Raw genomic sequence first — 60,948 nt, 5'->3', positions numbered from 1 at the left:
AAAATAATTTATTTCTGAATAAAAAGCCATAGGGCCCAAATAAAGCCCTGTTTTATCATACTCACCCCTAGGCCACCCCCAGAATTTCCACGGTTTTTATTTGAAAAGAGGCCAAAAGGAATTGAGATTGGTTAGTTTATAAATCAAAACAAAAACAAACATGACACAAAGTTTCTGTTTTTGTTCATTTGTCCTCAGTTTTTAAAAACAAAAGTATTAACTAGAATCTAATAACAAATCAAACCCAAACACAGCAGTCCAGTGGAGAATCAAAACTTTCCTGGTTTTATTCTCTGGGAAAACCCCTGGTCTGTTTCCACTTTTATTGGTCCAGGCCAGAATCCTATGCGGTAGACGGCACCTATGGGAAAGCAGGGTGAGTGTGCAAGGTGTGAGCTGGAGCCACCTGTTGTTCGGGTGCCCTCAGGGGACAGTGTTTCACGAGGTGGTAGTCTCACCAGTGTTGTTCTAACCCCAGAGACGGAGTGAGGTGAGCAAGGCACTCACTTTGGGCACAGAATTTAAAGGGTGCCCCAAAACTCAATAAACCAACCTACTATCTTAGTGCAGTATTTTTTGAAAATCAAGACCAACGTAAAAAATCCACAGTATCAAATCCACTAAGTATCAAAATTTTAAAGATAGGATTCAACCTGCTCAATTCAGCTTATTTCCCTCACCCTAATCTCAGTCCCGTTGGATTCTGTCTTCAAGATTTTGGTATTTTATTCATCATGGATATTTTTGCATTATTTTTGAAACACTGTGTTAAAACAGTATTCGTCCTAATTACTGAGATTTTCAATACCCCTTACATTTTGTACCCAAGGGAAGCGCTCATCTCCTACTAGTCCCACCCTGCCCAGAAATATATACATCCCCTCCTTTGGAACCTATCTCCTTTGACCTCATTGCTTCTTTAAAACCATCCTATTTTCAAATAAAAGCCTAAATATTAATAGCTATAGGAAATTATTAAATCAACAGACATCAGATTTAAAAAATAAGTGACCTTCAAGTTTGCTGAGGAGAGAGTAACCTTGCTAAATTGTGAGCAGTTCCAATGAAGAGGATGGTCTTGATGGGCTTTGTTACCAAGGGGTACGGTGGGATGACAACTTTCCTGATTGGGCAGAAGCAATATATGGCAATTACAGGTCTCCAACACACACATCCAACCCTCGTCCGGTTTAGAGCAAATGTGGGATTACAGTCCATGAGATGGGTTAGGAGTACATATCTCAAAAGAGAAATCCACGTACAGAAAAATAGCCCCAATTAACACTCTGGACACTTAAGTACACTTATTCCCCTTCTTCGTATGCACCCGGGAGTGGATACAATTGCATAGTTGATTTTTTCCCCCAGAAAAAAAAAGGAAAATTGGCCCAGGATAGGTTCTCCAGTTTAAAGCTCTTAGAAATGGTGCTGGCCAGAGTGAAGGCTGGCCAGATTTGTGCTTTGTGCAAAACGCAAAGGGGCTTCCCCTTCTGTGTCCATAGGCCCACTCCACCCCCTGGGGAAAAGGGTTGAGTCAGGGGAAGGGGGAAAACCCAAAGAACATATCAGCTCATTGGGAGGAATCTGTGATCTGTGGTTACAGTTCACTAAAATATATTTCTCTAACTACCTTTTTTATAAATTGCCCCTAACCCCTACCCCCGCGTTTTAACATCAATCCTATTATCAAAAATATGTCTTCTTACAAAGTATTTTTTTAATTATTTTAATAAACTAACCACAGATTAAGGTCAGCTATGGCTTAACAAAAGAAGCCGGGATGTTAAGTTCATTCTCCAAAAGTAGAGAGGAAGGAGAAAGAATCACTTAAATAGGAAAAAACAAAAACAAAAACAACCACTTTTTTAAAACGTTTTTGCTCACTGGGGTCTTTTTCTTTTCCTTAAAAACAAAAAAGTCAAAATAAGTTGCTTTCTACAGAAATGCAGCAGCAGAGGATGGTAGTGTTCTATTTAGGTTTTTGGTTTTGTTTAAAACAGTCCGGCCAGAGGTCTGTCCTGCTCCCACCCTTCCCGGGGTGCACTCAAACCTCACTGTGTGGTTATTGCTAAGTAGTTACAAAAGGATCACCTGTGCTCCCGCTGCCTGGAGAAGATTCAGCCCACACAGCTGCTCTTCTTGTCACTCCTCCCTTCCCCAGAGGGAACTTTTTTTATTTAAATAAAATTAAAGTCGTTTAAAAAAAAAATCACAATCTTAACTTAGCTGAGGCTCAGCCCTCAAAAAGGATGAGGAAAAGATAGAGGGCGATCAGCAAGACTGTTTAGAAGGAAATAAAACTCGAGAGGAAAAGGATTCCCCTTTGAAGTTCTTCCCTTTCCCATCTCAACAAACCAATTTCAACTAACCCCCTCCTAATAAGCACCTGTGAGCACACATTACTGCCTAGTCTTTCCAGATCCTTCAGGAGGAAGAATTTATCCAACCCTAATTCCTACCTTAATTCAAACCAATAGCAAATTTATCTAATTTCCCAGTTTCCCTCCACACTCCCAACTCCACCGTCATGTGCTTTTTTCCAACCTACAAGGACTTTGGTCTGTTTTTTCTTTTATTGACTGAGAACCTCCTTTGCCTGCTCCCCCCCCCACTTCTGCCCACCTCCCCACTCCCACACACTAAACCTTCCCCTTTCCCTTAGGTCCTGGGGTGTACCCAAGCAGTTATGAGACAGAATCAGCATCTCCCCGCCCCACCCCATACTTCCTCAGTCCCATCAAGATTGGCAAAGGACCAGTGGAGCCCTCCAGGCACCGTCTGGCCCTGCCCTGCTCTTGCCAGCCTGGCAGCTCTCGAGCGAGCGCGCACCCACTTCAAAGTTTCCAGCCAGGCTCCCACCAACGTTTCTGCATTTGCCCCATTTGCATGGGGGCTGGGTCTTGATGAGCCAATTAGTGGAGCTTAACTCTCTTTGTTTAGCCCCCTTGCCCTCCAAGGTTCCCCCACTCAGAACCTGTGCACCAGCAGCTCCCCACCGGGTTCCCGCTCCCTCCTCCTCAGTTCTTCCCTGTAACAGCAGGAGCAGAAGTTGTTTGTCTCCGGGTGTCCATAGAAGCTGCAGTTCGGTTGTTTGCATTTGGTCTGGGCCGGAGGAAGCCCCCGGGGACCTCCAGCCCATCCATCTGGCTCAGGGGGCTCTCTGTAGCCGTTGCTATAGGAATCAGCCACGCGGAAGGGGAGCGGTAACAACGCACCCCTGTGACCGCCATCCTTGGAGTGACTGCCTGGCTCCAGAGAAGGGATGCAGTCCTGATGGGGGTAGGGTCGCCCTGGAGGGCACTGTCTGGGGAAGGTGGCATATGGTGGTAGGCCTCCCCCACAAGGACCCCCTGCCAGCTGCCGCCGGGGCTCCTGGCAGTGGACCCCAGCCCCTGTAGACCGAGGGACAGTAAAGCCCCCAGGGTAGCCAGCAGAGAATGCCATCGCCTTGGACTCTGCTGGAGGGGCAGTCAGCAACTCCTCCCCACCATCTGGCTCTGGCTTTTTGGCTGGAGGAGGCCCGCCGCCTAGCCCTCCATTCAGGAGCTTCCTCTCTGCTTCCTTCTGTTTCTGCTCTGCCAGGAATCGCTCTTCGGCATCAGAAAGGTAGCGCTGGATCATTTCCTCCTGATACTGATGACGGTGACCCATCTTCAGGGTTCCAACAAAAATAAACTTCCCCTCCCCTTGCATTGCAATCCTCATGATGCTCAGGCTTTGCATCACCTCCTGGCTATACTTGCTCCCTCCGTTACCGACAGACTCCGCCGTGGGCTTCTCAGACACAGGCCCGTCCCCAGCTGCCTCCTCCTTGCCCCCCTTCCAGCTCTTCAGGGAGTTCTTCTTCTTCTTCTCCAGTGTCTCAGTGCCGCTGCTTACCCCCGCCCCTGCTCCCATCCCTCCGGGCTTAGAACCCTTGCTGTGCATCAGGCCGCCCATGTTCTTCTTGAGCTTGCTGCCCAAGGTTTTGCCAAAGCTGCCCAGTTTGTTAGCCACGGAGTCTGCTCTCTTCTTGTCTTTCTCTCGACCTCGTTTTGCCTTCTCTTTCCGCTTGCTGCCCTCATTGCTCGTGGAACTGCTGCCGACGGACTCTTTGTCTGATTCCCCAGACTCAGGAGTGGACCGGGGCTCATCTCCAGCTGAGGCTGTGGGGGACTCAGGTTGGGCCAGGGGAGCCTGAGGGGAAATTAGAGCAGTGTTATGGTTGTCCCATTGGTCTGGTTGAGGGAAGTCCCTGGGGACCCCTAGCTCATACCTCTGGCTCATGGGACTCGCTGCAGCGTTGCTACAGGCATTAGCCAGGTGGAAAAGGGCTGCTAACCCCCCTATAAACCCCATCCCTGGAGAGCCTGCCTACTTTCAGAGAAGGGCTGCTGTCATGGCAGGTGAGGGGTTACCTAGGAGGGCACTGTCCTTTCTCAGCTCCGGTCAGCTCTCCCATGGACCAGGGAGCGATGTGTCTACTAGCTAACTTTTACCTCGCCCCCGCAATTTGACTCCCTCCTGTAATAAGGAGATGTCAAAGTGAAGCCTGAGGCTCTTCTGCAGCAATGAGCAACTAACACAATACATGGCCTCTGGGTAAGGAGGAAGAATATCCATAGACACTAGAGTGTGTCCTTTGTTATAAATTTCTCTATACCAGATTCTGCCCAGAGGTAATCTCAACAAAGTCTTGACTAACCATAGCCAGGTCTGACCATTCTGCATCCCCCCAACTTTTAGACATTCAGCACTGGAGTCCGTCAGTTTGCCTTTGCTCCTGTGTTCCTGCTCTATGCATAATGATGACAGCCTCCCGAACCTCCTGGATCGAGATCTCTTAAGCTATTCTGTCTCCTCTGGTACCCACCACCACAGAGGTCTATATATACAAGGCTTGGGACAAAGTAATGACCATCTCGAGTTCACCAAAGTATCTAGGAAACTTTTCTTGAAGAATGTGTTTTAGTATCACAAAGTAGAGCTTGGCTGGTGAGGAGCTATGGAAAACAGAGGGCACTAACAGATAGAAAGGCAGGAAAAAGTGTCTTTTGGAACTTACCCAGTTATTCCTAACCTTGAATTACAAGCTATCATTCGGAAGGGATTCAGAAGGAGACCACCACTAGGTCTCCTTGGCTTCCCTTCATTGCAAATGAGGGCGCAGAAGTCCTCACCTGTGCATCAGAGGACACTGGGATCCACTTCACATTCATGTAGCCATGCAGCAGGTGCAATTTGACCTCTAGGGACAGGATTACACTGTGAGGAGGAGAAAAAGAATTAAAAACATACTGTGACCTTTAAAAGGCAAAGCAGTATGAGCCAGCTGGGAGATAGGATGGGAGAGGGCTACATGGCTTGGGACTCTGATGAGGTTGGGTTTGAATTCTAGGTCCACCAATTAGTGTTTCTATGGCCCCGGAGGCAAGCCACTTCACCCTCCCTAAAACTCAGTTGGGGTTGATAATGGGTGTAGATAACATCTACCCTGTAGGGTTGTTATGAAGATTAAAACAGTATTTGGAAAGGACCCAGGATAATGTCTGGAATACAGGAAATACTAAACAGTAGCCATTATTACTGCTGCTAGTATAAATATTAAGAGGGAGTTTTTGATAGGTAGGTGAGAACATACTTTAAAAGCCATAAACTCTGAATTTTTAAATCAAACCCTCTCAACTGGATCCCCAGGGTCAGGGAACCCAAAGAAGGAAACACTGTGTCAGAGGGAAGGGCAGAACTTTTATATTCATACACTGTTCCCTGGAAGCTGTGGAGGGCTCAGGTAGAAGACTAAACCCACTGGGGGGCTTGGGGGAGGGTGACGGGCAGGGAGAACAAATCTTTCTGGCTATTTAAATTCCAGAAAGGCAACAATCCAGAGCAAACCACTTTGGCCAATTATTTAAAAACCCCTCTCATGGGGCACCTGGCTAGCTCAGTCAGTACAGCCTGCGACTCTTGTAAGTTTGAGCCCTGTGTTAGGTGTAGAGATCACTTAAAGGGTAAAATCTTTAGGGGCGTCTGGGTGGCTGAGTCAGCTGAGTGTCCAACTCTTGATTTCAGCTCAGGTCATGATCTCATGGTTCATGGGTTTGGGCCCCGAGTCAGGCTCTGCACTGGCAGTGAGGAGGCTGCTTGGGTTTCTCTCTCTACCTCTCTCTGCCCCTCTCCCATTCACTCACTCACTCACTCTCATAAATAAATAAATAATCAATCTTCAAAATTTTTTTTTAAAATAGGGGTGCCTGGGTGGCTAAGTCGGTTAAGCGTCTGACTCTTGATTTCAGCTCAGGTCATGATCTCATGGTTCATGAGATCAAGCCCCGCATCCAGCTCTTCGCGGCATAGGCCCCGCTTGTAATTCTCTCTCCCTCTCTCTCTTGCCCCTCCCACACTCATGCGCAGGCACGCTCTCTCTCTCTCTCTCTCTCTCAAAATAAATAACCTAAATTTTTTTTTAAATAAATAAATAAACACCCTCTCACTTGGGCTAGGAAAAAAGTGTGATTTGATTTTTTTTTTTTTTTTAATGTTTATTTTTGAGAGAGAGACAGAGTGCAATCGGTGGAGGAGCAGAGAGAGGGAGACACAGAATCCGGAGCAGGCTCCAGGCTCTGAGCTGTCAGCACAGAGCCCGATGCGGTGCTGGAACTCAAAAACCGCGAGATCATGACCTGAACCGAAGTCAGACGCTTAACCGAAGTCAGATGCTTAACCGACTGAGCCCCATGATTTGATAATCTTGATTTTCTGATCACTGTTTGGGAGACTGTGGGGTTTAACAGCAGAACACCCTTCATAGTATAAGGAAAGACCAAGTTGAGATCCCAGATTCCCATCTCTTTCGTGGGAAGACAAGGCAAGCTGCATGTTGCAAGACTCCTGGTGCCCAATACGTCCCCCACTTTTCCATCTTCCCCAAAACACTGGAGTCAAGATGTAACTGTCTTCCCTGTGGGCTGAGGAGAAACTCCCAGGGAAATGGATGCTTTTTGTGGAAGAGACTGCAGCCACCTAGCAGGTGGGCCTGCCTCACCTGGCCAATCGGACGTTGTCACTGTCATCTCTGCCCCACTCCCAGCCCTTTCCAGGGTCCACAGCAAAGTGCAAGGGCAGCAGCTTATGCTCCGAATCCGTGAGTGGGATCACAGCTGGGGAGGAAGAAACATGTCGTCAAGGAGTCTTCTTGAGGAGAGAGGAAGGCAACTGAACACAAACGAACTTCATTAAAAAGGAGGCTGAATTGTATCACAGGTCTCTAATGAGCTCGCTTCTCAGGTTTCACAAGTGAAATCCCCAGGCATTAAAAATGAACAGACTGGTTTCCCCTTACGAGCCAGCACACAATTTAGGCCACTAATCTCCATGACTCCCCAGCAGTCAGTCAAGGAACACTCACGATGGTCTTGCCAGTTAATGTGGGTTCGAGGAATAAGGCAAATACAGCAAAGCATCACTTGGAAGGTTCTGTGTCCTTAATACATTCGCTCTTTACTCCAGAATGGGGAGCAGTAAATACAGGCAGGTTACTGTGTTCTCCCCAAAGCTGTTCTTAAAAACAGTATTTATTTTTAATTTAAAAACCCCGGTTTATCTTTAGCTTAGTAAAACTGTATCAATGTGCGTGGTCTGGGTTTGCATGTCACTTAATTCTTTCCTGCTACATTCTCTCCCATTTCAGTTTCTCCAAGTGAGAAGAAAGCACCAAAAGACACCACAGACACCAACACTGCATTCAGCACCTTGTTCCTTGGCGGTCTCCTTCTGCTCCATGGACACAAGTGCAGAAAAGTGGGCCTGATCATAGGCGAGCACCAGAGGGGAGCGGTGACACTGGCTGGCTGGGACCTCCAAAGGCAGATAGATTCCCCCAAAGGGAATAGGGGCAAATGCTGCCGCAAACCACAAAGATTGTTATTCAGGATGTGTTCCTGCCTACAGGGTAATCCCCACACCCACTCTACCAAGTGAGTTCCTCCCCTTTCATTAATTCTAACCCCCTGTTCATCATTCTTTCCTAAGAAGCCTCATCAATTAATCCCAACCACTTTGCTCTTAATCTCTTGAGAGTTTTGCACTGTTCTCATGTATACCTTGCTTCTCCCCAGGGGTCTACGTAGCCCCTTCCTTCCCTCCTCCCAGTGCTCAGCCAAGGCTCTGCAAACAGAAGGTGCTCAGGGCATGAGGACTGACTCACCTTCCCCACCAGAGTCCCTCAGCATGGTGTCGGCCACAACAACTATGGGCCTCCTAAGTACATGCGCAAGGACAAAGACGTGGAATTCTTCTAGGCTCTCATACACGGGCTCCTCTGAGCTCTCCACCCTAGAGTTACAGGAGAGGAGATTGTGGAAGGGAAGGGGAAGAAAACACAACAAGACGCCCTTGAAGATCAGTTGTGCAAAGACAAAAAAGAGGAATGTCCTTTCCTGGTTTTCTCATCTTAAGGCTGCCACGGACATACCTGATTATGTTATGCTACCATGGCTATTTCTAATCCCATTTCACAGATGGGGAAATCCAAGAAAAGAGATCTGAAGGCCCTAAAGTTAAAGTTGTATTAGGAATCTGGAGGTAATCCCTCTGCTAAAACCAATCTTGTTCAACAGCCTTCCCCAATTCGCTTTACGCTATAGCTCAGTACACAGCTGTGTAGTTCCGCTTTACCCACTACAACCACCCACATACCATATGCATCATGTCCTACACAAACAAAAGAAACAAAAATTCCTCTTCCAAGGTCCATTCCGTGAAGAACAGTATCTCACCTCACCATCTACCTAGTAGCCTAATCAGAAATCTGGGAAATATTTACCCTTTAATCTTCAGTTAATCACCTGGCTTGACCAATTCCATCTCTTCCGTGTCTCTTGTATCTACCTCCTCTGGCCTGTCTGCAGTCCACTGCTTAGTCACACCCATGGCCCTCTCTCCTGGATTCCCACAACTGTACCCAGTCTCACTGCCCTCCACTTCTCCACCCACTCTGCTGGCAGTATGTTCAAATACATGACTTTGGCTCCCGTCACTCGCATGCGCACAATACAGTGGCTTCCTGCCCCCTGAAGCAATGTTATTCAACACTGGGTGCTTGGGACAGATGCAGATTTCTGGGCCCGAGCTCAGTCCAACTCAACTGGACTTCCTTAGAGTGAAGGTCCCCAAATCTGCATTTAAAAAAATTTTTTAACGTTTATTTATTATTGAGAGACAGAGAGAGACACAGCATGAGCAGGGGAGGGGCAGAGGGAGGGGAAGACACAGAATCTGAAGCAGGTTCCAGGCTCTGAGCTGTCAGCACAGAGCCCGACGCAGGGCTCGAACCCACAAACCGTGAGATCATGACCTGAGCCAAAGTTGGATGCTTAACCGACTGAGTCACCCACCCAGGCGCCCCTCCCAAATCTACATTTTAACAAGTCTCCCAGATTATTCTTATGCACAATAAAGTTTGGCTAGGTTATCATTTTTAACTTTGTGTTTCAGAAAATTTCAAAATTTTAAACATTCACAACTAGAAAGAATATTACACCTAGACTTTCATGTGTCCATCACCCAGCTTCAACAATTATAAAACACATGGTCAAGGTTGTGTTCACCTAGACCTTGATCTATTTCCCTGTTAACTCCCACCCACACCCCCACCCCACCAGATTATTTTGAATCAAATCCTAGACATATCATTTCATCCATAAAATTTCCAGTTTCTATCTCTAAAAAATAAAAGACATTTAAAAACAACCACACAACCATAAATATCACATTTCAAAATTTTAACAATAATCAAACATGTAGACATTGTTTACATTCCCCCAACTGTCATAAATGTCCATAGGTTCCCACTAGTTGATTTGTCTAAGTGTCTTTAAACTTAGGTTCCCTTTCCCTTTCTATTTTCCTTGCAATGTATTTATTGAGGAAAGAGAGTTGTCTGTCCTGAAGTTTCTCAACATCTGGATAGGATATGGTTTTAATTCCTTAACATGGCACAACAGAAACCTCAGCATAGCACACGAAACTGTGGTTACCCAGCCTAGTCTATCACTCTATACTACATACTCTGTATTCTGGCAACGCCAAACTGCTTGTAGTTCCTAGAACATACCATGCTGTTACACCCTTCTTTGCCCTTGCGATGCCCCCTCTCTTTCCTTCTAACAATCCTCTTGGCCTCAAGTTCTTTGGACACTGAGGACTCAGTAAAGATTATTTTCTACTCCCCCACTTAGCCATACTTACCCACCACAGTTGGCTCCGTTGGTACCTAGATGCATGCGGGGTTCACTCGAGGCAAGCTTGATCAGCTCATTCCATTCCTTCTGCCACTCATCCTCTGTGTAAACCAGCCCTGACTGTGTGAAAGACAGGCAGGAGAGATGAAGCAATTAGAGGCTAGGTTCTCAAGGCAGTAGCTGTTCAACTCAGTCACACTGTCCCACTGCCTACTCTCTTGGCCTTGGCTTATAATGTGTACTACAAAGTCACAACTCTTCTCCCTTTCCTAGTCAAGATCCACAGAAGTTTCTGCTCTCTCTCACACTTCTTCTTCCACTCTTTTCTAGCCCATTGCGGTCTAGCTTCTATTTCTTTCCTCAGCCTACGCGCCTTACCCCATTTACATGACTTCACCTAACCGACTCTGGCAAAGGATAATGACCTTCTAATTCCCAAATTCAGTGGATTCTTTGGTTCTCATCTTTCTCAGCCTTCACACAGATTTCAACTCCTTGTTAAACTTCCTTTTCCTTTAGCTTCCACAATACTACTTTCTCCTGTCTCTCTCAACTCTGTCCACCCTAGCAATATTGATGTTGTGTCAACAATATCAGCAGCCTTGCTCCCTTCTGGGTGATTTCTTCTACTGCCATAATCTCATCTACTGCCATCTATATGCTCAGGACTCTAAAATGTCCCCTCCAGTCCAGACTTCGTCTTAATTTCTATATTCATATCCAGCTGCCTACTGAAGATGGCTACCTGCCCATGACTATCTCAAACTCTATGGAGTCAAAACTGAACTCCTACCTCTTCCAACACCCCACTCTTCCTCCTGTATCCCTGCCTTAGTGAAGAGCACAGAGTAACAGCCAAACACCCAAGCTAGAAACCAGGGAGGGTACCAAAGACTCCCCTCCTTGTACCCATTCCACACCTGGATTCCTTAGTCAACAATGATAAAGCATGAACTACTGTGATGGACCCTTAAATGGTATCACTACTCCAGTCTGCATTCTTCTCATCCACCTCCTACAATGCTAACAGAAAGATTTTTCCAAAATTAAAATCTGATGTTTGCGTCCTGTCACAAATTCTTTTCAGAACCATCGTTACCTACTAGATATAGCTCAAACTCCATAAGCATAGCATACAAAGTCCACTTCCTGGCCCCTACCCACCTCTCGAAGGCATCATTTAATTATCTGTAATTCCTTGAATGCACTGTGTTACTTTGTGCTTGAGCCTTCGTCTAGCTTGTTCCTTGTCTGGAGCAGCCTACTCCCTGCCACCTGGTGAACAGTTTCTCCACTGTCAGGACAGAATTCAAGTATTTTCTTCTCTATAGCCTTTCCTAAATCTTCCGGGTAGATCCACTCCTGCCTTTGTGGTCTCCCTCCTCAACTGCTATATAGACTTCATCACAGAAACCATAACCTGTTACCTTGGTGCAATTATGTATTTACATGTCGGTCTCCTACTACTACTCTTACGGGCCAGGAGCACATTTTAGGCAACATGCTAGTGCCTATGATGTGATCAGTAATCAAGAAATGCATGCTGAATGAAACTATAATTTTTAGCAAAGGAATGGGAGAAGTGATACAAATAATTTAAAAATATCATTTGGCTTTAGAATATACATGATAATTTGGGAGATGAGTCTGTGTTGTTAATTGTATTTGGCTTACGCTAATATTTACATGAGTTTATACTGCTTAAACACACATTGACAGAGTAGAAAGAGTCACACTGGAAACGTGAAGGGCATGAGGAACAAATTTTAGAATTAAAGAGCTGTTATAAGCACATTTAATCTTAATAACAAAAAAGTGACAAAGCTATTTTCTGTTTGTAAAATTCTGTAACAAAGTTTTCTATTAAAAATAAAAAGAACAATGCACAGGCAATACATACTGGGTGCTCTGGTCCCTCTCCGTCTTCCTCTTACCTATTTCAGCTTCCTGTTTTTATACACACAGCCACTAGATGGTGTACTCTTCTAGCCTGAGAATGTACTTATTGTTTTTTTTTTTATTTTTTTCTTTTTTTAAGTCTATTTATTTAAACAATCTCTACACTTGACGTGGGGCTAAACTCACAGCCCCGAGATCAAGAGCCACATGTTCTACTGACTGAGCCAGTCAGGCACCCCATCCTCACTGAATTGGTTGACACCAATTTCAACACAAAACAAGAAGCCCTGAGAAATCAAAACCAATTTAGTTTGTGTGGTATTTGGTCCTGATTACCCCCCAGTCCCTCACACCTCCCTCCATTCCCACATCCAAGGTGCTGTATAATACTTTAAATGGTCTCAACTAAAACACTTTTCTAGGCCACATTTTCAGTATCGAACTTTTACTTAATAGCTAAATGCTCTAGTCTGGCCTTCTCTGGACTCTGGAGTAGGCAAATGTAAGGTTCGGGTATGGAGTGAAGTCAGTGGTGAAGAAGGCCGGTTCTCGAGGCCGGTTCTGGCTCAGGCCAAAGGAGCTCTCCACGAGGTCCGTGTCAGCTAACCAGGGAGCGTGGGATTCGGTGGTAGTGAAGAGGGCCGTCCACTTGGCCTCACCCCTGTGCGTCTATTTCCCCTCAGGAATTCTCTGGGGAAGACTGGGTGATCAAAGACAGCACTCTGATCTTAATACTATCCTAATTTTAACGACGGTTCTTTGTTTTTAAGAAAGAAACATGACACATTCTACCTACATATTTTAATCTTCAGGACATAAAATTCTAATAACTAAAAAAAAAAAACAAAACAGAACCTCTTAGTTCTATACAATGGCCAGTTATTACACAGCAATAAAAGGTGACAAGAAAGAAGATGGAAAGAAAAAGGAAAGTTTCTGAAAAGACAATCCCATATTTAGGCCAGAGCACCCAGCCATAAAAATGGCCAAAAAAAAAAAAAAAAAAAAGACACACAAAGAGCATGAGATAAACACAGAAGACAGAGAAAACCAGAGGAAAAGGAAAGAGGGAGACCTGTTATCTTTATGGAAATGTACAGAATCATTATTATATTAAAGTGAGGGGTCGGCAAACTCTTTCATTGTTCTGTCATAACTGCCAGTCAATCTTTTAGGCTTTGTGAGCCATATGCAACTACTCTATTCTGCTGCTGTTCTAGTCTACATGAGGAAAGCACTTAACATAAACAAACACACATAAATGAATGGGCAGGGCTGTGTTCCAATAAATTTTTCTTCTTCTTTTTTTTGTTTTATAAAACCGTGGGTGGGATTTGTCCCACAGGCCATAGTTTGCCCAACCCCTGTTATGGGGATGGAAAGTACACAGAAAATACAAACAGTCCATTGTTACTTTCTTATACAAAAGCAGTCTCAACATCTGCTGAACCCCTGAAAAGTACAATTAAAACTCAATTTAACAGGCATGTTTTTAAGATTTTCAAACAGAGTACATGAAAAGCAAATAGTACATACAGCCAACAACATTTTTAAGCATTTACATTTTTATAAGGATTGAAAACACAGAAGTCCTTAAAAATTGGTCTAGCCTTATTAGAGGCCAAAAAACCCAAAACAATACAAAAATCCTGTGGACTTGTCATTATCTTATTTTGCAAAAGACTGCTACTGAAGGCTTCCTGAGCACCTACCCGATGAGAAGCACAACATTAGCTACCTCCTCTATAGGTCTCGGCTTCCCCACACTAGTTCTCGTGACTGTATCAGGCAGGCATCGGCCCTATGGCATTGTCTGCATTTTCTACAATTTCCAGGATTACAAGAGGAGCGCCAACTGATTAAACCCCAGCAGACACTGCCTACTGGGAAGCACAGAGCATTTTGTGTAGCTAACTCTGGGGAGTAAGGTGCTCCCACCCAAACTCCTTCACCTCCTTATTCTGCTGTGTTTGCTGCCACCTCCAGCGCCGTTTTAATGCTTCCTTCTCAGCTCCTTTCTCCATCAGTGCATACAAAGCTTTACGCAACATCAAGTCCCGATCATGGAAACCCCACATGCCTGTGGCAAGGAAACATATCAGTAGGACACTTTACCATGACTTCACACCACTTATTAATTATGATGCACATACCCTACCATGAAGGAAATCAGGCTGAAGGCCAGGTTCAAAGAACCCACTGTGACATAGGGGAGAGCGACTTAATCATGAAAGAAAAGATGTTCCCACTCTGGAGGTTCAGGAACTTCGAGAACTTAACAGTGGGGGAATATACCACGTCCTACAAACTCCTGATAGAGAGCCCCTTATTCCCGACATAAGTCCAACAAACTAAAATACAGGGTAGCAGCAGATAAGATGGGTCTGGCACATGGCCATCAGCATCAAAGCTGGAGGGATGGTTGGAAAATGAAGACTTTTTAAAGATCTAAGGCAAAAGACACTGAATTATAAATAAGTTGTACAATTAAAGTAAGCAAATATCCCAGAAACCGATGAAAACACATCTTTTTTATATACCAGAAGAGTAAGCATTAAGTAGAATGATATCCACACATAGCTCTATAGCGCTTGTATGCTTGCTGCTCACTACTTCTGGGGGGCAGCTCTTGGAGCGGGGCCCATGCTAAGTCCTGGCTTCTCCATATGTCCTCTGAACAAGGCTGAAAATCCAGGGCAGAGCTCTCCTCCATCCCGTCCCGCATGCCCATGTGCATGTGCACACACACGAGCGCGTACACGAGCACGTACACACGCACTGTATCATTACTTCTGCCTAAGATCAAGGTTAGCCTGATCAAGTCCTGCACATGAGATTTAATTCTATTGCTTTCGGAGGGTATGGAACACCATCTTCAAGACTCACCTAGGGAGGCTGCATGGAGAAGGCAGTTTCCATCCCCAGTAGTTGCCAAAGGAAGCAGCCTCTGGCAGGTAGGGTCCACACTCACCCACCAGTTCAAACGCCCTACAGAAAAAGGAGGAAACGGAGAGGAGCAGATTATCCTTCCCACCCCCTTGCCCTCAAACAACTCCCAACTTGCCTCCACCCAAACTTGGGTAGGAAGCCTACCCAGAATAAAATCATCTCTGTTTGTCTTTATACCTTCGTCACTTACACCTAGTCCATCAGAAGCTGGAGAGCATGATTGGTTAGATCAGCAGTTGTTACACGGGGACCACTGATCTCATCAATACCCAAGGGACATTTGGCAGTATCTGGAAATATTTTTGGTTGTCACAATTGGTAGGGGGGATGCTACTGGCATCTAGTGGGTAGATGCCAGGGAGATTGCTAAACGTAATATAATGTACCAGGCAGCTCAAACAACAAAGAATTATCTGGTCCTAAATGTCAACAGTGCTAAGATTGAGCAACTCTGCGTTAGATGAGGAGGCCAAAGTCACAGGTTGAAATCTGTATTGGCTACTTGGTCTGGCTCTGATTCCTTCACTCTGCTCCGGAGACCAGGGAATATTGTGCCAGTGAATCTCAGCACAAACCCAACATCAGTAAAAGAAAAACCAAAGCATATAGTCCAAGTGTCATGTAAGTATCATCTGCATACGTGACAGTCAGCGTTGTCAGCTTGTATGTGGTATGACTTTAAAAACATGAGCAACAAGCAAAGTACATGAAACACCTAAGAAAATGAGTCTGTCCTGTACAGTCATCCACAATTGCCAACCCATTATTCATATGAGGACAGTATTTTATGAATCATGTTTAAAAGTTTTCCTGAATTACCGAAAAGTCTACAGAAAGAAAAATTGGCCTATAATGTCACTAAGCCAGATAACGTGCTAACTTTTTAAAAAAGTATAAATAGATGCACACAGTTACCGAATGAAAAATGAAAGCTTCTTACCCATGCCCCTACTTCCTAGCCCCAGTCTTTCTTCCAAGGAGTTTTTTAATACCTGACTAGCTTTTCCCAGAATTCCCAGCAGCCCCAACCCATCATATTAACTAATTTTAACAATAATTTAAGACAAACACAATTGTAAAGGCAAATAAATCTTTTGGGAAAGGTTCATGTAAACAAATGGAACTTCTAAATTAATCACCATCATACATCATCTATAGTTTGGGTCTTTCTGGTCACAAGGAGTTCCAGAGCCAACTGTAATTCGTTTGTATTTTTCTCCCCATGTCTGGATTTTTAGGCATTGATGACTGGGCCTTTCATGTGTATATCTAGTTTCCCTTCCATCAAACAGGAAACTTCCAGAGGAAAGTGTCTAATATGTGTCCTGAGAAGAAGCACCTAGCTCGGTGCATGTTTATCTGACTGATTCCTGACTCTGACTGCAGTCAGATCCCACATTTAGACTGGAAGCTATTGGTCAAGGCCAGCCCCTCCACGTGGCTGCCTCCAGGTGGAAAGCAGAGGGAAGGGCCTGGGAAAAGAAGCACTCACTGACCTGCCTGTTCCAAGGCAACCAACATGGACTGTTCAATAAGGTCTCTCTCTATGAAGCTGCGGAAGTCTTCGTTGTACACAGTGAGATCTGGAAGCTGGAAGGCACAGATGGGCATTTCCAGGGGGTGCTCACTGCTTCCCCCACCCCCACCATTGGAGGAGACATGGGATCGGGCCAGGGAAACAATGCTGGAGCTGGCGTGGGAGATGCCCCTAGACAGGCGTTTTTCTGCAATGAGAAATGGAGTTACCTTAGAACATACACAGCCCAGAGAACTTTCCACTCACATGGTGATAGTTACCTCTTGACAAGGGTTACCTCTTCTAGCACACAGGGGCTAGCTCTGAATCCAACTGGCTGCCACATTTCCCAACCCTTTTTCTCAAGCCAAATACAAATGGAGAAATATAGAAAGTAGTATTTTTGCAAGCACTTATATTAGCACCAAATATATATTCCGCTTTCTACCCTTTTTAAGAGAATTTGCCTGAACTTCTCCCCATGATTCTATCTTCTTTCAATTCCATTTCCCAACATAATAGGGACTCATTCAGTTGGCAACTTGGTCACTGTTTGGTAGGAAAAAGAGGAAATAAGGGAAGTGGGGCTTTCGTTTGGCTAGACTGAATCAAATAATCACTCTGATAATTCTCACTGTTTGGAGAACATAGGAAAGCATTTCCATTATAGAAAATTAATGATAAATCACCCGGGAACTTTCTTATCTACCATCAATATCATTTACTTACATTATTTACTACAACTTTTCTCGATACTCATATTTATCAGAACTGTAGAGGTACAGTCATTCTCACTTAACATGCTACAGAGAAAGACAATAACATAGACAGTGCCCCCAATCATTTCATTTGTTTCAATTACATGGCACTTACAATTCCCCAGCAGATATTCTGTGATCACAATCTGCTCAGTGTCATGTTACAATTCCTTTGCATGGCTTGAGTTATATCAAGATTATTAAAATCGCTAAAAATTATGTTGGGAAGTAGTTCTTAATGAAATACTTGCCAGAGATGACACACAAAGTCAATCAACAGTTGTCTAAAGTTATTTCATAGTGATGTTCTTTTTTAAACCATTTTTTTCAAGTATTTAAAAAGTACCAAAAAATAAAAATAAAAATAAATAAAATAAAAAAATAAAAAGTACCATAAGCCCGTGGTAAAAAATCAAAATACCATCAATAGGTGCAAAGTATTACAAAGAAATCTCCCTCATATTCAAAATTTCTGATCCCTTCCCCCGAAGCAAACTTTTGGATCCTTTTAGAATTTTTTATGCACACAGAAGCACATACAGCTTTTAAAATTTTAAAAAACACTAACAAGAACACACCATATAACTCTACTACATCTTACCTCTCTCAGTAGATTTTAGAGATGGTTCAAAAACAGCACATCAGGTTCTACTTAATTCTTTCCAATGGCTGCCGAGTACTCCACAACATAGAAGATTTTAATTTATTTAATGGACATTAAAGGCTGTTTTCAAGCTTTAACTTGTCCTTTTTTTTTCAAGCTTTCATTTCCAAGCTTTATGCCACATATGTGTATGTGTCTATTTATGTATGCATGTATATATTTATTTAAAGGACATATATATACGCCCACATGCACATACACATATATGATAAATTTCTAGAAATCAAATTGAGTCAGAGTACACATGCATTTTTAAATTTTGATAGACACTGACAAATATTAACCAAAGAGGTAAATGGCCATAATCCTTTGAATTTTACCTTTATGTACCTTATCACAACAACTAGATTGTTCTCCTTCCTCTAGTTCTCTCCCAGTATCTGCAAAAGGCCTTACTACAGAGTAATATTCAAGATGCAGTGAGACAGTGTGGTACCTTCATACAGGGTAATCCCCATAATGCACCAAGACACACTGAGGCCACCTCAGTTTGGCAGGGGAGGAATAGGGTCATTTCCAAAGGATGACTCCATTCAGCAGTCCCCTCTCTTCCTTTCTACTCCATCTACAGAAACACCCCCTCAGTTACCCCAGTACCTTGAACGATGTCATCCTGCCGCTGTAGGGTGGGCCGGGGAGGGCGGGCAGACTCTCTATCAGAAAACCCTTTTTCAGGGGTCCTGGAGCCACCACTCCCTTCACTAAAGGGTGGCGGCAGGTTCCCAGCACGAACTTGACGTAGCTGTTCAAAATCACTGAGGGCAGCACTCACGTCCCAATTCTTTCCTGGCAGGAGATAAAGCAAAAAGGGAACTGGGTGCTCAGAGTACAGGGAGATCGAGGAAAGACCTAGAACGGTCACTCAAACCACCTTCTCAAAACTAGCAAGCATGTGCTCATGAGCGTGTCCATCATTCTCCCAATCCTTACCCTGCTTTAATTTTCTTCATTAACACTTCACTGTGCGGTATCACAATTTATTTATTTACTTGTTGTCTATTTGCTAAGTCAGCTCTGTGAGCACTGACACTTTGTCTCTGGACTGAAAGGGCCCACGCAGACCTAGTGACCTTGTTTGACAGCTAACACAGAGGAAGCCTAAAGAAAGAATGAGCTAGTTTGCACCAGGGACAAGTACGACGAAAGCCCAGGTCTCTTAGTTCTGAGATCCAGAGAGTTCTTAGCCTAGACATGCTCTAGGACGTCCTAGACCATCTGAAACTGTGTATGAGCATTCTTCTATAGAAGGAGCTGACAGCTGTCATCAGCTTACCAAAAGGAAATGTTAACTGCCCCTAAATTTAAGAATCACTACTCTACTAAAGAAAAGACCCTAAATGGTAGATTTGTCATAATAGATTTTTCTACTGCCTTCTCCAGTTGTATTACTCAATAAATCATATTAAGACATAATCGTTCACACTTTTTTCTCTTCTATTCCATCTGCTACCCACTTAATTCAATTCCTATCACCCAGTGTCCCATCAATCCACTCTAAAGTATCCCATGAGATTAATCTTTTTAAAGCACAGTTCTTTTTTTGTTGTTGAGAGAGAGGGCACAAGTGAGCAAAGGGTGGGTGTGTGGGGGGGGGGGGGGGAGAGAGTGAGAAAGAGAGAGAGAGAGAGAGAATGAACCAGGGCACACCTGAAGTGGGGGCTCGTGGGTTTTTTTTACCCAAAGTGGGCTCATGTTCACCTGAAGCGGGGCTCGAGCTCACCCGATGTGGGGCACGAGCTCATCCAATGTGGGATTTGAACTCATGAACCATGAGATCATGACCTGAGCCAAAGTCAGATGCTTAACGACTGAGCCACCCAGGCGTCCTAAAGCACAATTCTGATCATTTCAGTTCCACAATCAAAATCGTGAATTTCTTGCCACCGCCTACAGAATAAATTCTAGACTCCTGTGTCGGACATTCAAGGCTTTCTATGACCTGGCCTACTTTTTTTTTTTTTTTTTTTTTTTTTTACATTTATTTATTTTTGGGAGACAGAGTGAGACAGAGTGTGATCGGGGGAGGGGCAGAGAGAGAAGGAGACAAAGAATCCGAAGCAGGGTCCAGGCTCTGAGCTGTCAGCACAGAGCCCAACGTGGGGCTCGAACCCACAAACCATTGAGATCATGACCTGAGCCAAAGTCGGATGCTCAGCCAACTGAGCCACCCAGGCGCCTCTATGACCTGGCCTACTTTTCCAGGTTTTTCTCTGTGCTTCAATTTCCCTGACTATGAAAATGGAGATGATTCCATGCTGGGCTGTTATGAAGATAAATGAATTAAAAGCCCTGGTACACAGAAAGCTTTATATATGTATTTATTGCTGTTGCTGTGATGTCTTGATATTATAATTCTCCAGTTAAGCTGCATGAATCATTAATGCCTAATGAATTTACTTCTGAACCATTACATTCACTATTTCTTCCAACTCCCTTTGCTCACACTGCATCAGTCATACTGGCCTCTGTGCCGTTTTCCTACAAACAGCTAAGACTGCTCCCACCTTTAGACTTTCCACCAACTATCCCCACTGCCTAGAAGGCTCTTTCCTCAATTTTTTCTACATAGACAACTCCTCATCTCCTTCTGGTATTTGTTCAAATGTCACATTCTTAATTAGGCCTGCCTTGATTACCCAAGTAAAAATCACAACCTATCTCACCATTTCCCTTATCATTTTCCATAGCACTTCACACCTTATAACATACTTTCCAATGACTTGGTTATCATGTTTATTATTTATTGACTGTGTTTCCTGCTATAAGGCCAGTTTTATTTTATTCAAGCACCTAGAACCTGGCACATAGTAGGTATTCAATATATATTTGTTGAAGAATGAGGACTTTTTTCCTGACTCAACAAATGAACGAATGAAGGTTTACCACACAGTTGGAAATACAGAACACCGTACTGAACACTGACTCTGCATTTCCAACACTGTGGTAGACTCCTTAAAATCAGATCCTCCTAACAATCAGCTTGTCCAAAACTGAATGTCCATCCTCCTCCTCCTTTTATTCTTTTTATTTTTTAAGCATTTATTTATTTTTGAGACAGAGCATGAGCAGGGGAGGGGCAGAGAGAGAAGGAGATACAGAATCCTAAGTAAGCTTCAGGCTCTGAGCTGTCAGCCCAGAGCCTGAGGCAGGGCTCGAACTCATCAACCGCGAGATCGTGACCTGAGCCAAAGTGAGATGCTCAACTGACTGAGCCACCAACCGAAGGCGCCCCCCTTCATCATCCTCCTTCCTAAGACTTGCTTCATCTCCTTCTATATTTGATGCCAAATCCGTAATGGCATCACAAGCCCTCCAGGCCAGAAACTGGCCTCGTCTTCAGCTCCTCACTACTCAAACCTGACTCCTCTTCCCTCACTACCTAGTCAATGTTTGCGCTCATCACACATCTCTCAAAATCTGTTCTTTCTTGCCCATCTCTATTGTCACTGCCCCATGCACGTCTCATGATCATCCCCTGGTCTTTGGGAGGGGCTCAGCTAGTCTCTCTTCTGCTAATATCTCCCCTCTCAAATCTGTTCTTTACACTACAACCAAAGCTAGCTTTTAAAGAAAAAGCAAGAGAGAAAGACAAAGGCAGGGGGGAAAATGAGGATCAGGCCCTTTGATTTCCCTTCGAAATCCTATCTTAAATCCATCCACTTCTCTCTCTACTGCCACCACAGCACCACTATCATCTCCCACCTCAACTGTGGCAACAGACTTAACTGGGTCGACCACTTCTCTGGCCACCTTCTGATCCATTCTATAGCCTTCACCCAAAGCTCAAATCCAATCATGTCACTCCCCTGACTACAACGCTTCACCAGCTTCCCACTGAACACAGAATGAAATGGAAACTTCTTACCACAGTCTACAAAGGCCCCCGTATTCTGCTTCCTGCCTCTCTACTCATTTCCTACCACTCTTGCTCCACTCCTCCTACCTCGTGCCAAACTCTCTTTCACCTTGGGGTCCTTGCGTAAGCTTCTGTACTGATACTCTCTCGTCCATCCCTTTGTTTTGCTACCCTCACGCGCTCTTCCGGGTTCAGCTCAAATGTCACTTTCTCAGAAAGGCCTTTCTGTATCCTACAACTAAATTAGGTTTCTCTCTTATACTTCCATACTACCCTCTCAACTTTTCCTTCATAACACAGAAGTGTGTGTGTGCGCGTGTGTGCACGCGCGAGTAAGCAAGACTGTGGGGGGGGGGGGAGGGGGATTACATCGATATTAATTGTAACGTAATTGTGAAGAGCCAGCCTCTGAAACCAGATTGTCTGAGTTCAGATCCTCCTTAACTTCTCTGAACCTCAGTTTTTAAAACTGTAAAGTGGGATAATAAAACCTATAATGCAGAGTGACTTTAAGAATAAAATAATCTTATCTCAAGTACCTCACACATATTGAAGCGTACAGCATTCAACACATGTTACAAAAGGAAGAGGAAGCGTTTGAGCTGAATCCTGGAGGACGAGGAGAATTTGGGGAGAACAAAGGAGGAAGAGACACTGCAGACTTCAAAAACAATGTGACCAGGGAAAGGTGACAAGTGGGGCCAAGCTGAAACATAAGAAGGTGGCAGGAGATAAAACTGAAAATGCCAGTCAAGGGCAGAGTCATCCTGAATTAGATTACTGGAGTTTAAACCCAGACCTTCCATCTCCTAATTAACAGGTAGAAGCAAATGTCAAATTGTCACACCTTGCTAAGGCTAACAACCTAACCTGCCCCTTCCTCCACAGGCTTACCCATTTGTATCATTATATACTTCCATCGTCAAAAAACATCTGTTAATTATGACTCTAAGCAAAGGATTCTACTGACATGATTCCAAGCCTTGAGGATCTTAAAGTCTAGAATGTTCACATTTATGGGTATATACAGATATAAGTAAACGAAGGCAGCAAAATGAAAACATTAACTTAATTCACTCGACAAAGAACCATCTATACAAATTAGGGAAGAAAAGAAACAAAACCACGGATGATTCCAAATACAAAAACCCAAAAGTCATTTTTATAAAGAGGAAACCTTACAGATCTAGAATTACACTCTTAGTGGACTAATATAAAATTTCACTTGCATTACCATAGCACAAATTGACAGTGGAGAAAGCCACCCCCAAAATTCAAGGTAAAAGGGGGATTTGCATTTTAAAATTATGGTGAGTCATACACAAAGTCATCAGAAGCAACTTAAATGTAAGGCCTGCCATACACAAAGTACCTTTCGGATCACTTTAAACTGTTCCAAGTCATCCTAACAATAGCCTTTTATTCATTTATGTTTTATTTTTTTATGTTTATTTTTGAAAGAGAGAGAGAGAGAGAGTGTGTGAGCAGGGGAGGGCAGGCTCCAGGCTCCGAGCTGTCAGCACAGAGACTCAGGGCTCCAACTCACAAACCTCGAGATCATGACCTGAGCCAAAGTTGGACGCTTAACTGACTGAACCACCCAGGCGCCCCCACTATAGTCTTTTACTTTCTTCTCATGCTCCCCTCATGACTCCTTACCTTCCAGGAGATCTCGGGCCAGCCCAGGCTCTGCGCCTGTGGAACGGACAAAATCCGACAGGACAGCATCCATGTCCAGGGTCATGTGATCATTAAGTACTTTCAGGCAGCTGAGATAGGGTGGACATAGATCAAAACTCAGCCCTCCACCTGAGGAGGAAATAAACACATAAGGCTCAAATTACACTGAGACAGGATGATCACAGCCCAATTTCCGCAGCTTCCTAACCAAATGGGGAAACTATCCTGCCTCATTCATTTCAGTTGAATTTATTATGAAGAGCAACATTTACTTTCCTAATTCCCCATTAATTTCTTAACTACTAAATTAATCACAAAACTTAATGTCACTCTCAATGCTTTTCTTCTGTCTTTCTAGAGTATTCCATTTCCCTCCATCAGTTTGCTTACCCAAACTAATAGAAGGAAACAGCAGACTACCCACCCTGAAGAACTCCCCACCTTGTTTATTTCCTTCCTGGCATTTGCTATACCCTGAAATTATTTTAATTCATTGCTGTCTGGTCTCCTCCTCTAATATTTAAGTTTCTTGAAAGCTGAGTGCTTGTGTGTCTTGTTCACTAATGTATCCTCATCATGTATCACTTGGCACGGTGCCTGGCATACAGGCCCTCAGTAAATATTTGCTGAATGAATACTATACACTGAATAACTTTAGAGCTGACTAGTGTTCTGAGCCTGGCTGTGGACACGGAAGGAGCAAACTGACAGCTAAAACTACTCAAAATGAAACAATAAGCTATTACACAAAGCAGAGTAGAGATCCCAAAGGTACACAGAGTTCATTTTTGTCCATTGACTTCATGAACCCAGGAAACATGCCTTTCTCCACCCAGGACAAATGAACCAAATAAGTTCACCTGAAAAAGATCTCCTCTTTCAGACTTGACTTTGGCAGAAATTCTGTCCCTGACCTGATAGCCTGGCACCAATCCACATTCCTCTGAAGTTGGCAGTCCCAGCTGAGGAAGCAATAACAAAGTGAAGAACAATCTCTAACCAAATTTGGCCACGGTAGACAGGTTTAGTTCTCTGGAGAAGACGGCTTGTTCCTACAGTAACCATAACACACCTGTCCTACCACACCCACCAATCCCTTGCTTTTTTGGGGAAGGCCAAAAGTAGAATTCTCAAAGGTAAAACGTGACTCAGGTGACTCTCTTCAGAAACATCTTCTCGTAAACAACCTGAAGTCTAAGGGTGACTCAGATACTTTTTCTTCAAACGCCCCTTACCCCAGGACACAGCTTGTTCAGTGGTATGATCAGATCCTGATTTTCTGCATTCCTTAGAAATATTAAGGCAAATAAACAGCAATGATTTGTGGGTCATAAAGCCAGTAGGTCACTAACTTGGTGACACCGAATTTTTTGAGAGAGAGGGCAAAATACAAAGTATTCTCTCTTGTACGATTCCGGTAGTACAAGAGATCCATGAGTGCAGGGACGTGTTTTATTCATATTTGTAGCCCCAACACTTAGCACAGCACCTACAATATTGTAGGCAGTCAGTAAATGCCTGATGAGTAAATGATTAACTCAGTGAACCTCCACACCAGCCACCACCAAACCAATCAATTTTCAGCTTAAGTTAGCAGATAAGAAATTTCAGGGTCCTTCATGCTTTATATAATCCCTCTATTTCTAGATGGTCCTAATCCATCTTCCCAAGTTTCAGAAACTCTCCTTTCTGTTACTACTTCCACCACCCTCGGATCGTATGATTTTGACCTACACCTGTGTATGTTAGCTGGGTGGCTTTGGTCAAATTACTTACAGGGTTTCAGTTGCCTCTTGTATATCCTAGACTTGCATTTGATGACCTCTAAGATCCTTTCCAGGGTTAAAAAAAATGAACTTCAGTTCACTACAGCCTGACATGATCCTGACATTCTCTTTCGGTCTACATATTATCAATGTCTAATTTCCTTCCACTTCAGTATCACAATTGTGAGAAAAGGCTGCCAATGCATAAGGAACTTTTGGCCCAACATACCTCAAATTCAAACTGTTGAGTTATAATTAGTTTCTTACAATTTATACTTAAGAGTTAAATCCCTTCAGAATTCATAAATGAATGAGTGGCTTCCCCCTCCCCTGATACAGAGAAGAATTTCTTCTCCAAGACCATTTTAGTCCTTGTCTCAGAGGTCACAGGAGATGGGTGCAGCCCAAATAACTTAAAAGCATAACTAATGCTAAACCAAGAGCAGAGCAGCAAAATGAATTTCAATTTTCTCTTTAAAAAAAAAAAAAATATGCAAAGGAACTTAGGAAAGCCACTATAACTTTCTGAAAGAATGTGGGAGATGTACAATAAACACACAAACGGCCGTCAGCAATAAGAGACAAGAGTTGATTAAGCCACACACGTGTAGGCAATTTCCCACCCAGCCAGACACAGGCTCCTGTGACTAAGAAACCAGTGAAAACCATCAATGCCATGCCATGGCATTACAGATCTCATTTGCCAACATAGTAGGTCATTCTTTCCAAAAATTAGTTTTGGAAAGTAATGTAGAGATCCAACGGTTATCTAGAATTACTTGCTAAAAAATTCAAATACTAAACCAAACTTCTTGGCAGCACATTGTTGTACTTGATGCCTCCAGGTGCGGCCACAGACTCCACCCTAACCCCACCACCAGGTGAGGACAGTAGCTTTTGTTACATCACCAGCAACACCGGGCTTGCGCTTCTCAAATTCCAAATGGGAAATATCCACAACACAGACTAAGACACACAGTCCTGGGCTCTGTCTCAGCACACAGGAACGAAAAAAAGAAAACACTGGCTTCCAAACTTTCACGCAAAGCAGAAGAGGCACTCAAACATCTGTTGATTGAATCATGTATAGACAAATCTCAACTGGGGTCAAAACCCACCAATCCTCCAAGTGGACAAGACTAGTGATTACGTAATCCAGTGTCTGCCCCCATGCAGGAACCCTTCTATCACATCTCTGACAGAGAAGTCAGCCCGCCTCCACATCGATACAAGTTTTGATGGAGAACTCATTCCTTTGCCACATGTCCATCTTATTGTTGGACAACTCTAATTGTGAGAAAACGCTTTTCTAAACTAAATCACCAGCCCACCTCCCTCTGTAACTTTCACATAATGGCCTTTGTTCTCTTCTCTGGAACAATAAAATCTATTCCCAAGAATGATGGCATTTTCATAGAAAAGGATTAGAGAAAGCATTTCTTCACAGAAAAATGGGTTGTTTACAAATAAACAAATATAAGGCTTAAAAAGTCAGGTGGTTGCCCAAAGTCTGAACCCAGATATTTTGGACACACGCTCTCTCTACTGCACCACACTGCCTCCCAAGGCACTGTGGCATTACTGAACCCCAAACGACCCTGATTCTTACCCACTGAATTCTAAGAAAGGGCTGAGCCTCTCGCTCATATTTATTAAAGACCTAGACTCCTGCCTTATATTGCTCTCACTTTAAATCCTACCGTTTTCCTCAGCAATTCTGACACCCACCTGCACAATCCATCCAACGTTTCTGCCAGAGAGTTTCATAATCTCATCAAATGCAAAGACCTCCATCTCCACTCCAACGCCCCAGTCCTGGACCCTGCCATCTCCTAAAATTACTGCACCTCTGTACTTTCAACTTCCAACACCTTACTTTGGCTACAACCTCATCTTGCTTCCAGCCTTCCCTCTCCACTACTAAACCTGCTCTCTTAATTCAAGATATCCTCACCTCAGACTAAGACATCCAATTCCTTATTCACCTTATTCACTAATTCAACAAAAATCATGGAGTGCCTACTATGTGTTAGGTGCGCTATGGTCAGGATTAGAGACACAACAATGAACTAGATAGATACAATCTTTATCCTCACAAAGATTCTAGTCTGGAGGGGGAAAAAAAAAACCACAAAATTTCATAGAAGATTATAATAAAGAAATGCCCAGGAAATGGGTATTATCTCTTACAGGGAGTCAGAAAAAGCTTTCCCAAGGAAGTGCTATTACATCTAAGGACCAAGGAATGAGTAGAAATTGGAGACAAGCTGGGAAAGAAAGAATACCCCAAGCAGAGGAAACCTGGCTCAACGTTCTGTGGTAGGAAGAAACACAGAGGTGAGAATGGTACAAAATGAGAATTAGGAGAGGCCTAGTGGACCCTGTTAAAGATTGAGATTTTATCCTAAAAGTAACGAGAAGCCATTGAAGGGTTGGAAGTAGGGACTGGGCATGATCAGATTTGAAATATCAAAAGATCTCCCTGGTTGTAGTGAGAAGAAGAATGTGGAAGGAACACACGGATTTAAGGAAACTGGTTGGGAAATTATTGCAAAGACGTGATGGTGAGCTGGACGAGGATGACAGCAGTGGCGATGAAGAAAAATGGATAGATGCTACTTTGTCCCTTCTTGCCTAATTGAATATGAACCCAAAGACCGATCACTTATTTTCCTGTAAAAGCCTAGTTCTGCTGTCCGTCTAGTTCACTGGCCCGATATGGATGGCTCTCCCATTCAACTTCTCTGCTATCTGAGGTTCCTGAGCAAGACGAGATCACATAACCACGCAGGGCAACCCAACTACAAATTAATGGTATCCAGTCTCATTACTTTCAATGAAACACTGCTGTCTCCGCTTGACTTTGGTACAAGTCAACCCATCTTCTCGGCTACTGACCCACACCTCCACCATTCTCCTACCCAATCCTCATCACCTCCCTTACTCCTAACATGTGATCTTGCCTCTGACTTCACAGAAAAAAATTATGAAACAAGGCGAGAGGGATTCCTTCGTGTTTCCTCCCCTGTCCCCACCTGCCAGTTGCTCTTCTCCTCCATCCTGCAAAACTCCTTAAGAGCGACAACATCCACTGATGCCACTTCCTCACCTTAGGTGCAGTGCTCATCCTGCCAAAATGTGCTTCTACTGAAGGAGAGTGAGTGGCACTGACTTACAGTAAGGTCATCACAATCACCCTTACTGCTTATCTGAAGTGTTCTCTCTTTGTAGCACTTGACGCTGGTCACTCTTCCTGCCTCTCTGGCTCTGTGTCTTGGTCACCTTCGCGGACTCCTCTTCCTGTGCCTGCACCAAGGGTGAGTGCACCCAAGGCTCTACCTCTGGCCTTCATCTCATTTTATATCACCTCCACCAGAAACGTCATTCATGCCCCTCAGCACTCGATGCTGATGACCTTAAACGTATTCACAGCCCCAAACTCTCCACCTCACCTCCTACATGCCCTTCAAACACAGCACATAAAAACATGATCTCAGGGGCCTCCTGTGTGGCTCAGGTCATGATCTCACGGTTCCTGAGTTTGAGCCCTGCGTCAGGCTCAGTGCTGACAGCTCAGAGCCCGGAGCCTGCTTTGGATTCTGTGTCTCCCTCTCTGCTCCTCCCCTGCTCATACTCTGTCTCTCTCTCTCAAAAATAAAGATTAAAAAAAAATTTTTTTTAATAAAAAAAAAAATCTCATTCTCTCATATCTGTCCTTCCCCCTTCCAAAGTACTCCTCTTCCAGTACGCCTATTCTAGCAAATGGTACCATCGCCCCTCCCCCCATCATCCAATCAATCACAAAAGCCTGGGAGCCACCCTGGACTTCTCTCTTACTTTATCCTCACTCACAAATAGTCCATTATGAAGTGCTACTCATTTTCCCTTTAAAATTTCTCCGATCCATCCCACACTCTCCATAAGCTACAACTCTTATTCTCTCTCAGATTTTCATAACCTGCACTCCAGGAAACAGCTTCCTAATTTCTCCCTCCTCCTCTCTCCAGTCATTGCTTGCTTATGGAGGCTGGTCAATCTAAAATGTGAATATGTATTATATCTCACTGCTCTAAATTCTTCAATGACTAAAACTTAAGATTCCTTCACAATCTGGCTCTCCCTGACCCTCCTGCCTTATTCACCTGCCACCATTCCCCTTTCTGTGCTGGTAGTTCCCCAAGTACACCATGTGCTCACATTTCAGTTCCTTTGCCTATGTTGTCCCCTCTGCCTGGAATGACTTATGGCCTAGCAGGTGAATTCTTATCTCTTCTATAAGACTAACTCAGTACTACCTTATTTTCAAAACATTCTCTGGCTTCCCAACTTAAGTTGCCCACTCCCTCCTTGCTGCTGCACCTGGTACTCTACTACTATTATATTATTTATCACACCAGAGTACTTGTATTTATTTACACATTTGTTTCCACCACACACACACACACACACACACACACTAGAATGGATGATAATCAGATAATCAGTGTTGTAAACAGGTAAATCTAAAACAGTGGTCATTGTAAAGACATGTGCTTGTTATATGATCTTATTTGCAACAAATTTCTCTTCCTTAAACACTGTTTAACTCAGACTAATATTACATTCGGTCTGCATGGTCTGAGGGCCCAACTACTTAGTAACAGAGAAAAATGACCCAAAATTAAATACCGATTATAGATAACAGAGCTATGTTAAAATGTCTGAGAAACTACTGACCCTACATTTTCTCGTCTGCCACGTTCCCCCAAAGCATCCACGTTCTCACATTATACCCTCTCCCGGTTCCAGTGATGCACTACAGCTGTGTCTGAGTCCCCTCCAACTCCTCCCAAAACTCACTGGAAAACCACAACACTTAAGGCTGTCAAGAATTTTCAAAGGTCAGAGACTCCTCCATGTCTATGATGTCAGTCCCAAGGAATCCAGACAGGGAGAAAGAGGAGGGACAAAAAGCCTTAGAAATTTCACACAATTCTTGATTAGTGGGAGGGAAAAATGAAAGACTCTGTTGGCAGATTGTTTTTAATTAATATGGATCATTCCAAGTGAAAGAAACAAAATACAACCTTCTTAGAAAAAAGAGAACATGACCAAATTCCATACGAAAGAGACCTGTGTAGACCTATGTTACAACCCAGAGATGATAAGATGGCTCTAAAAGGAAAAAAAGAAGTGACAGGAAGTAACATGCATTAAAGCTTCAGACATTATTTCACTTTAACATCCAAGCAACACGAAGAGGTTTGTTTGTATCATTAACCCTACCTCATGGATGAAGTTGCCAAAGCTCACAAAGGTTAGGGAATCCACTCAAGATTACACAGGTAAGAAGCGGCAGGACCAGGATTTTCATGAACCCAGCCTATATGACCCCCAAGACCGGACCTGGCACTACAGCACACCCCATCCAGCGCGGAGGACTGAAAAAGCACGTGCCGTCCACCTGCCCTATTTCAACTCTTTTCAACACTACACTGAGAGAGAGAAATGGTTCTGGATTCAGGCAGATCTAGGTTCAAATCCCAGTCTACTACTAAGGGCTATGTTATCATGGGTAAGTAATACAACCATTTTGTGTCTCCATTTCTTTATGTATAAAACAGAGAAAATATCTGCATTTCAGACCTCTTGGTAGGATTAAATATCCGAAGATATGTTAGGGCAGTGCCTAACACACACAGCAAGTCCTCAAAAAAGGTCAGCTGCCTTCCTTCTGCCTAACTCCCCCCACATACTCTGCCTCACTCCACTGCTACCCAATACAGCCCGTGGTATCTTTCCTCCAAAAGCTCTCACCACTCCTCCTTAACAAACCCTCAGGTCTCCCAGCCATTTCCAAGGCACAGTCAACACACGCACACAGGACCCAGTCTATCATTCCCATTCCAGTGTCTTTCAACTCCTTGAGCCTCAAAGAAAACTCACAAAGGGCCTCCTTTGGTTGTACCTTCTACCAGACGGTCCCTCAAAAATAACAGCAAAAGAAAACTATCTGTACTCTCCCGGACATACAGACACAGCTGAATAGCTCATTTATTCCCAAATTTCCAGGAATAGCAAATTCACACATATTTACTGAAACCCTAATGTCTTTAATCTACCAGTCCTTCCTCCCCACCTTTCCCCCTTACTACTCTATTCATTCCAGATTCAAAGATTTTAGAATAGTCTCTTAATTTCATGCATGTTGTCTATTTTGGGGGGACAAAAACAAATGTTTACATCTCCTCCTACTCACCCTGCACAATTCTGGATTGTTTTCTACCACCACTATAGTGTATACCCAAGGAAAATCCACTTTGTCTCCCTAAATCAAACTTAAGAGAAAAAGCTCAACCCAAAAAAACTCTATCATATAATTTACCATTCCCAAACAATGTATTGGTTTACCATATGCTATTGTGTGGATACAGCCCAGTAAGGACTCAAGAATTGGTCCTGTGGCTTTATCACTATCAGTGGTACATGCAGAACAAGAACAAGATTTAACTATTTTTTAAAAAGTTTCTAGATTTTGGGGGCACCTCAGTGGCTCAGTCAGTTAAGTGTCCAAGTCTTGATCTCAGCTCAGGTCTTGATCTCAGGGTTGTGAGTTCAAGCCCCACACTGGGCTCTGTGCTGGGCATGAAGCCTACTTAAAAAAAAAAAGTTTCTAGCTTTTTAAATCAGGCCCACAAATAGCAGAAATGAATCTCTAAGAGACAAATTTATTAACAGCCAAATGCTAATACAGAGATCAGGGAGAAGCTCACAGAGAACTCCTTATGAACTGACATTTCTCTTTTTAGTGCTACTGATAAAAGGCTCTTTGGATTACAGTTATTTGGGAAATTTAATAATTCGGAAGACTTGTACAATGGAAGTGACCTTTAGAAAAATAAGGGCAGAGAGAGTCATAAAATTGGCACAACAACAGAAACTTGAATAGAAACAGAAATCATGATAATGTTTATTTTCTTAGATCCAGACCAGTATTTCTATTTACCACACACAACGAATTTTTTCTTTTCCCTTTCAGCTAGGGTCAACGATAGTTCAAGGTTTGAGTCTCATTAAATTCAACTTTTAAAAGAATAGTCTGTAAAAAATAAAAGTTCTACTTAAGCCCTTAAAGATTCTGATTACTAAACTTTTGACATGAGAGAAAAAAATAAATACTACAAATCAACAGAGGCTGGCATCATAATAAAACACATTCTTTCTCTAGGATCAACCCACAAACATTTAGTAGCTGACAATCTTCTCTCCCCTTCTTGATTCCTAATTATTGGTCATTTTGCCATCAATTACAGAACATCTATTCAAGGAGAGAAATAGCAGAAGGAAAAAAAATTTTAATTACTGAGTATCTATAATTAGTTATCCACAGGAAATTTACTCATTTTGTAAACTTCTGATAAATTAACTTCCTTCAGCACACAACTACTAAGTTTTTAAAAGCCCCAAACAATTAAAAAAGAAATTTATCTTTTACAAAATTATATAACTCCATTCAAAGGAAGATACTTTTTATTACTATCATTATGTTTAAAGTTCTCTACCTGTCCCAGCCATACCTAGACCTCATTTGAATTCCTGTAGGCCCAGTATGTGCAACATTCACTGGCACTTGCTGTTATCAAATACTGCCCTGTAACATTACTTCCTGATACATCTTATCTCTCAATTTGACCATCAGTCAGTCATTCAATCAAAAGTTACCAAGCTGGGTCTGCCATGTACCAGGCACCGCCCTAGGGCTTCTGGAGATACAAGTGAAGCTACAGCCCTACCTTCAGGGCACTCCAGGCTGCTGGAAGAAACCTAAACATGTTATTTGTGCCCAGTGGGGTAGGAAGAGGTATAAGAACAACTGGTTTACCTGGATGGGTTAGGGAAGTTTCTCAAATTGGTATGTGTAAGAGATCATCAGGATGGAAAACAACATACATTCTAGATAGAATTAAGATCATTGAGGTTGGCACCTTTCTTTTATGCTTTAAAAAATTCTAGGGGCACCTGGGTGGCTAAATCAGTTAAGCTTCCAACTCTGGATGTCGGCTCGGGTCACAATCTTGCTCAGGTCATGATCTTGTGGTCATGGGATAGAGCCCCACAGCGAGCTCCCTGCAGAGCACAGCCTGCTTGGGATTCTCTCCCTCCCTCTTTCTCTGCCCCTCCCACATGCATGCTCATGCACTCTCTCTCTCAAAATGATAAACTTTGAAAACAAACATTCTAACCAGGCCTAAAAAATTTCTTGGCTCATACTAGATGACCAACAAATATTTGTAGTTCTAAATTATTCATGCTAGTCCATGTGTATGGATGACTGAGAACTAATCTATATCTAAAACAGGCTTGTGAATTATTTACTGGTTCCAAATGTCATCATTCACCCCACAGACACATATAATCAAGGTCTATATGAACAAACATATTATGGCTGAATATAGCTTGCTGTGATTTGTTTTTAAAGCACTTTCACAAATATGGCCTCATTTAATACAAATTTTAAAAATTAAATACTCTTTGAGATTTTTAATCCCCTCTTCTCTGATGGAAAATACATACACACAGAGAAGCTTACAAAGCTTAAATGATACCCAGATAGCAAGGAGCTTGGACCTAGGTATTCTGAGTTTGAATACAGGGTTCATATCAGTTCTCTGGGGGATTATGGTAAAATCAAATCAGTCTAGCCATGTAAACTCCACAGACTAAAGAATTCTTTAATATTCTGCTATTAAAAATACTATCCGAGACACCTGGGTGGCTCAGCTGGTTAATCATCCCCTTTTGGCTCAGGTCATGAACTCATGGTTGGTGGGACTGGAGTCCCGTGTCCCTATGCTGACAGCTCAGAGCCTAGAGCCTGGAGCCTGCTTCAGATTCTGTGTCTCCCTCTCTCTCTCTGCCCCTCCCCTGCTTGTGCTCTCTTTCTCTTTCAAAAATAAATAAGCATTAAAAATTTTTTTTTTTAAATACTACCCATGTTCATCCACACTACCGGCCACCACCATCCTCCCCACTTCCCCACGAACTCAACCAATACACACATATTTCTATTTCTGGGTTGAAATTAAGAAGCAGAAACTCCAGGGGCACCTGGGTGGCTCAGTCAGTGAAGCACCCGACTTCGGCTCAGGTCATGATCTCACAGTTTGAATTCAAGGCCTGTGCATCGGGCTCTGAGCTGACCGCTTTGGAGCCTGCTTTGGATTCCATGTCTCCCTCTCTCTCTGTCCCTCCCCGACCTATGCTCTCTTTCTTTCTCTCTCAAAAGTAAATAAATAAACATTAAGAAGCAGAAACTCCAACCCAAGATATCCTGAGCATTATTTGGGTCTCTTTCATTTGTGTATGTTGTGCCTTTTGTAGTAATAATTTTTTTTAAATTTTTTTAAATGTTTTATTTTTGAGAGAGAGACAGAGACAGAGCTCAAGCGGAAGAGGGACAGAGAGAGAGAATCTGTCTCTGGACACAGAATCCAAAGCAGCTACAGGCTCGCAGCTGTCAGCACAGAGCCCGACACGTGGCTCGATCTCACGATCCAAGAGATCATGACCTGAGCCAAAGTCGGATGCTTAACTGACTGAGCCACCCAGGCGCCCCATAATTTTTCTTTTAAAAGCAACCAAGCCTCTTATATTTAAGCACATAAAATTAGTTATGAGCATATAATACAATCTGACAATTCTAGTCTATTTAGGAATGTAGACTATACACTTCTATTTTTACATAATTAACCCTTCACATTTGGGGTTTATGTGGAATAAGCCTGGTGGTGAGGTGCAGAAAGTCAGTTTGCTTTCCTTGTTTGGCACTTTGGAATTATGACTTTAAAACCAGGACATCAGAGATCACTTCATTCCAAACCCTCAAATTACAGACGAAGGCATAAGAACCAGGTGAGTGAGATTAAGTGACTTGCCCAAAGTCACAGAGCTAACTAATGCTGTGTATGGACTATAAATCCGTTGACTCCTATACTAGTAATCTTTACCTGACTTTACATATACCAATGACTTTCGATTTTCCATGTGATCCCTTTGTGGATTTATCTATGAAAACTTCCTTTCTTCCTGCCACCCAGCTAAATCTCTCACTTCTACAGATGTGTACCAAAGAAAAAGATATATAATTAGGAAATTTCATCACTTAAGCAGCCATATTAATGGCAATCATCTACATTAGACAATCAGGAAGGCATGCTAAAATCAAATCATCGTTTTTGTTTTGTTCATCACCACTAGAGATATAAACTGGATTTGAAAATATTCTTCTATCACTATATCCCTGAGGCCTGAAATTCTGTAGGAACAAGGTAGGATAAAATTAAGTGTTGACAAAGAGATAGATTTTCTTTTTCTTTTCTATGGACAGTTTGAAGCTATAACATAGTACTCTTATGCTGTTATGAAATCACAGCAATAACCAATTTTGAACAGAATAAAACATAAAATAAAAACCAAGAGAGAAATAAAGCATCAACTTTTAACACAATACTTCTCCTTGTCCGAAAAAGTAAAATGCCTGCAAGCATCCGAGCAATCACTTTCCTCACATTCACTTTGATTCATGTTGACCTGTAGGAAAGCTACATTTCTTCCTCCTCTTTGGAAGGGCCACCATCAGCACAACAGCACCAGGTCAGTGCAATTCTCCCATAATGAAAACCTTAACCTCCTGACTCAATCACTCAGTAAGCACTTAGCAAGGACCCACTCTGTGCCAGGCAGTCAGCTAAGTGAAGGGGATGCATAAACCAATAAGCCAACAGCCTAGACATTCATCTGATGGGCTGGTTCCAGAGAAAACCCCAAGATAGGTATCAGCTAACTTCCTTTATTCAAAGATTTACTGAGTTCTAGGCACCAGAAACAGAAAAAGATGTAAACTTGTAAAGTAAGCGTCTTTCAAATTTACTAAACAACTTGCTCTTCTGAATTAAAATCACACGTTCTTCTCCAAGAAAGACAATCATCAGAAGTTGACTGTAAAGGCTTTTGATGGTAACAACTAGCCAGATAATTTGGTCAAAGGTACTGTTTCCTTAATCTTACCACTTTGGGAGGCCATACTGTCCTGGGCAGAGACATTTTATCAGTATAGGATCCATAACGGAATGTGGTTGATCTTACCAACAGACTAGGATGAATTGTTTCCTATGTAGATAGATACTTCAGTAGAATGTACGAGAAGCCTCTGAAGTCAAACATATGACAAATCCTATTTACCTTTCTTGCCACAATAGAGTATGTCTAAGTAGTATAGGCAACCCTTCATGATGACATAGCCCCATGCTAAGTTTTCAGGGTAACAGGTCTCTGCTTTTCCTTCTCTCTTCCACAAAAAGTACAAATAGTATGAATCAGTACATAAGTCATTCAGCAAATATCCCATGGTCCTGAGTTTTTCTCCTCGAAATTAATCCAGGAAATCAACCCTTGTTAAAATGAGTCCTATCCCATTAATATTTTTAGCATTATTATTGGTAGTGGTGGTGGTGATAGCAACTGCTAGCTTTGCAGTTCACAAAATACTTTCAAATGTATTACTTCATTCACTGAAAAAAATAAGGAGAATAAAAGGAAACATCATAGGCAACTATCTCAAACAGGAAAAATCGAACCCAGTTTAACTGGAATTGAAAAGCAAGCATTTTCAACTCTATCACAGGATCAAGAAGCTATTTCTATCAAGAAAGCATAGGATTGACTCTAGCAAAGCAAAATCACAAATTTCCCCTTAAATTATGCCCTTAAATGCTAGGCCTAATTGATTCAATTTGTACATGCTAAGACCGCAGTTTCAGCAAGAATCTGATATAAATCTCCAATACCCCAATCCCTTTCCCAATGTTTTACTCACAGTTAAAGGATCAATAAATATTTTTCTAAAGAAGGAATACTTACTGATGAGAAAGCTGCTGCAGAAAGACAAACTGACAACTCTCACCATTCAAGTACCTTTAAAGATTTAACAAATATTTACTGTGCACCAATCAAGGACCAAGCACTAGGTTAGTCACATCCACATAAATCATCTCACTGACCTTATGTGTCCTGCACAGATATTCCTAAATCCCAACTCTTAATTGACTTGGGTCCCCAAAACCACTTCTAACACTAGCCCCCTTCACCCTATCTAATTAATCCCTAGAACTCAACTGGAACACCGCTTCTCACTCTCACAGACCTAATCATTTTTTAATGCTTCCGACCTACTAGGTAATGCTTACCACAAAACCTGTGTGCCTGTTTTTAAGCTCCTAACTCCAGAACAAATACCATCTAGCCTAGATATGGCATCTGGTGATAATGGTCATGATCTAAAATAAGTATTCTCTTGGATCACACTAGCTAAAGAATAAACCTAGAATGCTAACAAAACTAAATTTCAGCTGGGCAGAAGACACTGGATTTTAATAGTCTTCCCAACCTCGAGACTACTTTCTAGTCCTCCAAATATAGAAAGCTTTCTCTATTTGAATGAACTGCCAAAGTTTGACCCAAGAGTCCCTACTCACATACTCAACAGAGAGAACTGGGGGAAAAAGAAAAAAAAATATTCCAACTGGTATGACCACATTACAACATTAACAACATATTACTCACCATCATGTTACAAGAAAGCACTTGCAAGTGGGCAAGGAACATTCAGGAAGCCAAAGAAACAAACAAAACTCTCCCAGTCCTCAAAACACAAACACATCCAAATTCCAAAGCAGGTGGCACTGTCCAGTTTATACCCAGGTATGAGTGGGTGGAGAGGGAGTAGGAAGGGGGGAGGGGAAGAGAGGAAAAGCATCATTGGGCAGGTGTGCTTGTTGGCACATAGATTTTTCTTGGATTCGTGGAGAATCTTTTTAAACAAAGAAATACTAGAAGCCCCACCTATCTTTATAACTTAAGTAATCACAGAGAACATGCAATATATGTAAATGGTAGCATGTTATAGTGGTTACATACATTCCCTTTGGAATCCACCAGATCTATACATAAAGCTTAGCTCTGTCACTTTTGTGCTATGTCACCTTGGGCAAGTTATTTAACTTCTCTGTGCCTTAGCAGGGACCTCATCTGATAGTCACTGTGCTATCCTCAGCACCTTAAACAGTACCTGAATATCTTGGCTGAATTAATAAATATTAACACCATAATAAATATATAAACAAAATAAGTATTTTAGATGAATTTATCTGTAAATAGGCATAAAATATCTATCTTACGGAACTGTTATGAGTATTAAGTGAGGTGATATATAAAGTACTTAGCATAACTCACAGTAGGGTCTCACTATTAAATAGTAAAATTTTCTTCCTTTCACTTCCCTGCCAGGTCAGAAGTTATAACAGATGAGCCATGGCAAAGACTAAAATAGGTAAGAATCGGGGTGCCTGGGTGGCTCAGTTGGTTGAGCGTCCGACTCAATTTCAGCTCAGGTCATGATCTTTCAGTTTGTGAGTTAGGGTCGCATCCGGCTTCACACTGGCCATGCAGAGCCTACTTGGGATTCTCTCTCTCTCCCCCTCTTGCTGCCCCTCCACCCCCCAAATAAATAAATATGTGGGGTAAGAACTGTAGAAGCCAAGCACTGGAAAATGTTTATTACTAGGGCCCTAGTCATAAGATCCAGGAATATTTCATCTTGGCAGATGAAATTAAATAATAGACCCTTGTGGGGCGCCTGGGTGGCTCAGTCGTTTAAGCGTCTGCCTTCAGTTCAGGTCGTGATCTCATGGTTCGTGAGTTCGAGCCCCACATCGGGCTCTCTGCTGTGTGCATAGAGCCTGCTTCAGATCTTTTGTTACCATTTCTCTCTGCCTCTACCCGGCTTGTGCACTCACTCCCCTCCCTCCCCCTCTCTCTTTCTCTCCCAAAAATAAGTAAATAAAAACTTAAAAAAAATAATAGTAATAAACAAATTAATAATAGACCCTTGTAGTAGGTACATAATAAATGTTAGCTGATCCAGAAAATGCTAGTGTGAGTCTTCAGGTATCGGTTACCAGGCAGATAAAAGCCTGGCAGAATAGGAAAAGGGAAGGGAAAGGAAAGGAAAGGAAGCAAGACTGAGTCACATCTTAAATATACCAGACTATGTATTTAAAAACCAAATATAAAGGATTTTTTAGAAGGCTATTCAGTTCTCTAAAACTTCCTATTAGCGAAAACACTCTATTGATTCACAGTATTTTCTGACCTTTTTAGGTAATAAGACCTGTGTAAGTAAATTGTTCTTAATTGCTGACAGGGGTAAATAAGCTTAAAAGATTTGGGTCCAAAACTCTCCTCCTCCCTTTACTCCAAAAAGACTGATGGGGCCTTTGAGGCTACCTCACCTACAGCCTATAACCAGAGCATCCTATCTACACGCAAAGGAAAAGACATTTCATCTTCAAAATGGGAAGTCAGAGAGTACAACACAATTAAATCCAAAATCGGAAGGAATCTTTTTCCTTGACTACGAAGAACTGAATGTCAGAAGATGGCTCTAAGGAATGCGGGTCACTGTTGCATTATGAGCCCAACAGTGTACACATTTAGTGTCTGAAGAGAAGGAAAACCTATGCAGAACTGAAAAGGCTTGTGGTTAAACCTCATCATAATGTGGTCTTTGACTTCCCATTTCACTTCCCAGGCATCTCCTCATTTTTAACCACTTGACCCACCTCTTCTTAAGCAATAGGATATAGTAGAAAGAGCACTGAACAACAGTCAAAAGAATGGGCTCTGAGCCAAGTTCTACTAACTTAGGAAGTCTGCAAACTTAAACCGGTCACTTAAACTACATATTTAGTACTGAGAATACTGGTCCAGACTCAGTCCTCTCCAAAGGCTTCCACCAAGGTATCCCTTTGCAGAGTAGATGTATCAGAAACCAACCAAACCCAGCTCCTTTACTGCTATAACCCAGACTGAGAACATATGCACTATCATCTCCTCTTACTATAAAAGCAGTTACCAAAGTCTATTTTTTTTCTTCAAAATCACTTGAATCTCTTCCCTTTCTCCATTACCATCACCCCTGTAGAGACTCCTTTTCCCCAGGACTATTATAACAGTCTCTACCTGGCCTCTCTTCTTCCATTTTACACTGCATAACTGAAATCCATTTTCCTAAAATATTCATTTACACGTACAATTCTGTGCTTGGGGATTTTTCACTGTAAGTACAAACCAAATTTCCCTGCCTGAGATTTAAGGCCCTCTCCAATTTACCTAACTCTCCAACTTTATCTCGTTCATCTACTTGCTCTGTCCTCAAGACAAGGTGGGCTCAGTTCACTGTTCCATGCCTTAAATGCCTTCTAAATACGCACTGCTCTAATGCCTTCCCCCTAAATTACCGTTTTCTCTCTTCTCTAAGGTCTAGGTTACCCTAAGTGTAAAATTTCCCCTTATCTACTCACTCTAAACTTCTATATAATTCCAGGGAGTACCTGGCCAGCTCTGTCGGTAGACCATGTGACTCTTGATCTGGGGGTTGTGAGTTCAAGCCCCAGGTTGGGCAAAGAGCTTACTTTAAAAAAACAAAACAAAACAAAACAAAAAACTTGTATATTATTCTGTATAACAGTACTCCTCACTTGACACTTAGCACCCATGACTTTGTGTTACTATTTCTCTTTCTATGCAAATATTCAGTCTTCACAACAATTATTTTTCTTGATTGACTTGAACTCTTTCTATACCGAGGCCTAACTTCTCATTGGGCAAATACTCAATAAAATGTTTGTTGTTAATGGTAACTACTACCTTGGACAAGTCAAAGTTTCTGGACCTTATTTCCCTACCTAGAAAATGATGACAATATGTAAATTTCCTTTAGGTTCTAAAATGCTGTATGATGGTATACATACTACTTTGCAGTTGTTATTTGTTTTTCACATTTTTTCTATATACGTATTTATGTATATATAACTATTTCCCATTTAACACAGAACATGAATTCCCGAGGGGCTGATTCTCCTACTATCTGTTTATTTACTGGGGTAACACGTCCTTGGCATCTCCTTAGAGCTTTCTGTCCAAATTCCAGTACACAGCAGGTATTCAGTAGAAAGGAATTCAGTCTCAACCTGGCAGCTAACATCAAGAGAAATTTGTGTAGACAATTTTTTTCATCTTAATTTCCATAATGAACTGGCATATTACAAAAAACTTCAAAGATGATGTGAGAGAGAAGGAATTTAATGTTAAAATGAGAGGTCACCTTGTGCCAAACAGCTAGGAATTTATTTTAGGCAACCAAAGAAACTAGGATGCAGCAAATATTAAGTCTAACTTTCAAATTCTATTTTCAGGATTCTGAGGAGTATAGGAAGTCTGTATCCCCAGTCACTAAACACGACCAAGTATTCTTCATGTCAGATAACTGTGTCCTTAGTAATGTCCAGAAAACTTCAGAAAATGAATGAGTACTCTAACAGTCAGCCAGGTGAGCTCTTAATTCAAAGAAGATGTAAGCAAATACAAAGGAATTCATAAGAGCAGGTAAGTTTTAAAAATAAATGAGAACTCGCTGTCCAAAATATTTTTGTTAGCAGCACGATAGAATGAAAGACCATTGTCTTCCTCAATTCTTCACACAAGACTATCTTCACGTAAAGACCAAGACTTACTCATACTAAAGGCTCAGAGGGATTTTCTTTTCCTTCAATGTCATTTATTAATGATTCAAAGGACAATAGTAGACCAACTCATTTAAAATGACCCTGACTTCTCAAAGAACCATTTTTGAACACAAAACCAATACTTTCAAAGCTGAATTCTATATATGATGTTTTCCAAGTAGGTATGTGGCCTGGAAGCAATTGGGATATAGTCAAGGTACAAGGTTTATAAAGACTTGTAACAGGGTTTTGAAGGATAAGAGGAAACAGACCCTCTTTAACCTATCCTTATTTTTCCATTCCTGTTCCTCAATCCTATTCCATACTGCTAACTCCCCCTATCTTTGTGTCTTTGCTCTCCATCCCACTTCCTGAGCTCCGCCCCGCCACTCCCTCCCCCCCACCCCCCCACCCCTGCCCCCCTTAACCTAAGAACTGTTTGGAGTTTACAAAGTAAGAGTCTGGTGCTAGGAGCCAGGGCTCATACCCTCTTCCCTGCTAAGTCTCCAAATACAATCAAGGGCCACAGGTAATTTTCTCTTCCATGGTTTTCCCCGCCACCAGCTCTCCCTTATCAAGACTAGAGAGAAGACATGGGGGTGGCAGGAAGGGCGGGGAGGGGAGGGGGTGTCAGTTATTCAAAGAAACTATGCTCATTAAAGCCAACTCAATCAATTCTGCCTAACTATTGAGAGCAAAAGTTTTTTTATCTCGGACTTACTTTTCACAGTGTACTCTGGCCTACAACCCTCACACATTTACCCACAACATTCCCAAGTATACTAAATGTGTGCTGAAAAACATTTTATTAAAAAGTTGAGCTTAAGGGACGCCTGGGTGGCTCAGTCAGTTAAGCATCAGGTCATGATGCTCTGCTCAGGTCATGAGCTCGAGGTTCGTGGTATCAAGCCCTGTCAGGCTCAGTGCAGAGCCTGCCTGGGATTCTTTCTCTCTCTCTGTCCCTCTCCCCCAACTCTCAAAATAAATAAATAAACTTAAAAAAATAAATGTTAAAAAATTTGAGCTTAACATAACTACAAAAGACAAACTGGATTTGGGATTATCCACTTCAAAAAGGTCCACAATGTTCTGCAGACCAGGAGAAAATCAAGACTGGATACATAAGGTCTGACCATACACAACTGCCAATATTTGACTGCTTTTATCTAAAAACTGCAATTTCATACAGTTCCACTTAATATTTAATTTCTACTCGGCGGGGGAAAGAAGAACTTCTATGAGGCCAAAACGATGTTATATTGGGAATATACCTTCTAGAATTAAAAGCTTCAAAATATTCTGCTGAGATTCAATCTGGTTTCAATAAAAAAAGGGAAGTGTTAAAAGCATATATACGAATGGGTATATCAGCCTTTCTTCTTTAGATGCCAAAGAATTCCTGGTTCTCAGCAGTGTTTATTAAGTGAACAGAGAGGCTGCTTTTTCTCAACAGCCAGTGTCCCATCTCCAGTGAGGGTGTCAAGACCTTGATGACAACAGCAGAATTTGATAGCTAGTGAAATGAGGCTGGCCACAGGAGCACAGTGCCTCACAGATGCCATCAGGATCAATTCCCAGGAGTTTCCTCATTGGATGATATCACCGATCAATTCCCATTTCATTTCTCAGGGAATGTTTGCTCTCATCTCCTGCAGGAAGTTAGTCTTGACTACTCTCACCCAATTATGTGCATTTTATGTAATTTTCAGTGCTGAATCTTTCTAAGCTGATTTTTCATGGAGGCCCACTCTCACGCTCCTAATTAACAATTCACCTACGCAAAGGATTGTCTTTATTTTTTTATTCATTAACCATTTAGTCACTAACAGTTACTAAATGCCTACCATGTATGAGTTACTGTGGCAAGCCCCAGGAAAAATACAAAGATAAAAGACACTTCTCTGCTGTCAAGGAGCTCACAGTGTAGTAGAAGTGGCATGCCAAGGGCACAAATAAGCAAAAATACAAAAATATACAACTACTACCAGACAAGTATGGATAAAATGACAGGAGAATTCAGAAGTGGGGACTCTCCTGTTGGAGAAAAAAAAACAGGAAAGTTTTCATGGAAGACATGCTTTAAACTGGGACTTTAATGGGTAGGATATTTTTTCACAGGACAAGTGAAAAAGGCAATGGAGGAAAGAGGCTTAAAGATTAGGTGAGTAAATGGATTAGATCTACGTGTAGACGGATGAAAAACAATGTTGAGAGAAAAAGTTGCAAAGGGATACATACAGTTCAACTCTATTTATGCAAGATTTCAAAACAAAACTATATGTTGTTTATGTATATATAATACATTAAAAATATAAAGTATAGGGGCGCCTGGGTGGCTCAGTCCGTTGAGCGGCCGACTTCAGCTCAGGTCATGATCTCGCGGTCCCTGAGTTCGAGCCCCGCGTCGGGCTCTGTGCTGACAGCTCAGAGCCTGGAGCCTGTTTCAGATTCTGTGTCTCCCTCTCTCTGACCCTCCCCCATTCATGCTCTGTCTCTCTCTGTCTCAAAAATAAATAAACGTTAAAAAAAATTAAAAAAATATATATATAAAGTATAAAACATGAAATTGAATGATACATAGCAAATCAGGCCAGTAAGCATTTCCCAAGAAAGAAAAAAGGGGAAAGGATGCAGAGGAGGCCTTAGCTACATCTAACATTATATCTTAAAAAGAGTAAGAGATCCAAGACAAATATGACAAAATGTTAATATCCATTAAATTTCGGTTATGGGCTCAAAAATGTGTTAGTTTTTTTCCCCTGGACTTTTCTAAATATTCAAAATATCTCATTACTCAAAATTTTGAAATTAAGAAAGGGCCAGGTGACTGGAAGAATACTGGAGTCATTAACCCAAACGTAACAGTCAGGAGCAAGATGGTTTCCCTAAACTTTCAGGGAACACTCAATCAGTTCAGCTCTAAACTGAACGGGATGCTTAATATCCAGCAGTGTGCACAAAAGGCACTCAGACCAGGGCGGGGCAAAGGCTGACAGATAAGGACAAGAAGGAAGTTTTTATGGCCATCCTAAATCAGACATCTGAGGGAAGTGACAACCACACTCCCACACAACATAAATGCCGGTGTTACCAAGTCATCTCCCCAAAACAAAGCCAAGGAAACTTCCAGTTACATGGGAATTCAGATGAAGACTCACTGTGAGTAGTTACTCTGTGCCTTCTCTCCCTCCCCCTCCCCCAAACACTCACAAACAAAAACAGAATGTACCCTTGCCCACTTGAGAAAGAATTAAGAATTGGCAGCTCTGCCAAAGTGGACAGTTTCCAAACCCAGACCCGTCTCCGGAGAAGATGGAGACAGAGCCCACAGAAAAGAGTAAAGAAATCACAACTCAGTTAAGTTTTGAGGAAGACTTATCAATGGAACGTATCCATCCTTCCACATCCCCTTGTGTCCCAAGTTCCCCCAAGGGAATCTAAGGACCTCCAAGATATCCTTCTATCCTGTTCTTCTCCAGCAAAATGACTACAATACAAAAAAACCCAAACTCTCACTTAGCACTTTAAACCCAAACAATTTCCTTTCACAAAAACCCAATGAAGGGGCACCTGGCTGGCTCAGGCAGTAGACCATGCAACTCTTGATCTGGGGGCTGTGACTTCAATCCCCACACTCGGCCTAGAGCCTACTTAAAAAAAAAAAAAAAAAAAAAAAAAAAAAAAAAAAAAAAAATATATATATATATATATATATATATATATATATATATATATATATACCCAAAGAAATTAAAAACACAGGAAAGGAAGATTTAGAATACAAGTATAATGTCAAATCTTATGTTTTTTTAGTAAAGATAAATATAGTTTTTGGAGGTAACCAATTTATTAGAGCCCATTTCTTCTACCAAAGTTTCATTGGCACAATTTAAAATTAAGTTTAAAAGAAAACAACTTGAAGGGAACTTTAGCAGGAGAGAAAATTACATCTGCACACTCAATAAAACAAATACCTTGACATTCTTCTACATCTGAATCATTACAGATGAATAATCCTAACATCCAATTCATTCCACTCCAGGGCACCCAACTGCCCCAGGTCAAAAGTCCCTATTCTCCCAGGTACTCTCAGGGCAGACCTTCCTCAGTCAGACCTGGGAAAATACCACTGTTCACTTTGGACTGAGAAAAACAACAATGGACTTGAATGTCTTCTAGCACAATGCAGTGTGGCAGGACATAACAAACACTGGAATGGGACGTGAGGGAATTAGAGAGGTGAAATGACATTTACTAACCACCAACCACATTACGGCCACTGAAGACTGAATTCCAGAACAAACTATCACAAAACCACTTCTGTGATCCTGAGTAAATCTCAAGTATTCCCTTTGAAAATGAATGAGAAACAGTTCCTGTAGTTCTCAGATTCTAGGAGTCTACAAACAGGATCATTCAGTAACAAACGTGTTACTGTTAAGCATAATGAAGGTATTTAAAAAGGCTTTTGCTTTGTTCCTCTCCAATGCACCCCCTACACCACTGACAAAATAATCTTTCTAGAACATGAAACTTTATCACCCGATGCTTAAAAACCCTGAAATGCTCATCATTTACTGCAGCACAAGCTAAAGCTGTCCCAAGTTACCTGAAGAAGTCTGGCTGTTTCGTTCCTTCAAGCTTTTGTTCATGCTGTTTGCTCGGCCTGGAGTGTACCTCTCCCCGTCTTCCATAGTGTACACCCTTAACTCATCTTTCAAGACTCAGCTCAAATGTCATCTCTGGGAAGCACTTTCCAACCTCTGCATGCCCAAGGCAGAACAGACCTTTCGGCCCTTAGAATCCCCCCTACATACTTCTATTGCAGCAACTACCACACTTCATTACATCTATATATTTATGCATCTGTCTCCTCCCCCTGGACCCATAAACTCCTTGTAGGTAGAGACCTCGTCTGACTCATCTGTTTCCTCGGTGCCTAAGACAGTGCTTACAAGGTAGGAGGCATTCAAAGGATGCTTGTTGGAGTCGGGGAAGGAAGAACAAGGAAGAAGTCCATTAAAATGGCCTAAAGCCTACAGAATAGTGTATTAGTGTATCGTTACCACTATCTCTGGCCTTTTGCTCTTTTCCTAAACTCTAGTCGTCAGAGAGCTTATTCATTCTCTTGGCTACAGCCACTACATCCATGCTGATGCACCACAAAACCACACTTGCAACTGTACTAACCTCGTCCTCCACCAGCTTCAGGCTCATCTCTAGGAACTAGAAGAGCTTTCACTTGGACGTTCCATTACCACTTTATATCCGATACCTCTGACGCTGAACTCATCAAATTCCCCCCAAAAATGAGGAAACCTTCCTACCTTCCTTATCTCAATGTCTCAGAACCCAGGCTAAAAAACTTGATGGATCACTCTCCATCTGCCACATCCAGTCCTCACGAATTTCAATTTTTCCTTCACAATCTCTTTTTCCCCCTTTTCTCTCCTGATCGCACCCTCTACAACTCTAACTCAGGTCTCATTACCTCACACACCCCGGGTGCCAATCTCCCTTCCCTCCCAGCCAATCTGGTTCCTACTATCGTATTAGTATCCTCCTCAAAAATTCATAGTGCTTCACTATTTTCTATCCTTTAAAATCTCAACTGATAAGCCTGCCTTATAAGACCCCTATAAAACACAGCTCCAAACCAACCTAAGCACCTCATGTCACTACTGTTCACTGATACTCAGGACAGTCTCATCACTGCCCCAAGAACACCCAAACCTGGTCCAGGCTTTTGCTTGATCCCTCTCAGCTCCAAATGAAATGGTTTTGTTGTTGTTATTTGCTTCACCTTCACCCCTTGTAACTGACACAATTTTCTTTTTTTAAGATCTGGAATAAGTTACAATTTCTCTGTGATATTCATAACTACCTGAGCGCTCTTCCCCAAGTACAGTCTATGGTATGAGGACTGTACTATGCAATCAATAATATAATTTCAGATTTTCTGGGGTGCCTGGGTGGCTCAGTCAGTTAAGTGTCCAACTTCGGCTCAGATCATGATCTCATGGTTCATGGGTTCGAGCCCCATGTTAGGCCCTATGCTGACAGCTCGGAGCCTGGAGCCTGCTTCATATTCTGTGTCACCCTCTCTCTCTGCCCCTCCCCTGCTTGCTCGCTCTCTCTCTCTCTGTCTCTCAGAAATAAATAAAAACACTAAAAAAATCTTTAAAAATAATAATTTCACATTTTCTTTGTTTCATCTGTCTGGCATAATAGAGGCTCAACAGGTATTCACTCCTCCTTATACCCCTTACTCCCAACTAGATTGCAAACTCTCCAAAGGCATAAAATCATCATTTTTCCTAATCCTCTGCAGTAACCAGCATAAAACTAAACTCAAAGCAGGTCACTAAAAATAACAGCTTAATAATTTTCCCTATCCAAAACTATTTCTTAGAGGAAATAAAAAGATGACACATAATCCTAAAAAACACAACTGAAAATAATCCTGAACTAAACTGTATAAATTAAGATTCCTGACTTCCACCTCTGATTTCCACTCATAAATACTACAACTCCTGACTCAAGAAGTAAATAATAATCCTGTGCTCATGACATCATAAGCACATAGTTTGGTAATGACTATGAGAAGGTAGGGGGAAGGCAGGGGTGGGGGAAGGCAGTGGTGAAGGCAAGCAAGTCAACTGAAAGAACATGTTGCAAGAACAGCCGTGTGATTTTTTTGTTTATTACATGTGGACACTGCTCCCCATATCTTTTTTTTTTTTTTAATTGGCCAGATTTTCAAACAAGTTTACTTCAGGAGGAAAAACCTGACAGATTATTAGCAGAGCTGATATCTGGAAAAGCTTCTACAAAGCCCAAGTCCTTCGAAAAAGCTACCTTCATTCATCTTCAACAAGGCAACACAACACGATAGGATTCCTCCAGATATACCATAACCGAGGACTCATTCTGGCTACAACATAGGCATCATCTATAAATCACTCTCAGGCATAAGGTAGACAGTTTAGGTGGCCATACTGGACTTGCACAGATTTTGAAAAGAAATTCATCTTCATTAACATACTCAGTATAGTCCAGTCTTAACTATCCATTTTAAAGGATTTCTGAGGAAAATCTTTAAACCAAGGTGGACTCTTCTTTGCCATCAATATACCCGCCTCACCATCAGGTAACATAGGCTTAGGAATGCAAATTCATTATCAGCATTAGTATGATCCTCAACAACATTGAAATAAATCTGGTTTATGGGGTGCCTGGGTGACTTAGTCCAGTAAGCATCCAACTCTTGATTTCGGCTCAGGTCATGATCTCATGGTTCCTGGGATCAAGCCCCACATTGGGCTCCATGCTAACAGCACAGAGCCTGCTTAGGATTCTCTCTCTCCCTCTCTCTCTGCCCTTCTCCAATTCTCGCTCTCTCTCTCTCTCTCTCTCAAAATAAATAAACTTTAAAAATAAATAAATAAAACAAATCTGGCTTAAAAAATAATGCATTTTCAAACCAAGAAATTTCCATATTAAGTTCTGAATTACATATACTGGTGTGCCCTACAATAGCAGAGATAACTGAAAGTTAAATGCACCTAAAACATAACACTGTCCTTACCATAAGCTCTTTAGGAGAATCCAGCCATAACCCACAAGCCAGTACAATAAGAGACAGGCACAAGCAGAGCTCAGCATGGTGAGTAAGGTGTATGGACACAAAAACTTCTACAAGGAATCCTGTCTCCTGGATGGTCCCTTTACACCAAGATGGTCCAGGAGACAAACTGAAGTTACAATGTACCGGTGGCCGCCTGACTCCTTGTCCCTGAGTTCCTGGACTAGAAGGCTCAATACTTCTCACTAAATCCATCCTTTGTTCAAGGACCTACAATGACTCTATTGACGCTTCCATCAACACCCAACAGAGTCTGGCCTCTGAGTCCCCTCCACCCTCTTGCCTGCTCTACCCATGACTTGACCACCCACATTCTCTCCAGCCCCTCTCATTTATTCCCCCAACAAACACAGCTTAGTCATTCACATCATCACTGCACACTGTACCTTCTATACTTTCTGCCTGGAAGATCTTTTATTTTCTTTTACTCCTAACACATTATAGCTACTTCATTTACTTGAATGCTCACATATATCTCATAGATAAGGACGGACAACTGTCCAAGATCACAGTCAAGATTTGAACCAAGTTTGATCTAACTCTATTGGCCATTCCTCTTTATAACTCTAATCCATAGCCTCCAAGTCCATTTCACATTTTGCTGATTCAGGGAGTGCCTGGGTGGGTCAGTCGGTTAAGTGTCTGACGTTGGCTCAGGTCATGATCTCATGGTTCATGGGTTCAAGCCCCGCATCAGGCTCTGTGCTGACAGCTCAGAGCCTGGAGCTTGTTTTGGTTTCTGTGTCCTCTTCTCTCTCTGCCCCTCCCCTACTCTCTCTCTCTCTCTCTCAGAAATAAACATTAAAGAAAAAAATTTGTTTTAATTTTGCTGATTCAGAAATCTTTCCTAATTGATCTCACGGACTCTTACCTTGTTACTTCAAGTTTTCTAGCCTCTACATACTCCATTTGTAGCACATTAAACTTGCTTTCATTTACATGTTGTGTTCTAAATGTTAAAGCTTATAACAGTATGATGTCCCTTTTTATATACCCGTTGTGATGGGTATACAGAGTCCTGTCCCAAGGGCAAGGACACCCATCTTTATATCTTTTCTATATTCCCAAAGTCCACCACTGGAGTTTGGAGACAGCTTTCTCCACAAGAGTGCTCAATCATTATTCAGCAAGTATTTCTTACTTAAATTAAAAAAAGAAACAAAAAACTTTCTTCTATTATATTAAAAAATCTACTGAATTCAGGCATTCATAAAACTGCCCTGCACGTTTATTCCAGTTACACAGAATTTAATTCTCTGAATTTATTGGGGGCTGATGAGAAGATTTCACAGCTCCTAAGTTCCCACAGGGAAGACATTGCTGAAGGCACACCTCAAAAGCACTGTCTCAGGATTTTCCCTCGATGGGATTGGGGGTAAGAAGAGGAGGTGCTCCTTACAAGAAGCCTTACAAGAATCTGCCAGAATCCATAGCATGCTTAAGCCATGCTTGAGAAGCTCTAAAACTTTCACAAGTGGCACTTAGTATCCCCATAACAATCTGAAAATTTATTTTTAATACTGTTATTCCATCATAATTCACTCAGTTACATATATTGAATCAAAAACCCAAACGATGCCTTCTGCAAAATGGGAATAGTGGTAGACTACTAGGCTGCCCTTTGCTTATTCCTAGGTTTATTCAACTGCTTCAATCCGCAGCCCCATCCCATCCCACCAGCCACAGAATAATAAGTGTAGAAGTTGATATAAATAGATATAAACATACTTTCTGCCTGGAAGTTCTTTTCTCTTTGTATACTTCTAATAAAGAATAACTACTTCATTTGCCTGAATGCTCATACATACTTTATAAATAAGAATGTAGAAGTAAATTGTCCAAGGTCACATAGTAAAAACCATAATCAAGATTTGAGCCAAGTTCTATCTAACTCCACAGGTCAAGCTTCTTTAGGACTCTAATCCATAGTCTCCAATTCCATTTCCAATTTTGCTGATTCAGAAATCTTCCCTAATTTATCTCATTGACATAAATAGAATTTCCCAGACATCACTAATACTGGCATCAACCGACTCACAAATTAAAACAATGATTAATAGTCAAAGAGGGTGTGTGTGGTTTTTAAAAATGTGATGTTACCCTCCAAATTAAATCTTTTTTCAATAGGGGTCCCAAAAGACGGAGATTAAGGATCTAAAGCTTCAGGAATATTTCCAAGTTGTTGGTGACACAACCCTATCAAGTCCAACTAACAATTACCATTCATTACTGTTCAGCCTGCCTTATACAAGTCAACAGACAACCCTTTCTTTGGCAAAGGTTTACTTTTTTTTCCACAAGGGAGTCTTTGGCATTAAATGAAAGGGATAAGTCAAGTGAGGCAACAACAACAAAAAATTAGTAATGGTTTGGAAATTATCGTCTTTCCATCTTTCCTTCCTGCTTGAATGCTTAATGCCCAAAGTGGATATCTGTTCAATTCTAAATTATTCATGTTAATGGATAATTATCGGCAGAAAGATGCTGATAATCCAGAATGGAATAAAATCGAAAAGTAATCTATTTCAGTTTCGGAAGATCTTTTCAGCATATTTACTTTCTCAATTATTCCTAGCATGAGCTAATATTTGTATTCATCTGTGATCACTAAGTACATAGTAACTGGCCACTTACTCAGGGAGGTACTCTGAGACATGCCGGGTAGCTAGTGGAAATTAGAACAAGACTGGTATTCAGACGCCAGATGAGCAACATCAATTTCATTTATTTTACAGTTCTGTTCAGCCTTCAAAATATCAATAGACTAGCAGAGCAGGTTGGATACTAAACTTTAAAAGAACTGTTCAGAAAAACAATGAGGACAAAGAGTATAATATATTCGTTTGTAAATTACGCACAGCAAACGTTTAATTACAAGTGTGAGTCTCCCAAGTCACCCAGCAGAAGTCCCTGCTGTCTTCTCACCCCACCAGGAATGCAATCTCATTCACTAGGAAGGAAATTTTCTAAATATTTAAAATGTAGTTTTTGCTATCCTTTTTGGACTAGCCTTATCACTCCCTCTTCTTGTCCTTTCCCACCTTAGAAATAGATTCTGAAACACAAAAGGATCCAGCCTCCTCCAAGACCTCCTAAATAAATATACTAAGTATGACAAGCCAAAGACTGAAAAATGATCAGCATCTGATTTTTCTAAAAAGCATATTGTATACACAGTTACCAAACTATAACGAAAATAAAAGTCAAAGTCCTGCTAATTCTCGCCTTTGCATTTATGAAAAGGAAACCCCCCGAAGAGTGTGGGGAGACTCTCGTACACACAATTTCACCAGTTCACTTCTTTCAACTTAATTTCTGTATCTGTATTGTGCCCAGAGGAACCACCTAGGTTAGACAGACTACCTAGACAGAGAGGGAGGGAGGCAGGGAGGGAAAGAGACTAGGAAAGACTCGGAGACACTCAGAGCTCTGGTCCTTGTGAGCCGACAAGCTAAAAATATGCCGGCCCAGTAAACAAATCCCATTCCATCCCGACCGGAGCCACACCGTTAACCTAGTAATTATGAGAAGAGGAGTGAGATCACGCAGCCCACGGCTTACTCATCATCAGCTTCTAAAGTTTCCATCGGCTCAGAGCAACTTTTCTTTTTTCTAAAGTTCATAAGCCTGCCCTAGAATCAATCAATCCTCTCTCTCCCCCTCTCCTTCGCTCTCACACTCGCACACTTTTCGCTCCCTTCCTCCATTACTGGACGCACCTCAGTTGGCTCTCTACAGGGAAGAACAAGCTTGTTTTCTTTTCGTTGTACTTTTATACTGAGACTTTTACAATGAACTTTATCCTCCTCCGCGGGTAGGATAGGGGGTAGCCTGCACTCCAACCACCTTAAAACTCCACCATCCCTTCCCGAAAGTCTCGCTGACAAGGGAGGACCGTCCACACTGCCCAGCACAGCTTAGGAAGGGAGGCCGGGAACGGGGCCGGGGGGCTAGGAACGCGGGACGCAGGTGAAAGGGAGGAGTAACTGGGGAAAAGGTTGGGACCAAGCAAGGAACAGTCAGGGCGAGGAGAGGGTGACCGGAGGCGGTGGCTCCGGGTGAAATATCATCGGAAAGGAGAAGGGGGACAGTGGAGATCGGAGGGTCAGAGTTTGGGAGTCCTGAAGAGGCGGGAAGGGCGGGAGCAGACGGGGGAAGGTGACAGGGCAGGGGGCTCCGTTACCCTCGCGGCTCCCGGGGCAAGGCCCTAGGCCGGGGCGGAGCGCGGGGCCCGGCCGCCTCTCCTCATTCCTCGGCTGTGACCCCGGGGTCCGGCTGGCCCCTCCCCCGACGACGATGGAGGCGGAGGCGGCGGCGGAGACTGCGACCGCGGCTGTTGCTCCGCACAGGATCAGGAGCCGGAGCCAGACGGCACTGATCTGGACTGGCCTCCCCCAGTGGCTTTTTGCCTCCTCCACACCCCGTCGCCACTACGGCTCCGGCAGCTGGTTCGGGATCGGTGGCTTTCGGCCGTCCGGCCGGAAACTAGCGCCAGTTTCCGGCCGGAGCGTGTTGGTGGTGACACCCAAGCCGCCCCCAGGCCTCGCCCCGCCCCGCCCCGTAGCAGCCCCGCCTTTAGTGCCGCTCCCCTGGCTGTGGCCAGTTTGGCGCCTGCCCCGCGCGTGACCCCATGTTTTCCAGGACCGCGTTCCTAAGGCCTCGGGTCTGGAGAGTTCTTGAACCGGAGCTGCAGGAGTGCAGGGTGGGCTCTTGAGACTTTGAGGTAGAGTCAGTTGGCTCCAGCCCTTTGGGGAAAAAGCAGAAAGCAGCGAATAGTTCTGGAAAGGTGAGAGGGGTGATAATACTTTGGAACGAGAACAGTGAAGTTCTAGTTACTCGGCGCAGTCATTCTGGACTGACCAGAGGAAAGTTAACCATACTTCTTCCAGACCAGTCTCCACCCAGTTTTGCAAGTCTCCTTAAATCACTCGTGAAGTGAACATACCCTTCCCTGTGGACATGTCCGCCTCCGACTGTTCGCCCGATGGAAAGAAGTCGAGTATCGCTGTTCTTGATAATGCCCTTTAACAGCATTCCAGCAGAATTCAATTTAACAAATACTGAGTCCCTACTATGTGCAAGATACTGTGTTGATATTGGGGACACAAAAATGTATAAGAAGACATAATTCCAGGGGCGCCTGGGTAGCTCAGTCGATTAGGCATGGCATTCCGACTTGGGCTCTTGTAGTGATCTCACTGTTAGTTTGAACCCGCCGTGGGGCTCTGTGCTGACAGCTCAGAGCCTGGAGCCTGCTTCGAAACGTGTGTGTAGGGTGTGTGTGTCTGTCTGTCTGTCTGTCTCCCTCTCTGCCTTCCCTGCTTGTACTCTCTCTCTCTCTCAAAAATAAATATTAAAAAAAATTTTAAAGACATAATTCCAGGCACCAAGGATCTTTCTTACACTTTAGTAAAACGCATGCAACTATGTTTTATGAAACAGAACTCACATGTGTGCTATGTGAGTTACAATGGGCTATGGCTATAAGAGCATAAGCTTTGTTCTTCAAAATATAGAAGCAGACCTTCCATATTTGTTGAATGTATAACTAAATATTAGGAGAGCAGAGCCATTGAATATTGCAATACCTCTTTATGACAAACACAAAATGAGGCCAGCCCCAGCTGTAATCTGACCAAAGAAATCCTGAATTTTAATTCAGATTCCTAACATTGTGGCACCTGATCTGCATATTCAAAATGTTTATTGTCTAAATTGCACCCATTAGGCCTATTTTAAAACACACACTGTATTATACTCGACTTTCCCCCTCAGTACTTCCTGAAGTCCTCAGTTTCTAAATGGGAGGGGTGGAGCATAGACCTGTTGGAATTATCCAGCTCAGGACTAGAAAATGGACATCTGAAACAGGAAACTGCCCAGACAGGCAGCTCTATCTCCTGAGGACACCCAGGATTTAGAGTTGATTCAGGGCGGGGCCTAAGGCCATACCAAGGCCAAGCAGGTCAGAGTGCCTTGCAGGAGGCACACCCAGGACCAACAGTACAAGTTGGCAAGCAGAGCCATTTGGCCTGGGCTTCAAGCATGCGGGGACTACGAATTTTGGCTACTGTTCAGTGGCAAATTTGAGGAGGAGGGTAGAATGAGACTTGGTCATCTAAGTTGATTCTAACTGAACTCCACTGATCACGGCCACCCTTTGCTGGCTAAATCTGAGGTAGGAGAACAGAGTCACAAAGGAGCAGCCTCAAAAAGCTAAAGCGGTTTTGTTTCACCAAAGTCCTCCCAGGGCGAGGTTATGCTCATCTGTTAACTATTTCTTCCCAGTCTTAATTCCACTACCACTACGTTATTAGAACCAGGTATGGAGTTCAAAGGCACTCTCCACCCTCATTACAAGGCAGGCCTTTACTTGGCAGTGACCACAGAAAGTTTCCAAATTTGAAAGCTGGGCCAAACTCAATTAAGTAACCACACTTTTTACAGGCTTGCCTGGAAATTTAGGGGCCAGGAAGTGATGGGCTGGCAGTTGCTCTGTGCCTGTTTCTTGCTCTGACCGTCCATCACTCATTGTTGTTTGTGCGATTGCTCAATGGGCTGCTTGTTTTGGGTCAGCCCAGGCTGTGTGGGTAGCGGTGTGGTCAGCCAGGATGGGAGCCAAGCCACCTGGGTTCTGGTCCCAGCTCAGCCAGCCCCTAAGCCATTAAGTGACTCTCTTCCTATTCCCACGTGTCAGGTCCTCACCTCTTCTGTAGTGATATGCAGCCATTTGGGCCGTCAGTAAGCTGAATATTCAGAAGCAACTGTCTGATGTCACTGTCAGCTGCCAGAACACAGCAGATTATTTTTTGCTGCCAGGTAAAAGAATAGGAAAAAGATGAAGGTAAAAGCGGCAGAGAAAATCCTACCAGTGTACCAGCCACACACCCTCATCTGCCATTTAGTACTAAGTTCTCTTCCATCCTAAGGGCATGTTTTTATTTACTCATCTTAGCAATTCACAGAGCTGCTCCAAGGAGTTCCCTGAGCTTTCACTTCACTTTAAGCAAGAACTGAAAATATAGAGCTTTACATTTCACCGGAGAAACTAAAAGGAAGAGACTGTTTCAACACTGTGGCTAATGGATGGGGGGGTGGGGGGGGGGGGAGGGTAATGTTCAGAGAAAGCTATTTTGCAGCTCACCAGGGAAAAAAAAAAAACAGCAATTGTTTGCATTTATATGCTTTTGTGGTGGAACAGAAAACCAAACCAAAATAACTTCCTTTCCACTACCACCACCGTAATTTAGACCAGTGATTCTGTGGAGTTTCAAAACAACGCACAATATATGCCTAGGAACCTCAGACGGACTAACTCAGAATTTCGGGGACTGAAAACCATGAAACTAAATATTTTTTAAATATCCACAGTTCTTTCTTTTCTTTTTTTTTTTTTTTAGATATAATTGTCATACAACATTATAGCAGCTTCGGTTAACAACATAATGATTCAATATCTGTGTATGTTGTAAAATGATCACATGAAGTCTAGTAAACATCAACACACGTAGTTACAAGTTTTTTCTTGCGATGAGAACTTTTAAGATTTACTCTCTTAGCAACTTTCAAATATGCAATATGGTATTATTAACTGTAGTTGCCATACTTTATATACAGTCCTGTAACTTGTTTTTTAACTGAAAGTTTGTACCTTGTGACCTCCTTCACCCTTTTCACCCATCCCAACATTCCCCTCTCCTATGGCAACCACCAATCTATTCTCTGTATCTATGAGCTCAACTTTTTTCTTTGTTTTGTTTTGTTTGTTTTGGTGGTGGTTTTCTTTTCTTTTTTTTTTGATTCCACAGATAAGTGAAATCATATCATATTTGTCTTGTCTTTGTCTGACTTATTTCACTTAGCATAATGACCTCAAGGTCCATCTATGTTGTCACAAATGGAAAGATTCCATTTTTTTTTTTTTATGGCTGAGCAGTCTTCCAATATATATATATATATATATATATATATATATATATATATATATATATATATAACAGAGATTTGCATATATATACGTGTATGTATGTATGTATGCCACAGGTTTTTTTTATTTTTTAAATGTTTATGTATTTTTGAGAGAGCGCACAAGCAGGGGAGGGACAGAGAGAGAAGGGGATAGAAGATCTGAAGTGGGCTCCACGCTGACAGCAGAGAGCCCAATGCAGGGCTCGAACTTGCAAACCTAAAGAACATGACCTGAGCTGAAGTCAGATGCTTAACCCACTGAGTTACCCGGGCATCCCATATACCATAATTTTTTTATCCATTCAGCTATCACTGGACACTTAGGTTGTTTCCATGTCTTGGCTGTCGTAAATAATGCTGCAATAAACATAAGGTTCATATATCTTTTTGAATTAGTGTTTTCATTTTCTTCAGATAAATACTGAGAAATGGAATTGCTGGATATGATAGTTCTATTTATAATTTTTTGAGGAACCTCCATACTGTTTTCCATACTGGCTCCAGGAATTCAAATTCCCACCAACAGTGCTCAAGGGTTCTCTTTTCTCCACATCCTGGCCAACACTTGTTATCTTTTCTTTTTGATGGTAATCATTCTAACATGTGAGGGGATAGCTCATTGTGATTTTGATTTGCATTTCCCTGATTACTGATGTTGAGTATTTATTCATGTGTCTGTTGGCCATCTGTATTTCTTCTTTGGAAAAAATGTCTGTTCAAATCCTCTGCCCGCTTAACTAATCAGATTATTATTTTTTTGCTATTTAGTTGTAGGAGTTCTTCATATGTCTTGGACATTAATTCCTTATTGGATAGATGATTTGCAGATATTTTCTCCCACTTAGTAGGTTGCCTTTTCATTATGATTTCCTTTGCTATGCGGAAGCTTTTTAGTGTTTATTTTTTCGTTTGGAGTCAGACCCAAAAAATCATTAAGACCGATGTCAAGGAGCTTATTACTTATGTTTTCTTGCAGGAGTTTTATGGTTTCAAGTCTTAAATTCTAGTCGTTAATTCATTTTGAGTTCATTTTTGTGTATGGCATAAAATAGTGATCTAGTTTCATCCTTTTGCATGTGGTTGTTCAGTTTTCCCAACATTTTTTTTTTTTTTTGAGAGAGAGAGAGAGAGAGAGAGAGAGAGAGAGAGACGCAAGTAGGGAAGAGGAGCAGAGAGAGAGAGAGAGAGAATCTTAAGCAGGCTCCACACTCAATGTGGAGTCTGGTGTGGTGCTTGATCTGACAACCCCAAGATCGTGACCTCGGATGGTCAACTAACTGAGCCACCCAGGCGCCCATCCCAACATTTATTGAAGAGACTGTCCTTGCCGCCATTCCATGTTCTTGCCTCCTTTGTCATATATTAATTATCCATGGATGTATGGTTGTCTTTCTGGGCTCTCTATTCTGTTCCATTGATCTATGTGTCTGTTTTTATGCCAATACCTTACTGTTTTGATTACAACAGTTTTGTAATATAGTTTGAAGTCAAGGAGTGTGATGCCTCTAGCCTTCTTCTTCTTTCTCGAGATTGCTTTAGCTCTCTTCAGGGTCTTTTGTGGTTCTACACAAATATTAGGATTGTTTTTCTATTCCTGTGAAAAATGCCACTGGAGTTTTGACAGGATTGCATTGAATCTATAGATTGCTTTGGGTAAGTATAGACATTTTGCAATATTAATTCTTCTACCCCATGAGCATGGAATATCTTTCTGTTTGTGTCTTCTTCAATTTCTCTCATCAATGTCTTATAGTTTTCAGTGTACAGGTATTTCACCTCCTTGATTAAGTTCATTCCTAGTATTTTATTCTTTTTGATGCAGTTGTAAATGGGAGTGTTTTCTTAATTTCTTTTTCTGAGTGTTCATTGTTAGTGTATAGAAATGCAGCAGATTTTTGTATATTGATTTTGTATCTTGCAACTTTACTGAATTCATTTTGTTAGTTCTAATGTGCATGGTTCTTATAAAGTTAAACACATTTCTACCCTATTATCCAGCAATTCTACCGGGTATTTACCCAATGGAAATTAAAACATATATCCCAAAAAAGCTTATACATGAATATTCAAAACCACTTTATTCATAACAGACCCAAACTAGAAACATCTCAAATGTCTACCAACAGAAAAAAGAGGCAAATAAATTGATCAAGGAATGGAACACAAGTTAAAAAAATGAACTCCCTGTAAACACAACAACATAGATAAATCTCAAATCATTTGTTGACCAAAAGAAGCCATTTATATGAAATTTGAGGATAGGCAAAAGTAATAGATAATAATAGAAATAATACCATGATAATAGAAATACTAGAAATCAAACCATGATTGCCTTTGTGGGGTGTGGGGATTGAATAGTAAGAGGGCACAGAGGAACTTTCTAGCATGATGGAAATGTGCTATATCTTGTTGTTACAATGTACACATGTACATCAAATTGTATACTTAAAATCTGTGAATTTTATCTCAACTTTAAAAAGAGAAAACAAATATCCTGGCTTCCTTTGTAACACTTGACCAGGTTATAAATTTACATTTACTTGTGGATTATTTTATTGATATTTGCTTCATCCATTAGATTGTGAAGCTCTATAAGTTCACCATTTTATCTTAGTATGTAGCACAGTGCTTGACCCATGGTAGCCATTCATTAAATATTGAGTGAATGAATAAATGAATGGACAGTTGAGAGCCGCTGCTTTGGGAGCACATATCAGACTCCTTTTATAGAGTCACATCCAGACTCATAATAGTATAACTGGGTCTCTGTATTCCTAGGCCCTCTATCTGTGCATCGTTGCTAGATTATGCTTCCTAAAATATTTCATTGATATTTTCCATCCGCCCTTTTCCTCCTGGCTTATAGAACCCTGATTATGTTCAAGTAGCCACCCTTCAGTACATAACCATGGGCTTCAAGGGGAGATTCGCTCCAGTGGAGGACTAGAGGCTGAGTGGGAAGGAGATGGGGAAACACTGATAGATCTAAGCCAATTATGAGGTTCCATTCCCCTTGTCAGTGCTTGGTTTAGGCAGGTGATAAAGTTCTGACCAATGTGAGATTCAAGGAAATCTGCTTGACCTTCTCAATCTTAAAAAGAGACTCAGAGAAATAAGAAAAGATTCTCTTCTGCCGCTGAATCTTGTTGAATCTGGAATGGCTGTTCCAGTTAAGGGACAAGCTGACATACTAAGGATGGCTGAGCAAAAAGATGAAAGGAATTTGGGTCTTGGGCAAACTGCTGATTTAGCCAATCCTGAGTGGTCTTCCTTGAAATATTTATTATATGAGATAATAGATCTTCCTTATTGTTTAAGCCATTTTGAATTTAGTTTTTCTATCACTTGTAACCAAAAGCATCTCAACTAATAAAAACCCATCAACAGCTCCTCAATATCTATAGGATGAAGTCAAAATTCCTTTGT

The 60,948-nt window shown here is 42.1% G+C and overlaps 1 protein-coding gene across 1 annotated transcript; it reads right to left on the bottom strand.

The window, feature by feature from the left end:
- Nucleotides 1–2,646: 2,646 nt before the first annotated feature.
- Nucleotides 2,647–53,965, bottom strand: OTUD7B (OTU deubiquitinase 7B). The gene is made up of 12 exons (XM_019432893.2): nucleotides 53,738–53,965; nucleotides 23,522–23,671; nucleotides 18,604–18,792; nucleotides 16,565–16,792; nucleotides 15,006–15,107; nucleotides 14,072–14,199; nucleotides 10,228–10,340; nucleotides 8,186–8,313; nucleotides 7,731–7,880; nucleotides 7,025–7,139; nucleotides 5,160–5,244; nucleotides 2,647–4,176 (listed from the first exon to the last, which is right to left on the bottom strand). The coding sequence occupies exons 2-12, from the start codon at nucleotides 23,604–23,606 to the stop codon at nucleotides 2,968–2,970; spliced, it is 2,532 nt and encodes an 843-aa protein (XP_019288438.1). The 5' UTR covers nucleotides 23,607–23,671; nucleotides 53,738–53,965; the 3' UTR covers nucleotides 2,647–2,967.
- Nucleotides 53,966–60,948: the final 6,983 nt, after the last annotated feature.

The sequence above is a fragment of the Panthera pardus genome, unplaced genomic scaffold (genome assembly GCF_024362965.1).
Source record: "Panthera pardus isolate Hobbes unplaced genomic scaffold, ASM2436296v1 HiC_scaffold_11, whole genome shotgun sequence".
NCBI lineage: Eukaryota > Metazoa > Chordata > Mammalia > Carnivora > Felidae > Panthera > Panthera pardus.
This window is presented reverse-complemented; position numbering and strand designations above follow the sequence as displayed.

What these genes read in the sequence shown, in the direction of transcription:
- OTUD7B (XM_019432893.2), bottom strand. Translation starts at nt 23,606, where the DNA reads ATGACCCTGGACATGGATGCTGTCCTGTCGGATTTTGTCCGTTCCACA. An exon ending in GGTTGCCTTGGAACAGGCAG is followed by an intron (nt 15,108 to 16,564) that starts GTCAGTGAGTGC and finishes CTTTTTCTGTAG; the next exon opens with GGCGTTTGAACTGGTGGGTG. An exon ending in AAACACAGCAGAATAAGGAG is followed by an intron (nt 10,341 to 14,071) that starts GTGAAGGAGTTT and finishes TCTTTCACACAG; the next exon opens with TCAGGGCTGGTTTACACAGA.